Below are 72089 nucleotides of genomic sequence, written 5' to 3' on the forward strand. Positions count from 1 at the left end.
GAACTTGGTTTAGCAGAGTTAAACAAGAGAGGTCTTCTTGATGGATATGAACCTGGTAAATTGAAATTTGGGCACTGTATCTTCGGCAAGCACAAGAGGGTGAAGTTCAATACTTCGACCCATACAACTGAAGATATTCTTGATTATGTGCATTCTGATTTATGGGGACCATCTCGCAAGAAGTCACTAGGTGGTGCAAGTTACATGCTGACTATTATTGATGATTATTCGAGAAAAGCTTGGCCTTATTTCTTGAAGCATAAATATGAAGCATTCTCAGCATTTAAGGAGTGGAAGATTATGATTGAGAGGCAAACTGAAAGGAAGGTAAAGATACTTCGCAGTGATAATGGTATGGAATTCTGTTCTAAGCAATTTAAGAATTATTGCAAGTCCGATGGCATTGTCAGACATTACACCGTTCCTTATACTCCTCAACAAATCGGTGTTGCTGAGCGTATGAACATGACCATTATTTCTAGAGCCCGTTGCATGTTGTCCAATGCAGGTTTGCATAGGCGTTTTTGGGCCGAGGCCGCTTCCACGGCTTGTTATCTCAGTAATCGTTCACCAGCTATTGCTCTTAATAAGAAAACTCCAATTGAGGTATGGTCTGGTTCACCTGTTGATTATTCACAGCTGAGAGTTTTTGGTTGCACTGCTTATGCTCATGTTGATAATGGAAAGTTGGAGCCTAGGGCTGTTAAGTGCATCTTTCTTGGTTATAAGTCTGGTGATGTTATCTTTAATGAATCTGCTATGTTACATGATGTTTCATCTACTAATGTTCCTGTTGAGAGTGAACGGCAGCTTATTGTTCAGGAGCCTACTGTTCAGGTGGAGCATGTTATTGATTCAGGTGATACATCTGGTAATGAAATTGTTGATGCACATGATGAACCCGTCGTTAATGATGATCATGTCGCTCCCACTCCAAATCAGCCTATTGTTCCACCTAGTTGGAATCTTGCACGTGACAGAGTTAGACAGGGTATTAATAAACCTGACAGGTTAATTGAAGAGTGCAATATTGTTTCTTTTGCATTATCTGTTGCAGAAGAAATTGAAGGTAATGTTGAGCCTTCTTCATATTCTGAGGCTATTATTTCTGATGATAGTAATAAGTGGATGACCGCTATGCATGATGAGATGGAATCACTTGAAAAGAATGGCACTTGGGATTTAGTAAAATTGCCTAGAGAGAAGAAACCTATTCGTTGCAAGTGGGTTTTCAAGAGGAAAGAAGGTGTTTCTCCTAATGATGAGACAAGATATAAAGCAAGGTTAGTTGCTAAAGGTTATAGCCAGTTTCCAGGTATTGACTATAACGAAGTCTTTTCTCATGTTGTGAAGCATAGCTCTATTCGCACTTTACTCAGTATTGTTGCCATGCATAATCTTGAGCTTGAACAATTGGATGTTAAAACTGCATTCTTACATGAAGAATTAGAAGAGGATATTTATATGGAATGACCTGAAGGTTTTGTTATTCCTGGAAAAGAAAAGCTTGTCTGTAAGTTAAAGAAATCTCTTTATGGATTGAAGCAATCCCCTAGACAGTGGTACAAGAGATTTGACACCTTTATGCTCTCTCAAGGTTTCAAAAGGTCTAATTATGATAGTTGTGTTTATTTGAAAACTGTCAGTGGTTCAACTATTTACTTGCTGCTTTATGTTGATGATATGCTTATTGCTGCAAAGAGTATGTCAGAGATTAATGAACTAAAGAAGCAATTGAGTAATGAATTTGAGATGAAGGATTTGGGTGCAGCAAAGGAAATTCTTGGCATGGAAATATCCAGAGATAGACCATCTGGAAAAGTATATCTAAGTTAGAAGGGATATATTGATGAAGTTCTTCATCGTTTTAATATGCATAATGCCAAGCCGGTGAGTACACCGTGAGCTACACACTTCAAATTGTCATTAGCTTTATGTCCTAAGTCAGATGCAGATATTGAGTACATGTCTAGAGTTCCCTATTCAAGTGCAGTTGGTTCACTTATGTATGCCATGGTTTGTTCTCGTCCTGACTTATCATATGCATTGAGTGTTGTTAGTAGATACATGGCTAATCCTGGAAAAGAGCATTGGAAAGCAGTTCAGTGGATTTTCAGATACCTGCGTGGTACTTCTAATGCTTATTTACAGATTGGGAAAACTAGAGATGGACTTGTTGGTTTTGTTGATTCTGATTTTGGTGGTGATTTGGATAAGAGAAGATCACTCACAGGTTATGTTTTCACCATTGGTGGTTGCGTTGTGAGTTGGAGAGCAACTTTGCAGTCTATTGTGGCTTGTTCCACTACTGATGCCGAGTATATGGCTATTTTTGAGGCTTGCAAAGAAGCTATCTGGTTGAGAGGTTTATACACTGAGCTTTGTGGAGATTCATCTTGCCCTACCGTATTTAGTGACAGTCAAAGTGCCATATATCTTACCAAGAATCCAATGTACCATGAGAGAACAAAGCACATTGATGTCAGATATCACTATATTCGAGATGTTGTTGTTGAAGGTGATTTGAAGGTATGCAAGATAAGTACTCATGATAATCCTGCTGATATGATGACAAAGCCAGTTCCTACCAATAAGTTTGAGCTTTGCTCAGGCTTAGTTGGTATTTCTCACTAGTCCTATGGACTTTGACGCACAAGGTGTTTATGCTGATTTGGATGGAGTTATTTACTTTCTTCGACTACTGGAGGGAATTTGGATCAAGGTGGAGATTGTTAAATTGTGATCCAAAATTATACTGTGTTGGACTAGACGTAGTACAACCGGTGTGGGCCTTTGCATTGACGTCGACGCGTACGAGTACAACTCGTTTACTTGTCCTCCAAGGACTCTCATGTATTGCCCTCATATATACCCTATGTAGTCGCACCTAAGACGGTCTGTCATCTCGTGCTTGTAATACTCCTCCATCATAGTGATTGCGCCTTCGTGCGTCTGTGGTTTTCTCCCGCAAGGGTTTCCACGTAAAAATCCGTGTCTCTCTGTCTCGTTTATTTCTCGTTATTATCTAACAGAAGCTATAGTCGATTCCAAGGAAATGTGCATCGACACCGGATGTGGAATTTTTAAGCAACATATCATGGACCCAATGCTTTTACTTGTAGACCTTTTCTCCTTTTCCTAGTTAGAGTGACACTAAAACAGAGCTATTCCTAAAGTATATCAAAGGGACTGATTCATCATGTAAACAGAATAGTAATATGTATATGTGAGCATTACAATATACTTATTATTACTACGGGAAGTTAGAACTACAGTTTTTATAGAAATATAACTAGTTTTGGTAGTCTTACAACTGATGCAATTCAAGCAGCACAGTTTCTCCTAAGCTCCTCTGGATAATCTGAAACAGAAGTAAAAAAAGTTGTAGCATGGAGGTTATAGAACATACACTCGCAGCATATAATTCATTTGGAGGAAGAGCTTAATTATGCAATACAAAAAATGAAACATATTGGTTATGCAGTGCAAAACCTGCACTTTCCGTGCTACTATACAATTTTATGGTTGTTCCCAAAGAGGAAAGGATGAATAATATATTATGACTGATTCAAGCGCCCCCCCCCACCCAAAAATGGAATTTGCACTGGATTAACTATTGATGCCTCGAATTGGACTTAAAGTATCTAAAATCCAACACATCAATTTTCATAGAATTATATGCATGAAAAACATGTCAGATGGTTGGAAAGATTACGTAGTTTGGTGTCCTATTTTTTCGTACTTAACCAAATATCTGGCATACATACAAATAACATACAAAGAAACACTGTCAGATCAAATACACATTCTGACAAACTTATATTGTGAAATCTTGTATATTAGGTGAGTCTACACTTCTCACATACGCAATGCAAACGATTGATGATTTCCTTGTAAGTCTTTGCTACATCATGAAATATGTTTACAAAAGTTTTGTTTAATTTCAGAAAATGTAGCAACTGCTACATGAAGGTTATAATATGCTTGTTCAGCATATCACACAGGTGAGACATCAATATGTATAAACCTGAGTTAAACAATTGCTCTTGTTCACCTCCTCTTCTTCTATGATTGAGAAATCAGAGAAGCACCAAAAGCAACAAAATTTAGTCCAATATGTCTGTTAGGAAAAAGAGAACTACTATTTAGCAACAACATTAAGCAAGATAACACTATTCAGCTAGACTGCTTAAAAGCATCTAAAAAATCCAAGTATCAAAGAAATATTATAACGGAACCACATATTCATGTTGTTTCCCATGTGGCTACCTATGTGCAAGTAATTGTTTGAATCGTATTGTACAAATTTATTCATACATGCAGAGTCAGCAAGATCTAATGCATGGAAATGAGACAACAAAAAAGAATGCACGAGAAGATGATAAACACCCCAAAAAAAATTCTGCACCTTGGTCTTCTTGTGAACTTCAAGTTTGGGCATATGATTGGGGGATTGGGGGCCATGGAAGGATGGAAAAATGAATATGGTTGATGCTCCCTTTGGGTGGCTTCTCTATGACCCAAGTTCGAATTTGTGAATGCAAGCCCACCAGCAGAGGATACAACAACAAGGTCAATATGATATAGGAACGTCTGTCACAACAATGGCTGGAGGCCGGGAGCACATTGAGTGAAATAATCAGCCATGATTTAGTCTAAGAATTAGGAAAAAATGGTACCGCTGAAATTATTCATATAAATCGGACAAATTTGTTACATTTGTTGACATCTGTGCTAGCACAAATATTTCTGCCATATACATTGATTTGATGTCAAGTATGACAATAATGAAATGTTTGTAGTAGTGGATCAACTCTTAATCACTGAGCTATTCTTCTTAATTTGTACCTGTGGAGGGCCATAGGGGAAGAATCGGTAACCTTAGATGGGAAACATCAGTATACATATTTTCACACCTAATTACTGATGTGAGTCTACAACTTTTCATCCTAGTAATTCATAGGATCAACACTGATAAAGTCCACAATTTTCATTGTATTTGATTAACAAAGAACTGAGGTATTTCTCTCTTTTTAGATCAAACAGAGATCTTGCTATCTTCACAAAGGACAAAAAACACATGCCCGTGATTTTTTGTGAAGCATCAACTATGGGGGAGGCCCTCACCTGAAAGTCAAACTGTTCTTATTAATAGCACTGGGGTGAAAAATTACACAGCCGGGCGCAGGCAACCAAATGTGAGCTGACATGGCAAAGAGAATCAGAGCAATATCTCATAAACCAAATTGCACCAGTTAAACAGACCATCGTTGCTAATGCTTGTAATACAATGGAACTGAAGCGACACGTGAGGACAGAAATACCAGAAAATTCATAAAACAAATATGCTCATTAAAATTCATATTTTTATCTGATTGGCAGTATATATAAGAAGACGTAGCCACATTATGTAAGTGGCTAGTGAGAGCCATACATCTGCACTTCATACATAGTTATCTATAACCAATCTAAAATTTATGTTGAATCTAAATGTTTTTTCAAGAAACCAAGTTACTCAATCAATCTTGGAACATGTTGTGCCAGAATTGAATGGGGGTGGGCAAATCTTGATGGAAGCAATGGGAAAGTGAATATTAACCAATCTACACCCTAGGGTAGGGTTTGGGGAGGGGTGCCATACCTTAAGGGGATAAGTGGAAGAAAGCAGCGGTGGTGTACCAGGTCATCTTCTTCGGTCTCCGGAGATAGCCGTCGGCGGCGGCGGCCTGGTGCCCGCGGCGGCCGTGCCGGTCATGGTTGCCGTGGTCGCCTCTCTTTGTTTCTTTTTGAGATGCATCCCTCTGTTTTTCAATGTCTCTCTCTGTTTCATGTATGAGAGAAAGAGGAGATGGAAAAAAGTATAGTCTGTCAATTGTTTTTCTTAATGGGAGATTGTACATGAATGGGAGATCATACATGAACTCTGGTTTGTCTGTTTTTTCTTACATGAGCGAGATTACTTATTAAGGGCAATGGTGGGTAATTTCTTACTTTTAATTCATTGGTTGTGCTCGCCTAATCAGTTTAAATTCATGGCTAGATGTTTCTAATTATTATGGGATTTTCTAAACTAATTATCTTTTTAATGGGAGATCATACATGAACTCTGGTTTGTCTGTCTTTTTTCCTTACATGAGCGAGATAAAGGGCAATGGTGGGTAATTTCTTACTTTTAATCCATTGGTTGTGCTTTCCTAATCAATTCAAATTGATGGCTAGATGTTTCTAATTATTGTGGGATTTTCTAAACTAATTTTATTTTTTCTGGTTAGTTGGGAGATCGTACATGAACTATGGTTTGTCTGTTTTTTTCTTACATGAGCGAGATAACTTATTAAGGGCAATGGTGGGTAATTTCTTACTTTTAATCCATTGGTTATGCTCGCCTAATCAGTTTAAATTGATGGCTAGATGTTTCTAATTATTGTGGAATTTTCTGAACTAATTATCTTTTTTCTGGTTAGCCCGTTAATCGCTTTTTATATATAATAGAAGATACTTTGAGTAGTAGAGTTATGTTGTGATGCCGTGTTGTATCTACACATATTGAGCATATTGTGTGTATATTATTGAAATGCTTTGGTATGTGTAGGATTCGACACCTAGTTGTTTATTCTTGGTAGCCTTCCTTATGGGGAAATGCCTCCTAGTGCTTCCATTCGGAACACATGGATTGATCGGTATGTGTCCTTCTTTGCTCCTGTGTCTGTCCCTATGGGGAAATGTCACGCGTTGTTTACTGGAGTCCTTTGTAGCCTTGCTATGACTCGATTACACTCGCTGCTGACCGGCACGTGCTTTGCTGGGTCACATATGCATGTCCTTGTAAGTTTGTGCCACCTTGGTTTATGACTAGTCCTGTCGGCTCGGGTTCTTTGTCATATGGATGCTAGCAACACAATCATATACGTTAGCCAAAATGTGCAAACGGTCTCGGCCTGGTAAAGGCAGTAGCTGTGAGCTACCGTGCGTGAGGCCGCAAAGTGATATGATGTGTTGCATGCTAGATCGGTGTGACTTAGGATCGGGGTCCCAACATATTTATATTGTTTTTGGTCATTATTCCACTTTATGATGCAATTTTAATACATTTTCTCTCTTAATTTGCAAGATTTACATGGAGGGGGAGATTACCTGCAGCAGGAATTCTGGACCTAAGGATCTACAACAGAGAAACCTATTCTACAGAGCTCCAAATGACCTGACTTGAAACTTCACAGAGATTTTTATTTAATATATAAAATATACTGGAGAAAATAAATTCTAGAGGGTAGCCACCAGGTGGCCCATAAGGCAACAGGGCACGGCCACATGATACGTCTCAAATGTATCTATAATTTTTATGGTTCCATGCTACTATAGTAGCAATCTTAGATTTTTATTATGCAATTTTATATCTTTTTTTGGACTAACCTATTAACCTAGTGCCTAGTGTCAGTTGTTGTTTTTTGCTTGTTTTTGGCTTTTCAGAAAATCAGTACCAAACGGAGTCCAAACGCTATGAAACTTTTTGACGATTTTTCTAGACTAGAAGGGGCCCTAGAAGCTTAGAGAGAAGACTTGAAGTGCCATGAGAACGTGACAAGCCTACCAGGCGCGGGCACGCCCCCTAGGCTTGTGGGGCCCTCATGGAACCTCCTGACCTAATTCCAGCTCTATAAATTCCCAAATATTTCATGTACATAAGAGAGCCACCCAAAATACTTTTTCCGCCGCCGCAAGTTTCTGTTCTTCGAAGATCCCATCTGGAGACCTTTTCCGGTACTCTGCCGGATGGGGAATCTTTCATGGAGGGCCTATACATCAACCTTGTTGCCCCTCCGATGATGTGTGAGTAGTTTACCACCGACCTAAGGGTCCATAGCTATTAGCTAGATGGCTTCTTCTCTCTCTTTGATCTTCAATACAATGTTCTCCTTGATGTTGTTGAAGATCTATTCGATATAATCCTTTTTTGCGGTGTGTTTGTTGGGATCTGATGAATTATGGGTTTATGATCAGATTATCCATGAATATTATTTGATTCTTCTCTGAACTCTTTTATGCGTGATTGTTATAGATTTGTATTTCTCTCTGATCTATCGGTTTGGTTTGGCCAACTAGATTGATTTATCTTGCAATGGAAGAGTTGCAGGTTCAATCTTGTGTTGATCAATCCCAGTGATAGAAAGGGACATGACACGTACTTGTATCGTTGCCATTAAGGATAAAAAGATGGGGTCTATTCATATTAATTGGGTCTACTTTGTCTACATCATGTCATCTTGCTTAAGGCATTACTCCATTCTTTATGAACTTAATACTCTAGATGCATGCTGGATAGCGGTTGATGTGTGGAGTAATAGTAGTAGATGCTAACAGGAGACGCTCTACTTGTGTCGGATGTGATGCCTATAGACATGATAATTGCCTTGGATATTTTCATAACTATGCGTTTTTCTATAACTTTCTCAACAGTAATTTGTTTACCCACCGTATGATATGTTCTAGAGATAAGCCTCTAGTGAAAACTATGGACCCGGGGTCTATTTTAATCATATATTAAAATCCAAAAATACCTTTCTGAAATTTATTTTATTTTGCATTTTTTTATCTATCCATCACTACGAGATTTGATCCTTGCAATTAACCACCAAGGGATTGACAACCCCTTTTTTGTGTTGGGTGCAAGTATTTGTTATTTTGTGTGTATGTGTTGTTACCGAGTTGCGTGGTTCTCCTACTGGATTGATAACTTTGGCTCTTAACTAAGGGAAATACTTATATATATTGTACTGCATCATCCTCTCCTCTTCGAAGAAATCCAATGCAGCTCACAAGTAGCAGGATGAATTTCTGGCGTTGTTGCCAGGGAGACACCACTAACATCTATCAAGTACCAACGCATAAACTTTCATCTCCTTGCATTTAATTTATTTTCCTTTTGCCTCTTATTTCATCTCCCCCACATTTACCTTTTTGCTTGTTTGCTTGCTTTGTCGCGGTGTCTCAAGAAAATACCAAGTTGTGTGATTTTTCCAATACTAATAATAATGATTTTATTAGTACTCCAATTGCTCCTCCCGCCACTAGTGCGGAGTCATGTGATATTAATGCCGCTTTGCTAAATCTTGTTATGAAAGAACAGTTTTCTGGTAGTCCTAATGAAGATTATGCATCCCATCTTAACACTTTCATTGAATTGTGTGATATGCAAAAAAAAGATGTGGATAATGATATTGTCAAATTAAAAGTATTTTCGTTCTTACTACAAGATTGCACTAAAACTTCGTTTTCATCCTTGCCACGAAATAGTACTGATTCTTGGGATAAGGTAAGGATGCTTTTATTGCCAAATATTTTCCTCTGGTGAAAATTATTTCTCTTAGAAATCAAATTATGAATTTTAAGCAACTTGATCATGAACATGTTGCCCAATATTGGGAGAGTTTTAAATTAATGATAAGAAATTACCCTACTCATAGATTAAGTTTATGGATGATCATACAAAATTTTATGCGGGATTGAACTTTGTTTCTAGAAATGTTTTAGATTCCGCCGTGGGTGATACTTTTATGGAATTCACACTAGGAGAAGCTCAAAAATTACTTGATAATATTATGGAAAATTATTCACAATGGCATACTAAAAGAACTCCTAATACTAAAAAAGTGAATTTTGTTGAGGAAATTAGTACTTTGAGTGATAAAGTAGATGCATTTATGAAAATGAATTCTAGTAAAAGTGCTCATATTGATCCTAATTATGTGCCATTGTCTACTTTCACTGAGCAAAATAATGATCCCGTAGATGTGAATTTTGTCTCGCGAAACAACTTCGATAGTAATGCTTATAGAGGTAAGTTTAATCCTAGGTCGTTTCTTGGATAGTCCTCTAATAATTATGGCAATTCCTATGGAAATTTTTATAATAATAATAATAATAGTATTCCCTTAATCTTTAAAGTAATATTAGACAATTTATTAATGCTCAAAAGGTTTTCAATACTACGATAGAGGAAACAATGAGTAAACTTGATGATATGTCTAGGAGCATGGATAGAATTGTTGATGATGTGGAAAAACTCAAAACTAAAATTTGGCCACCCAAGCTTGATATTAATGAGTCCATTAAATCTCTTTATGTTTCCATTGAGGAAAGTAAAGAAAGAGCCGCTAGATTGAGGGCTAAGCAAGAACTCTTAGAAAAAGCAGTCCCACTTGGTTTTTATCGCAATTATGATGAAGATATTAAAATGATTGGTGTTTCACCCACTGAATCTTTATTTAGAAATATAAAAATTGATGAAAAGGGGACTACATATGATTCAACTTTAGCCAGAAGGCATCCCCACTGTTCGGAGGGTGAAAATCTTAATGAAAAAATTGCAAAAGTGGGTTTGGAGAGGTCAAAACTTTAAATAGTGATGTGCCCACTACTTTGGATTTCAAGGACTTTAATTATGATAGTTTTTATTTAATTTAGTGAATTTCCTTGTTGCAATCTATGCTAAATACACCCAATGCTTATGAACAAAATAAGGCTTTTACAAAGCATATCGTAGAAGCTATGATGAAAGCTTTAGAAGAAAAGCTAGAATTGGAGGTTTCAATACCTACAAAATGATATGATGAACGGAAACCTACTATTAAAGTTAAGATAAAAAATTATTAGTGCAATGTTTTATGTGATTTGGGTGCTAACATTTCCACAATACCAAAATCTCTATGTGATGTGCTAGGTTTTACTAATATGGATGAATGTTCTCTTAATTTCCACTTAGCAAATTCCACCATTAAGAAATATTTGGGTAGAATAAATGATGTTCTTATTATTGCAATTAGGAATTATGTGCCCGTTGATTTCATTGTGCTTGATATTGATTGCAATCCGTCTTGTCCCATGATACTTGGTAAACCTTTCCTACGAACCGTAGGTGCTATTATTGATATGAAAGAAGGCAATATAAGATTTCAGTTTCCATTAAAGAAGGGTATGGAACACTTCCCTAGAAAGAAAATTAAGCCACTATATGAATCCATTATGAGGGCCACCTATGGAATTAATTTAAAGATTACAACACTCGAAACTATGCATTATGCCTAGCTAGGTGCGTAACACAATAGCGCTTGTTGGGAGGCAACCCAATACCTTGTTGGGGAACGTGGTAATTTCAAAAAAAAATCCTACGATCACACAACATCTATCTAGGTGATGCATAGCAACGAGAGGGGAGAGTGTGTCCATGTACCCTCATAGACTGAAAGCGGAAGCGTTTAGTTAACGTTGTTGATGAAATCGAACGTCTTCACGATCCAACCGATTCAAGCACCGAACATGCGGCACATCCGCGTTCAGCACACGTTCATCTCGAAGACGTCCCTTATACTCTTGATCCAGTTGAGACCGAGGGAGAGTTTCGTAAGCATGACGGCATGGTGACGATGATGATGAAGTTACCGGCGCAGGGCTTCGCCTAAGAACTACGACAATATGATCAAGGTGTGTAACAGTAGGGGGGCACCACACACAGCTAAACAATTGTCAACTCGTGTGTCTTTGGGGTGCCCCCCTCCCCCGTATATAAAGGAGGGGAGGAGGAGGCCGGTAGCCAACAAGGGGCGCGCCAAGGGGGAGGACTCATACTCCTACTAGGAGTAGGTCTCCCACCTTTCCTAGTCCAAGAAGGAGAAGAGGGGGAAGGAGGAGGTGGAGAGAAGGAAGGAGAGGCAGGCCGCTGCCCCTTCCCCTTGTCCAATTCGTACTAGGGCAAGGGGGGACGTGTGCCACCTCCTGGCTGCCCTCTCTCTTCTCCACTAAGGCCCATGAGGCCCAATAGCTTCCCCCGGGGGGGGGGGGTAACCCCCGGTACTCCGGTTTTCTGCGAAACTTCTCCGGAACACTTCCGGTGTCCGAATATAGTCGTCCAATATATCAATCATTATTTCTCAACCATTTCGAGACTCCTCGTCATGTCTGTGATCACATCCGGGACTCCGAACAATCTTCGGTACAACATATCACATAAACTCATAATACCAATCGTCATCGAACGTTAAGCGTGCGGACCATATGGGTTCGAGAACTATGTAGACATGACCGAGATACATCTCCGGTCAATAACCAATAGCGGAACCTGGATGCTAATATTGGTTCCTACATATTCTATGAAGATCTTTATCGGTCAAACCGCATAACAACATACGTTGTTCCCTTTGTCATTGGTATGTTACTTGCCCGAGATTCGATAGTCGGTATCTCAATACCTAGTTCAATCTCGTTACTGGTAAGTCTCTTTGCTCGTTCTGTAATACTTCATCCTGCAACTAACTCATTAGTCACAATGCTTGCAAGGCTTATAGTGATGAGTATTACCGATAGGGCCCAGAGATACCTCTCCAAAACACGGAGTGACAAATCCTAATCTCGATCTATGCCAACCCAACAAACACCTTCGGAGACACCTGTAGAGCACCTTTATAATCACCCAATTACATTGTGACATTTGGTAGCACACAAAGTGTTCCTCCGGTATTCGGGAGTTGCATAATCTCATTGTCTGAGGAACTTGTATAAGTCATGAAGAAAGTAGTAGCAATGAAACTAACATGATCATAATGCTAAGCTAACGGATGGGTCATGTCCATCACATCATTCTCCTAATGATGTGATCCCATTCATCAAATGACCACACATGTCTATGGTTAGGAAACATAAACATCTTTGATTAACGAGCTTGTCAAGTAGAGGCATACTAGGGTCTATATGTTTTGTCTATGTATTCACACATGTATTAAGTTTCTGGTTAATACAATTCTAGCATGAATAATAAACATTTATCATGAATTAAGGAAATAAATAATAACTTTATTAATGCTTCTAGGGCACATTTCCTTCAGTATCCCACTTGCACTAGAGTCAATTATCTAGATTACATAGTAATGATTCTAACACCCATGGAGCTTTGGTGCTAATCATGTTTTGCTCATGAGAGAGGCTTAGTCAACGGGTCTTTAACATTCAGATCCATGTGTATCTTGCAAATCTCTATGTCCCCTTCCGACACTTGATGGCGGATGGAATTGAAGCATCCCTTGATGTGTTTGGTTCTCTTGTGAAATCTGGATTCCTTTGCCAAGGCAATTGCACCAGTATTGTCACAAAAGATTTTCATTGGACCCGATGCACTAGGTATGACGCCTAGATTGGATATGAACTCCTTCATCCAAAGTCCTTCATTTGCTGCTTCCGAAGTAGCAATGTACTCCGCTTCACACGTAGATCACGCCACAACGCTCTTCTTGGAACTGCACCAACTGACAGCTACTCCATTCAATAAAAATACGTATCCGGCTTGCGACTTAGAGTCATACGGATCAGCGTCAAAGCTTGCATCGACGTAACCGTTTACGACGAGCTCTTTTTCACCTCCATAAATGAGAAACATATCCTTAGTCCTTTTCAAGTATTTCAGGATGTTCTTGACCACTGTCCAGTGCTCCACTCCAGGATTACTTTGGTACCTCCCTGCTATGCTTATAGCAAGACATACATCAGGTCTGGTACACAGCATTGCATACATGATAGAACCTATAGATGAAGCATAGGGAATGACTTTCATTTTCTCTCTATCTTCTGCGGTGGTCGGGCTTTGAGTCTGACAACTTCACCACAGGCAATAACCCTTTCTTTGACTGATCCATTTTGAACTTCTTCAAAACTTTATCAAGATATGTGCTTTGTGAAAGTCCAATCAAGCGTCTTGATCTATCTCTATAGAACTTGATGCCCAATATGTAAGCAGCTTCTCCAAGGTCTTTCATAGAAAAACTCTTATTCAGGTATCCCTTTATGCTATCCAGAAATTCTATATCATTTCAAATCAACAATATGTCATCTACATATAAGATCAGAAATGGTACAAAGCTCCCACTCACTTTCTTGTAAATACATGCTTCTCCAAAAGTCTGTATAAAACCATATGCTTTGATCACACTATAAAAGCATTTATTCCAACTCTGAGAGGCTTGCACCAGTCCATAAATAGATCGCTGGAGCTTGCACACTTTGCTAGCACCCTTTGGATCGACAAAACCTTTCGGTTGCATCATATACAACTCTTCTTCTAGAAATCCATTCAGGAATGCAGTTTTGACATCCATTTCCCAAATTTCATTATCATAAAATGCAGCAATTGCTAACATGATTCAGATAGACTTAAGCATCACTACGGGTGAGAAAGTCTCATCGTAGTCAACTCCTTGAACTTGTCGAAAACCTTTCGCAACTAGTAGAGCTTTGTAAATAGTAACATTACCGTCTGTGTCGGTTTTCTTCTTAAAGATTCATTTATTTTCTATGGCTTGCCGATCATCGGGCAAGTCCACCAAAGTCTACACTTTGTTCTCATGCATGGATCCCACCTCAGATTTCATGGCCTCTAGCCATTTCGCAGAATCTGGGCTCATCATCACTTCCTCATAGTTTGTAGGTTCATCATGGTCTAGTAACATGACTTCCAGAACATGATTACCGTACCACTCTGATGCGGATCTTACTCTGGAAGACCTACGAGGTTTGGTAGTAACTTGATCCGAAGCTTCATGATTATCATCATTAGCTTCCTCACTAATTGGTGTAGGAATCACGGGAACTAATTTCCATGGTGAACTACTTTCCAATAAGGGAGAAGGTACAGTTACCTCATCAAGTTCTACTTTCCTCCCACTCACTTCTTTCGAGAGAAACTCCTTCTCTAGAAAGGATCCATTCTTCGCAACAAAGATTTTTCCTTCATATATTTGATAGAAGGTGTACCCAACAGTTTCCTTTGGGTATCCTATGAAGACGCACTTCTCCGATTTGGGTTCGAGCTTATCAGGTTGAAGCTTTTTCACATAAGCATCGCAGCCCCAAACTTTAAGAAATGACAACTTTGGTTTCTTGCCAAACCATAGTTCATAAGGCATCGTCTCAACGGATTTTGATGGTGCCCTATTTAAAGTGAATGCGGTCGTCTCTAAAGCATAACCCCAATACGTGGTAAACACCATATCCAATAAAGTACGGTTACGATGTTCGGACACACCATTTCACTGTGGTGTTCTAGGTGGCATTAATTGTGAAACTATCCCATGTTGTTTCAAATGAAGACGAAACTCGTAACTCAAATATTCCCCTCCATGATCAGATCGTAGAAACTTTATTTTCTTATTACGATGATTTTCCACTTCACTCTGAAATTCTTTGAACTTTTCAAATGTTTCAGATTTATGCTTCATTAAGTAGATATAACCATATCTGCTCAAATCATCTGTGAAGGTAAGAAAATAACAATACACACCACGAGCCTCAATACTCATTGGACCGCATACATCGGTATGTATTATTTCCAACAAGTTAGTAGCTCGTTCCATTGTTCCAGAGAACGGATTTTTAGTCATCTTGCCCATAAGGCACGGTTCGCAAGCACCTCATAATCAAGTGATTCCGAAAGTCCATCAGTGTGGAGTTTCTTCACGCGCTTTACACCGATATATCCCAAACGGAAGTGCCATAAATAAGTTGCACTATCATTATTAAACTTCAATCTTTTGGCTTCAACACTATGAATATGTGTATCACTATTATCGAGATTCAACAAAAATAGACCACTCGGCAGGGGTGCATGACCATAAAAGATATTACTCATATAAATAGAACAACCATTATTCTCTGATTTAAATGAATAACCGTCTCGCATCAAACAAGATCCAGATATAATGTTCATGCTCAACGCTGGCACCAAATAACAATTATTCAGGTCTAAAACTAATCCCGATGGTAGATGTAGAGGTAGCGTGCCGACCGCGATCACATCGACTTTGGAACCATTTCCCACGCGCATCGTCACCTCGTCCGTAGCCCCTGTTTCGAGTTGCAAATATGAGCAACAGAACCAATATCAAATACCCAGGTGCTACTGCAAGCATTAGTTAAGTACACATCAATAACATGTATATCAAATGTACCTTTAACTTTGCCATCCTTCTTATCCGCCAAATACTTGGGGCAGTTCCGCTTCCAGCGACCAGTCCCTTTCTAGTAGAAGCACTCACTTTCAGGCTTAGGTCCAGACTTGGGTTTCTTCTCTTGAGCAGCAACCTTTTTGCCGTTCTTCTTGAAGTTCCCTTTCCTCCCTTTGCCCTTTTTCCTGAAACTAGTGGTCTTATTGACCATCAACACTTGATGCTCCTTTTTGATTTCTACCTCTGCGGCCTTTAGCATCGCAAAGAGCTCAGGAATAGTCTTGTTCATCCCTTGCATATTATAGTTCATCACGTTATAGCTTGGTGGAAGTGATTGAAGAACTTTGTCAATGACATAATCAACTGGAAGATCAACTCCCAGCTGAGTCAAGTGATTATGATACCCAGACATTGTGAGTATGTGTTCACTGACAGAACTATTCTCCTCCATTTTGCAGTTCTAGAACTTGTTGGAGACTTCATATCTCTCAACTCGGGCATTTGCTTGAAATATTAACTTCAACTCTTGGAACATCTCATATGCTCCATGACGTTCAAAACGTCTTTGAAGTCCCGACTCTAAGCCGTAAAGCATGGCACACTGAACTATCGAGTAGTCATCAGCTTTGCTCTGCCAAACGTTCTTAACATCATCAGTAGCATCTGCGGCAGGCCTGGCACCTAGCGGTGCTTCCAGGATGTAATTCTTCTGTGCAGCAATGAGGATAATCCTCAAGTTACAGACCCAGTCCGTGTAGTTGCTGCCATCATCTTTCAACTTAGCTTTCTCTAGGAACACATTAAAATTCAAAGGAACGGTAGCACGGGCCATTGATCTACAACAACATAGACATGCAAAATACTATCAGGTACTAAGTTCATGATAAATTAAAGTTCAATTAATCATATTACTTAAGAACTCCCACTTAGATAGACATCCCTCTAATCATCTAAGTGATCATGTGATCCAAATCAACTAAACCATGTCCGATCATCACGTGAGATGGAGTAGTTTTCAATGGTGAACATCACTATGTTGATCATATCTACTATATGATTCACGCTCGACCTTTCGGCCTCAGTGTTCCGAGGCCATATTTGCATATGCTAGGCTCGTCAAGTTTAACCCGAGTATTCTACGTGTGCAAAACTGGCTTGCACCCATTGTATGTGAACGTAGAGCTTATCACACCCGATCATCACGTGGTGTCTCGGCACGACTACTCAGGGAGAACACTTGTACCTTGAAATTTAGTAAGGATCATCTTATAATGCTACCGACATTCTAAGCAAAATAAGATGCATAAAGGATAAACATCACATGAAATCAAAATATGTGACATGATATGGCCATCATCATCTTGTGCTCATGATCTCCATCGCCGAAGCATCATCATAATCTCCAATGTCACCGGCGCGACACCTTGATCTCCATCGTAGCATCGTTGTCGTCTCGCCACCTATTGTTACTACGACTATCGCTACCGCTTAGTGATAAAGTAAAACAATTACATGGCGATTGCATTGCATACAATAAAGCGACAACCATATGGTCCTGCCAGTTGCCGATAACTTTGTTATAAAACATGATACTCTCATACAACAATTTATATCACATCATGCTTGACCATATCACATCACAGCAAGCCCTGCACAAACAAGTTAGATGTCCTCTACTTTGTTGTTGCATGTTTTACATGGCTGCTACATGCTTCTAGCAAGAACCGTTCTTACCTACGCATCAAAACCACAACGATTTTTTGTCAAGTGTGTTGTTTTAACCTTCAACAAGGACCGGGCATAGCCACACTCGATTCAACTAAAGTTGAGAAACAAACACTCACCAGCCACCTATGTGCAAAGCACGCCGGTAGAACCAGTCTCGCGTAAGCGTACGCGTAATGCCGGTCTGAGCCGCTTCATCCCACAATACCGCCGAATCAAAGTATGACATGCTGGTAAGCATTATGACTATTATCGCCCACAACTCGTTGCGTTCTACTCGTGCATATAACATCTACGCATAGACCTGGCTCGGATGCCACTATTGGGGAACGTGGTAATTTCAAAAAAAAAATCCTATGATCATGCAAGATCTATCTAGGTGATGCATAGCTATGAGAGGGGAGAGTATGTCCACGTACCCTCGTAGACCGAAAGCAGACGCGTTTAGTTAATGCGGTTGATGTAGTCGAACGTCTTCGCGATCCAACCGATTCAAGCACCGAACGTACGACACCTCCGCGTTCAGCACACGTTCAGCTCGGAGACATTCCTCGTACTCTTGATCTAGTTGAGGCCGAGGGAGAGTTTGGTCAGCACGACGGCGTGGTGACAGTAGTGATGAAGTTACTGGCGTAGGGTTTCGCCTAAGCACTACGACGATATGACCGAGGTGTGTAACTGTGGAGGGGGGCACCGCACACGGCTAAACAATTATCAACTTGTGTGTCTTTGGGGTGCCCCCCTCCCCCGTATATAAAGGAGGGGAGGAGGAGGCCGGCGGCCAACAAGGGGCACGCCAAGGGGGAGGACTCCTATTCCTAGTAGGAGTAGGTCTCCCACCTTTCCTAGTCCAAGAAGGAGAAGAGGGGGGAAGGAGGAGGTGGAGAGAAGGAAGGAGAGGGGGGTCGCCGCCCCTTCCCCTTGTCCAATTCGGACTGGGGCAAGGGGGGCCGTGCGCCACCTCCTGGCTGCCCTCTCTCTTCTCCACTAAGTCCCATGAGGCGCAAAACCTTCCCGGGGGTGGGCGGGGGTTCCAGTAACCCCCTATACTCCGATTTTATCCGAAACTTCTCCGGAACACTTCTAGTGTCCGGATATAGTCGTCCAATATATCAATCTTTATGTCTCGACCATTTCGAGACTCCTCATCATGTCCGTGATCACATCCGGGACTACGAACAATCTTCGGTACCACATATCACATAAACTCATAATACCAATCGTCATCGAACATTAAGCGTGCGGATCCTACGGGTTCGAGAACTATGTAGACATGACCGAGAAACATCTCCGGTCAATAACCAATATTAGAACTTGGATGCTCATATTGGTTCCTACATATTCTACAAAGATCTTTATCGGTCAAACCGCATAACAACATACGTTGTTCCCTTTATCATCGGTATGTTACTTGACCAAGATTCGATCGTCGGTATCTCAATACCTAGTTCAATCTCGTTACCGGCAAGTCTCTTTACTCATTCCGTAATACTTCATCCCGCAACTAACTCATTAGTCACAATGCTTGCAAGGCTTATAGTGATGAGTATTACCGAGAGGGCCCAGAGATACCTCTCCGAAACACGGAGTGACAAATCCTAATCTTGATCTATGCCAACCCAACAAACACCTTCGGATACACCTGTAGAGCACCTTTATAATCACCCAATTACATTGTGATGTTTGGTAGCACACAAAGTGTTCCTCCGGTATTCGGGAGTTGCATAATCTCATTGTCTGAGGAACTTGTATAAGTCATGAAGAAAGTAGTAGCAATGAAACTAACATGATCATAATGCTAAGCTAACAGATGGGTCATGTCCATCACATCATTCTCCTAATGATGTGATCCCATTCATCAAAACACATGTCTATGGTTAGGAAACATAACCATCTTTGATTAACGAGCTAGTCAAGTAGAGGCATACTAGGGTCCATATGTTTTGTCCATGTATTCACACATGTATTAAGTTTCTGGTTAATACAATTCTAGCATGAATAATAAACATTTATCATGAATTAAGGAAATAAATAATAACTTTATTAACGCTGTTGATGTAATCGAACGTCTTCATGATCCAACCGATTCAAGCACCGAACGTGCGGCACATCCGCGTTCAGCACACGTTCATCTCGGAGACGTCCCTTGTACTCTTGATCCAGTTGAGACCGAGGGAGAGTTTCATAAGCACGACGTCATGGTGACGATGATGATGAAGTTACCGGCGCAGGGCTTCGCCTAAGCACTACGACGATATGATCAAGGTGTGTAACAGTAGGGGGGCACCGCACATGGCTAAACAATTGTCAACTCGTGTGTCTTTGGGGTGCCCCCCTCCCCGTATATAAAGGAGGGGAGGAGGAGGCCGGCGGCCAACAAGGGGCGCCAAGGGGGAGGACTCATACACCTACTAGGAGTAGGTCTCCCACCTTTCCTAGTCTAAGAAGGAGAAGAGGGGGAAGGAGGAGGTGGAGAGAAGGAAGGAGAGGCAGGCCGCTGCCCCTTCCCCTTGTCCAATTCGGACTAGGGCAAGGGGGGACGTGTGCCACCTCCTGGATGCCCTCTCTATTCTCCACTAAGGCCCATGAGGCCCAATAGCTTCCCCAGGGGGGGGGGGGGGTAACCCCCGGTACTCCGGTTTTATCCGAAACTTCTCCGGAACACTTCTGGTGTCCGAATATAGTCGTCCAATATATCAATCTTTATTTCTCAACCATTTCGAGACTCCTCGTCATGTCTGTGATCACATCCGGCACTCCGAACAATCTTCGGTACACCATATCACATAAACTCATAATACCAATCGTCATTGAATGTTAAGCGTGCGGACCCTATGGGTTCGAGAACTATGTAGACATGACCGAGATACATCTCCAGTCAATAACCAATAGCGGAACCTGGATGCTAATATTGGTTCCTACATATTCTATGAAGATCTTTATCGGTCAAACCTCATAACAACATACGTTGTTCCCTTTGTCATTGGTATGTTACTTGCCCGAGATTCGATCGTCGGTATCTCAATACCTAGTTCAATCTCGTTACTGGCAAGTCTCTTTGCTCGTTCTGTAATACTTCATCCTGCAACTAACTCATTAGTCACAATGCTTAGTGATGAGTATTACCGAGAGGGCCCAGAGATACCTCTCTGAAACACGGAGTGACAAATCCTAATCTCGATCTATGCCAACCCAACAAACACCTTCGGAGACACCTGTAGAGCACCTTTATAATCACCCAATTACATTGTGACGTTTGGTAGCTCATAAAGTGTTCCTCCGGTATTCGGGAGTTGCATAATCTCATAGTCTGAGGAACTTGTATAAGTCATGAAGAAAGCAGTAGCAATGAAACTAACACGGCCATAATGCTAAGCTAACGGATGGGTCATGTTCATCACATCATTCTCCTAATGATGTGATCCTGCTCATCAAATGACAACACATGTCTATGGTTAGGAAACATAACCATCTTTGATTAACGAGCTAGTCAAGTAGAGGCATACTAGGGACTATATGTTTTGTCTATGTATTCAAACATGTACTAAGTTTCCGGTTAATACAATTCTAGCATGAATAATAAATATTTATCATGAATTAAGGAAATAAATAATTACTTTATTATTGCCTCTAGGGTATATTTCCTTCATATCTATCTTTATTTTTCTTGTTTATTTCCTGTTTTTTGATGTGCACACAATTATTCTACTGTTATGGTTGTGTTTTTGTGTTTAATTAGTGTTTGTGCCAAGTAAAGCCTTTGGCATGATTTTGATGATAGGTGCTTTGATTTTATGAGAAAACAGAAACTTTTGCACCCAGTAGCAGAATTATTGAGATTCACCGGAGCGTGATAAATTTCTGAATATTTTACACACGATTAATATATAAATTTCCCATGTTGTCATAATTTTTCAGAATTTTTGGAGTTACAGAAGTATCGTCATTGTTCGAATCATTATAGCCTGTTCTGTTTTTGACAGATTTTGTTTTTATTGTGTTGCTTGCTAGTTTTGACAAATCTATGGATTGTATCGGGGGGTATAAGCCATGGTGAAGTTAGAATACAGTAGATATTATGCAATAATAAAATATGAATATGTTTACAATAGTACCTAAAGTTTATGATTTGCTTGTTATACTAACGGATCTCACGAGTTTTCTGTTGAGTTTTGTGTGCTGAAGTTTTCAAGTTTTGAGTGAGATCACGATGGGTGAAGGAATAAGGAGTGGCAAGAGCCTAAGCTTGGGGTGTTCGAGGTACTCCAAAAAAGGTAATATTCAAGGACAGCCAAGACTCTAAGCTTGGGGATGTGCCAGATGGTATCCCCTCTTTCTTCTACCAACCGTCAGTAAATTACTTGGAGCTATATTTTTATTCATCACATGATATGATGAGGACATGGCTACCAAAGTTACACCCATATCCCATGTTGTTTTACTTCTTGGAACAATTGCTATAGCTCGCATACGCCAATTAAATTATCAGGTACTTTCATTTCTTGGTGATGTTTCGAGTGTTCAGGAGAATATGATGCTGCCTAACTTAGATACATTTGTGTTCCTTACAATTGAAGGGCCTAGCACGGACAAGAAGGATGGACATTGGAGCACGGTCAATCACGGAGATGAAGGTGCGTGCGAAGAGAACAAGAACGGAGGTTCAAGTGGAGATTTTCGTAATTTGAAGCCACCATGATGACATACGAGAAGATGGACGAAATATACAAGATGTCCCTTCATAAATTTCGTCCATAACTTATTATTACTCTTGCACCATCTTACTTTGGGTCAGGCCCATGTAATCTATTTTTAGAGTTCATATTATAGGGGAAACGACTTAGGAGGTGTTTTAGTCCCACCTTGCCTGGGGTGGACGAAATCCTCTCCCTTTTCCATATAAATATAGCCCTTAAGGCACCGCTTAGACTTGGGTTTTATTTAGTTAAAAGTTAGCCATCATTGCAACTTCGTGTACTTCGTTTTGTGTCCAACGACCAGACCAAGACCGCTTATGAAACCCCACTTTTCTCAATACTTCATTCATATTCGCAATATTCGGATTGCTTTATCATATTCTAGCTTGTTCTTCGATTGCTTGGAGGACTATACCTTTGTGGTCAGGTTGATTGTGTTCCGGCGTGGTCAATAACCTTCCGGAGTTGGTTTAGCGATTGCTAAGGCGCAACGTCGTTGCACGTTTATAGTCGGATCGTCAAAGTCGTCTCCACCAAATCGATAGTTATCATCTCATTGAAAGATCGGGACACCTCGCCTCTATCAAGTGGTATCAGTTTTCAGGTTGCTCGGTGAGATTTTCCAGTTTTTCATAGTCTAGATTGCATTTGTTCTTCATACCTAGAGTCCAAGAAAAAGCCACAAAAAAGTTAGATTAGTTCATCATCTATCCCAGATAGTCTGAGCCTTTTCGCCATTGCCACTTAGGTTTTGCGTTGTTGAATTTTCGGTTGCATCGTGTGTCGAGTGGCTGGTTTTGATGTCTAGTCTTTTAGTGTTTCGAGTTCTAGTCATGTTTTGTTCACGCCGCATCCACATACACCATCACCCACCTCATTGTATATTCCGCTGCCACTGTCGCCATCACCATCATCCATTCATTGTTGTCGTTCGTCCAATATTGTTTCATCTTGAAGAGAGAAGAAATATTATGGTGGTTGTTTGCCGTACGAGAAAAAGGACAAAGATTTAAAGAAAAAAAACAGATTGATCACGTGAGGGGAGAGAAGAGATATTGCTATATTTCAGGAAGTTTGGATTCGGCCAAGGATAACACTGCAAATTTGAAAACAGAAGCGTGGTTCTTACATTTTTGTAAGGAGAGAGAGAATAGAGATATAAGGAAAATGCCGATCTTGTGGAGATAACATTAAAAAAGTGGCTCTAAGACAGAAAAAAAACAGATTTGTTTCCATCGACTTGGAGTACTAGTTGGCTGGTTCGGTTGGGTTTCCTAACGAAAAAAACGTGAAAAAGAGAGTTAGTTGGAAACTTTGGATATTCCTTTATTTGGGATCACGTTTTGGGAAAAGATCTGACCGAATCCTCCTAGTTTGGTAACTTTGGATCAGCAAAAAAAAACATCTTGGTCTATCGTGGCTGTTTGATCGTTAAAAAGACAGCGGAGGAAAGTGCACGTGGTTTGTTGCCTCCACGTTTGAAGACAAAAAAAAGGAAGTCTTATTAGTTGGCTGATTTGGATGGTTGCGTTCTAGAAGTTCCCTGGCGAAAATTAAAGAGAGAAAAAAATCAAAGAAGAATAGGAGCAGGCAAGCCGGATCCGCCAACATTGGAGCTAAAGAGGCAAGTTTTGATCAGCGAAAAAAGGGGGGTCGGTTGCCTTTTAAGTGACATCTCGTAGTATTATTTCTGAGAGGGTGTTTGTTTTTAGGGACTTATTGGTTTAGGGACTTAAAAAAATCCCTATAAGTCCCACCTAAACCAAAAACAAGGGACTTATTGGGACTTATTGTGGTAATTTAGGACTTATCAAATAAGATTCTCTAGGAGGAGTTTATTGGGACTTATCCTGGGCCGGACCTACCCGCGTCGCTCCAGGCTCGTTCCCCGCACGCCGCCTGCCTCTCGGTCCAATCGCCGCCGCCGCCCCGCCTCTCGCCCCGTCGTCGCGCCGCCTCGGTTCGTCGCCCCGCCTCGGTTCATTCTGCCTTGGTTCGTTGCAGCGGTGCCTCCAATCGCCGGACATGCCCTCTCCTGAGCCTCGTCGCAGCGGTGCAACACGGACTTATAAGTCCCTGTAAACAAATAGGTAGGGACTCGGGACTTATAAGTCCCTGTAAAACAAACAGGTAGAGACTTATGACTTATAAGTTGGGACTTAAAAAAGTCCTAGGACTTATGAAACAAACAGGGCCTGATGATATTTTCGGTAGAATTGAAGGAAAGAAATAACGTGAGCTTCCAAGAGAGGGGGGGAATAGGCAAGTCGGATAAAAAAACAAGATTTGGTTGGAGATTTCCATATTCTGGACGTGTCCTTGGAGAAAAATAAATATAGCAAAAAAAGACAGATTCGTTGGGTTTTGGAAAGTATCCTGCGTAAGGTATTTGTCTTTGGAAGGTGACAGATTAATTGCACAACAAATCTGCACGCAAATCAAAGGTACTCTTGTAAGGAAAGCTTCTTTTTGGAGAGAGAGAACAAGGAAAGATTAAAAAAAATAAGCTGATCCATATTTGAGCATGTCCTACTACTATTATCCAACGTGATCTGGGTAAGGCCCTTTTTGGTTCCAATAAATCACCTGACTTATAAGTCAGGTGACTTAAAACCAGTGACTTATAAGTCACTCCTGTTTGGTTGTCACCTGGCTTATAAGTCACCTGACACACCTTTTCATACCAATCAATATCATGCAGGTGGTGGGACCCACGTAAAAGAGGGTAACTTATAAGTTCTAAGTTGGGGTGGAGCAACTTATGACTTATAAGTTGGGGTGACTTATAAGTCGGGTCTGTTTGATAAAATAAGTCACTTTTTTCATTTTTTGACTTATAAGTTGGTGAACCAAATAAACCCTAAAGGAGAAAAAAAGGTGCAGATTGCTTGGATTCAAGCGTGAAGCTTTTGGACTTAATTAAAAAAAGATTGGAAGGAAGGATTTGGGCTGTTCCAAGAAGGCTTTCACGTGTGTTTGTTTGGGATAAAAAAGACATTGTGAAAAGTACGTTGATTTGTTTGGTGATTTGGGCAGTTTGGTTCTGTGCCTACTACAGGGAAGGTAGTTCAAGATTTATTTGCTTTGCGTCCGCTCTTATTCGTTCGCCACCACAATATTGTTGACGCCTTCTCTCGCTCCATCGCTTCACGTTATACAATATCTTCAAGAGTTTTTCTTTTGCAGTTGTCCTTTTGCGTTGCCGCGTGATTTCACTTGTGTCTTAGGCTCGCGTCTCTAGTACAGTTTAGCCTAGGGCCAACACTCGACCACTTTGAGCGTTTTTTCAACTTGCATTAATTAACGTGGTTATAGCATTTTTTCCACATATATAAAGCCAACCCAGCTCCACATATTTCTACACCATGCATACATACGTTCATCTTGCAATCGCTTTACCCAATCTTTGGAGTTATTTGACACCACTGGTTGACGATCACAACCTGCTGCATGGTAAGAACTTGCAAGACTTTGATTTTTGTTCTATTGTGAGCGTTTTACCACCATACCCTAGTAGTTATAGGAACGTTATTTTTGGATTTCGTTTCTTGTTTCTACTAATCATGACAGGATCCAGAGTCAATTCATGGGCTTTGTCGATCGCGGGAGACGTGCCACCACCTATGCAAATACCACAACCGTCACGAGAGGTGCACAAACATCCAAATGCACATGATCAGGTTCATGTTTCAATACCACCATTTAATGGCCGTTTTAGACCTGCTTTATATATTGAATGGGAGTTCGACATAAATAATATATTTGCTTCCCATAATTTTGATGAACGTAAAAATGTTACGGTTGCGGTTGGTTCTTTCATTGGTTATGCTTTAGTTTGGTGGAGTGAATATTGTCGGTTACACCCTGATTATGTACCTAATACTTGGGATGATTTAAAACTTGTCATGAGAGATAGATTTGTCGATGTATATTATACTCGTGGCATGATTAAAAAACTATAACATTTGAAACAAGGTAGTGACACCATAACAAAATATTATGATGATTTACAAACTACCTTGTTGCACTCCTTTTTAGAGGAAACTGAAGATGATTTATTGGATAGATTTTGGGGAGGGTTAAACCATGATATTCAGGAGATACTAATGCATGAAGAGTGTTATTCTATGGACCGTTTGTTTCATCTTGCTTGCACAGCTGAACAGGAAATAAAACGACGTGTTGGCCACAAGGAGAACAATCGCAAGGTGCACATTCCAAGAGTTTATACAATTGTCCCTTCAACTATTAGGCATACTACGACAACCACATCCGTTGTTGTGAGCAATACATCACCTCCACCATGTGACACATCACCATCGAGAGTGCCTACATCATCTAAGTTGATCATAAGAGATAATGACAAAGATACTGATCTTCCACCTCCACATGAGTATGATGAATGTCTTGCCAATTTAAATGCACCATGCGATGAGCTACCTACTATTTTGATCACACCAACTATTTTAGAGGACTATGTTGATGATTTGACTTTGCCATGTGATCAAACAATTTTGAGTGAGCCAATTGAATTAACTATTGATGCGAAAGAACCATGTGAAACAGAGAATAAATCAGATTGGGATCAAATACATTTGAAAATAATTTTGTCAATGTTTAATCATTTTAATATGACCTCCAATCTTGGTGACGATTATGTGTCAAATAAATTGTTGCACGTGCTTATTTAAGCATGTTATAGCATGTAATTTTGAATCAATTAAAGTTTATTCACAAATGTTGGGATGGTTTAATGATAAGCATTGTCAATCTTTTGATATGAATAAGAGCTTCCCTTATATGTGCAAACTAAGTTGCAATATTTTCATGCCGTTCACTTCTTGTGATAATATATTGGCTTTATATTTCATGGCTTTTGAAGGGTGCTCTTGTATAACTGTGTCACATGTGCCCCAACTGAGATCAGTAAAAATGGATGACATATACATATACAATGTATACACCTTGTCTCTTTTGTTAGCCACATTTCAGATTAGGCAATGCCGAGGACGACTTTGTTTTCAAGAAGGGGAGGATGATGAGGACATGGCTACCAAAGTTACACACATATCCCCTGTTGTTTTACCTCTTGGAACAATTTTTATAGCTCGCATACGCCAATTAAATTATCAGGTACTTTCGTTTCTTGGTGGTGTTTCGAGTGTTCATGAGAATATGATGATGCCTAACTTAGATACATTTGTGTTGCTTGCAGTTGAAGGGACTAGCATGGACAAGAAGGATGAACATTGGAGCATGGTCAAGCACGGAGATGAAGGTGCGTGCGAAGAGAACAAGAACGGAGGTTCAAGTGGAGATTTTTGGACTTTGAAGCCACCACGATGACATACAAGAAGATGGACGAAATATACAAGATGGCCTTTCATAAATTTCATCCATACCTTATTATTGGTGTTGCACCATCTTATTTTGGGCCAGGCCCATGTAATCTATTTTTAGAGTCCATATTGTAGGGGAAACGACTTAGGAGGTGTTTTAGTCCCACCTTGCCTAGGGTGGACGAAATCCCCTCTCTTTTCCCTATAAATATAGCACTTAAGGCACCGCTTAGACTTGGGTTTTATTTAGTTAAAAGTTAGCTGATAACCCACAAGTATAGGGGATCGCAACAACTTTCGAGGGTAGAGTATTCAACCCAAATTTATTGATTCGACACAAGGGGAGCCAAAGAATATTCTTGAGTATTAGCAGTTGAGTTGTCAATTCAACACACCTGGATAACTTAGTATCTGAAGCAAAGTGTTTAGTAGCAAAAGTGGTATGATAATAAAGGTAACGGTAGCAAAAGTAAAGATAAATGTTTTGGGGTTTTTGTAGTAGTTGTAACAGTAGCAATGGAAAAGTAAATAAGCGAAGAACAATATGTGAAAAGCTTGTAGGCAATGGATCAGTAATGGATAATTATGCCGGATGCGATTCCTCATGCAATAGTTATAACATAGGGTGATGTAGAACTAGCTCCAGTTCATCAATGTAATGTAGGCATGTATTCCGTAAATAGTCATACGTGCTTATGGAAAAGAACTTGCATGACATCTTTTGTCCTACCCTCCCGTGTTCAGCGGGGTCCTAGCAGAAACTAAGGGATATTAAGGCCTCCTTTTAATAAAGAACTGGAACAAAGCATTAACACATAGTGAATACATGAACTCCTCAAACTACGGTCATCACCGATAAGTATCCCGATTATTGTCACTTCGGGGTTATCGGATCATAACACATAATAGGTGACTATAGACTTGCAAGATAGGATCAAGAACTCACATATATTCATGAAAACATAATAGGTTCAGATCTGAAATCATGGCACTCGGGCCCTAGTGACAAGCATTAAGCATGGCAAAGTCATAGCAACATCAATCTCAGAACATAGTGGATACTAGGGATCAAACCCTAACAAAACTAACTTGATTACATGGTAAATCTCATCAAACCCATTACCGTCCAGCATGCCTATGATGGAATTACTCACGCACGGCGGTGAGCATCATGAAATTGGTGATGGAGAATGGTTGATGATGACGACGACGATGAATCCCCCTCTCCGGAGCCCCGAACGGACTCCAGATCAGCCCTCCTGAGAGAGATTAGGGCTTGGCGGCGGCTCCGTGTCGTAAAACGCGATGAAACTTTCTCCCTGATTTTTTTCTCCCCGAGACGGAATATATGGAGTTGGAGTTGAGGTCGGAGGAGGTCCAGGGGGCCCACGAGATAGGGGGCTGCACCCTAGGGGGGCCGTGCCCCCTGTCTCGTGGACAGGCTGTGGGCCCCCTGGCACTAATTCTTTCACCAAAAATTCTTATTAAATCTGAAAAGTGCCTTCGTTGATTTCCTGCTTCGACCATAAAATCATCGGATGGCCACTCACAAGCCCGTACATTTGCGTCCCTTGGCAAATTAACATCTTGTTCACATATAGCAATCCTTGGCCCCTTCTTTGCCGAGGAACCACCTTGGTACATTCCTCTAAGCATATTTCTTTTTCTGAAAATTTCTGAAATTTTAGTAACTTCAAAATAAAAGTGAATAAAACTAAACAAGATTGATAGCAACTACTCCTACAAGTGCCTAGAGCCTATATCATGCATTGGAATTGCTTGGGACCTCAAAATTTTAACATGTAAGCTCAAGAACATGGTCACCTATGCAGCAAAAATTTGCAATGAACAAAGCACTAGAACAAAAACTAATTGGACCAATGGAGGAGTCACATACCAAGCAACAATCTCCCATAGCAGTTTTGTGAATGGAGCTTTGAGCTAAGAGATCAAAAATCGCAGTAAAACGAGCTAGAACTCGGGCTTCAGCTGGATGGGGATTCTTTTGGGTAGAAGATGAAGTGTGTGGGTGCTGGCATGAGTGGAGGGGACCCACCAGGGGCCCACGAGATAAGGGGGCGCGCCCTACAGGGGGGGGGCCCTCCTCTCTCGTGGCCTGGTGCTTGCCCCTCCTGCAGTGTTTTCAGTGCCTAAAATCCTCAAATATTCCAGAAAAAATCATACAAAATTTGCAAGGCATTTGGAGCACTTTTATTTTCGGACTATTTTTTAATGCATGGATAATTCAGAAAACAGACGGATAATACTATTTTTGCTTTATTTATTCTAAATAAAAGAAAGTAAAAAAAGGATACAGAAGGTTGTGCCTTCTGGTTTCATCCATCTCGTGATCATCGCAATGAATCCACTAACAAGGTTGATCAAGTCTTGTTAACAAACTCATTCCGAATAACACGGAACCGGAGAAATTTCGAATAACACTAAGTTACCTCGACGGGGATATGAAAATCCCCAACAATAAGAATATCATACTTTTTCTTGACAGTAGGGAGAGGAAATTCAAAACCTCCAAAAATGATACTTGGAACTTTTTCAATAGAATTGATGCTATGAACTTGAGATTTTTTCCTCGGAAAGTGTACCGTGTGCTCATTACCATTAACATGAAAGTGACATTGCCTTTGTTGCAATCAATAACAGCCCCTGCAGTATTAAGAAAAGGTCTACCAAGGATAATAGACATACTATCGTCCTCGGGAATATCAAGAATAACAAAGTCCGTTAAGATAGTGACATTTGCAACCACAACAGGCACATCCTCAGAAATACCGACAGGTATAGCGGTTGATTTATCGGCCATTTGCAAAGATATTTCAGTAGGTGTCAACTTACTCAATTCAAGTCTACGATATAAAGAGAGAGGCATAACACTAACACCGGCTCCAAGATCACATAAAGCGATTCTAACATAATTTCTTTTAATAGAGCATGGTATAGTTGGTACACCCGCATCTCCAAGTTTCTTTGGTATTCCACCCTTAAAAGTGTAATTAGCGAGCATGGTGGAGATTTCAGCTTCCGTTATCTTTGTTTTATTTGTGATGATATCCTTCATATACTTGGCATAGGGATTTACTTTCAGCATATCAGTTATGCGCATACGTAAGAAAACAGGTCTAATCATTTCAGCAAAGCGCTCAAAATCCTCATCATCCTTTGACTTGGATGGTTTAGGAGGAAAGGGCATGGGTTTCTGAACCCACGGTTCTCTTTCTTTACCGTGCTTCCTAGCAACAAAATCTCTCTTATCATATCGTTGATTCTTTGATTGTGGGTTATCAAGATCAACAGCAGGTTCAATCTCTACATTATTTTCTTTGCTAGGTTGAGCATCAACATGAACATTATCATTAACATTATCACTAGGTTCATGTTCATCACCTGATTGTGTTTCAGCATCAGAAATAGAAATATCATTGGGATTCTCAGGTGTGTCTACAGTAGGTTCACTAGAAGCATGCAAAGTTCTATCGTTTTTCTTCTTCTCTTTTTAGAAGAACTAGGTGCCTCTAAATTATTTTTCTAAGAAACTTGCTCGATTCTCTTAGGGTGGCCTTCAGGATACAAAGGTTACTGAGTCATTCTACCAGTTCTAGTAGCCACTCTAACAGCAAAGTCATTTTTATTATTTAATTCATCAAGCAAATCATTTTGAGCTTTGAGTACTTGCTCAGCTTGAGTAGCAACCATAGAAGTATATTTGCTAACGCGGTGAAGTTCATCTTTAACTCTAGCCAGTTTATCACCTACGTGTCCTATCTCGAAAGCATTATTCTTTAACTCTCTACCAACATAAGCATTAAAACTTTCTTGTCTAGCCATAAATTCATCAAATTCATCTAAGCACATGCTATGAAATTTAGTAGAGGGTATTTCAACTTTGTCATATCTATAGAGAGAATTTACCTTTACTACCTGTGTCGGGTTATCAAGACAATGTGGTTCTTCAGGCGGTAAATTAAGACCATGTATTTCTTCAATAGGAGGTAAATTCTTAACATCTTCAGCTTTAATACCTTTTTCTTTCATTGTTTTCTTTGCCTCTTGCATATCTTCAGGACTGAGAAATAAAACAACTCTCTTCTTCGGAGTGGGTTTAGGAATAGGCTCAGGAGTTGGCTCAATTGGTTCAGGAATTACTTCAGGTACTGGCTCGGGAAGAGTCCAATTATTTTCATTAGTCAACATATTATTTAATAGTATTTCAGCGTCGTCGACTGTTCTTTCCCTAAAAACACAACCAGCACAACTATCCAAGTAGTCCTTGGAAGCATCAGTTAGTCCATTATAAAAGATATCAAGTATTTCATTTTTCTCAAGAGGATGATCAGGAAAAGCATTAAGTAACCGGAGAAGCCTCCCCCAAGCTTGTGGGAGACTCTCTTCTTTGATTTGCACAAAATTATATATTTCCCGCAAGGCAGCTTGTTTCTTATGAGCAGGGAAATATTTAGTAGAGAAGTAATAAATCATACCCTGGGGACTACGCACACAATTAGGAGCAAGAGAATTATACCAAGTCTTAGCATCACCCTTTAATGAGAACGGAAATATCTTAAGGATATATAAATAGCGAGACTTCTCATCATTAGTAAACAGGGTAGCTATATCATTCAACTTGGTAAGATGTGCCACAACAGTTTCAGATTCAAGGCCATAAAAAGGATCAGATTCAACTAACGTAATAATATCTGGATCAACAGAGAATTCATAATCCTTATCAGTAACACAGATAGGTGAAGTAGCAAAAGTAGGATCGGGTTTCATTCTAGCATTAAGAGACTGCTGCTTCCATTTAGCTAATAATTTCTTAAGATCGTTTCTATCGTTGCAAGCAAGAATTTCCATAGCAGCCTTTTCATTCATAACATAACCCTTAGGAACAACAGGTAAAACATAATCATTGGGGGGACCTTCATCATCACTATCATCAGTAATAGGATCTTCAGTAATTTCATTCCCCCTAAATCTAGCAAGTTGTTCATCAAGAAATTCACCTAATGGCAAAGTAGTATCACACACAGAAGTAGTTTCATCATGCATAGAAGAAGTGGCATCATCAATAACATGCGACATATCAGAATTCATAGCAGTAGCAGGTTTAGGTGTCGCAAGCCTACTAGTAACGGAAGGAGAATCTAATGCAGAGCTAGATGGCAGTTCCTTACCTCCCCTCGTAGTTGAGGGAAAAATAGTAGTTTGGTCGTCTTTCAAGTTCTTCATAGTGATCAACAGATATAAATCCCAAGTGACTCAGAGAATAGAGCTATGCTCCCCGGCAACGGTGCCAGAAATTGGTCTTGATAACCCACAAGTATAGGGGATCGCAACAACTTTTGAGGGTAGAGTATTCAACACAAATTTATTGATTCGACACAAGGGGAGCCAAAGAATATTCTTGAGTATTAGCAGTTGAGTTGTCAATTCAACCACACCTGAATAACTTAGTATCTACAGCAAAGTGTTTAGTAGCAAAAGTGGTATGATAATAAAGGTAACGGTAGCAGAAAGTAAAGATAAATGTTTTTGGGTTTTTGTAATAGTTGTAACAGTAGCAAAGGAAAAGTAAATAAGCGAAGAACAATATGTGAAAAGCTCGTAGGCAATGGATCAGTAATGGATAATTATGCCAGATGCGATTCCTCATGCAATAGTTATAACATAGGGTGATATAGAACAAGCTCCAGTTCATCAATGTAATGTAGGCATGTATTCCGTAAATAGTCATACGTGCTTATGGAAAAGAACTTGCAGGACATCTTTTGTCCTACCCTCCCGTGTTCAGCGGGGTCCTAGCGGAAACTAAGGGATATTAAGGCCTCCTTTTAATAGAGAACCGGAACAAAGCATTAACACATAGTGAATACATGAACTCCTCAAACTACGGTCATCATCGAGAAGTATCCCGATTATTGTCACCTCGGGGTTGTCGGATCATAACACATAATAGGTGACTATAGACTTGCAAGATAGGATCAAGAACACATATATATTCATGAAAACATAATAGGTTCAGATCTGAAATCATGGCACTCGGGCCCTAGTGACAAGCATTAAGCATAGCAAAGTCATAGCAACATCAATCTCAGAACATAGTGGATACTAGGGATCAAACCCTAACAAAACTAACTTGATTACATGGTAAATCTCATCCAACCCATCACCGTCCAGCAAGACTACGATGGAATTACTCATGCACGGCGGTGAGCATCATGAAATTGGTGATGGAGAATGGTTGATGATGACGACGGCGACGAATCCCCCTCTCTGGAGCCCCGAACAGACTCCAGATCAGCCCTCCCGAGAGAGATAAGGGCTTGGCGGCGGCTCTGTGTCGTAAAATGCGATGAAACTTTCTCCCTGATTTTTTCTCCCCGAGAAGGAATATATGGAGTTGGAGTTGAGGTCGGAGGAGGTCCAGGGGGCCCACGAGATAGGGGGCCACGCCCTGGGGGGGGGGGGGGCGCCCCCCTATCTCATGGACAGGCCGTGGGCCCCCTGGCACTAATTCTTTCGCCAAAAATTCTTATTAAATCTGAAAAGTGCCTCCGTGGATTTCCAGGACATTCCGAGAACTTTTCTTTTCTACACGTAAAACAACATCATGGCAGTTCTGCTGAAAACATCATCAATCCGGGTTAGTTTCATTCAAATCATGCAAGTTAGAGTCCAAAACAAGGGCAAAAGTGTTTGGAAAAGTAGATACGTTGGAGACGTATCATTAGCCACCGCTGCAACTTCGTGTACTTCGTTTGTGTCCAACGATCAAACCAAGACTGCTTATGAAACCCCACTTTTCTCAATACTTCATTCATATTCGCAATATTCGGATTGCTTTGTCATATTCTTGCTTGTTCTTCGACTGCTGGCAGGAATAGACCTTCGTGGTTAGGTTGATCATGCTCCGGCGTGGTCAATAACCTTTTGGAGTTGGTTTAGCGATTGCTAACGCGCAACGTCGTTGCACGTTTGTAGTCGGATCGGCAAAGTCGTCTCCACCAAATCGATAGTTATCATCTCATCGAAAGATCGGGACACCTCGCCTCTATCATGATATGAGTTTTGCTTGGAGCGTCATGTCTTATGAGTCTTTGCTTTTTAGTTTGCCACAATCATATTTTCTTGACACACCTTTTTGAGAGGAACACACATTATTCGTGATTTGTTAGAATACTTTATGTGCTTCACTTATATCTTTTGAGCTAGGCAGCTGCTCTAGTGCTTCACTTATATCTTTTAGAGCACCACAGTGGCTATATTAAAAAAACAGTTGCACTCTAGTGCTTCACTTATATTATTTTGATAGTTTGATAAATAGTAATGGCAATTAGCACGGGTTATGAATTTGGTCCAAATATGATAGGTATTCAAGAGGGACATAATAAAAACTTTTATGTAGATCACCGAATATGATAATGATTCCTTGCAATAGTTTTACGATATAAAGATGTTAATATGTAGGAGGTACTAGTGAATGATTGTGGTTTAGTAAGAATATTGGTGTTACGGTTTGTGATTCCTGAAGCATGCACGTATAGTCTCTCGTCATGCTATGAAGTTGGAACATGATTTATTATTGATTGTCTTCCTTATGAGTGGCGGTCACGGACGAGCGATGGTCTTTTCCTACCAATCTATCCCCCTAGGGGCATGCATAGTAGTACTTTGCTTCGAGGGCTAATAAACTTTCACAATAAGTATGTGAGTTCTTTATGGCTAATGTGAGTCCATGGATTATACACACTCTCACCTTTCCGCAATTTGCTAGCCTCTTCGGTACGTGCATTTCCCTTTCTCACCTCGAGATGTGGTGCAAACTTCGTTGGTGCATCCAAACCCCATAATATGATACGCTCTATCACACATAAGCTATCGGGGAAACTGATCCACGAACACCTATGGGACCGGCGGACCGAGCCCCTTTCGGTTCGGCGGGGGGCGGAGATCGCACGAAGAGCGGATCGAGGCGAAGCACACGAGCAGTTTACCCAGCTTCGGAGCTCTCCAGAGAGATAACACTCCTACTGCTGCATGTCTGAGTGTATTGAGTTCTTGCTCGGGAGCGCTGAGTGCTACAGTACACACTAGCTGCTAACGAGACCGAGCGTGAGTGTTTTTCTGCCTTCGAACCCCCCTTTCTACGTTGCGCATGGGCCTCCTTTTATATGCTCAAGGGGTCACCGATAGGTGGCAACGTAGACAAGGGTAAAAATGGAAAAGGAATTGCGGTTGGTACAACTACCTGCACAGTGTATCATACCTAACCCTGACGGCAGGGGACAAAGGCATTAAATGCCCGTCTGCGTCGCCCAAATAGTGCAAAAAGGGACCGTTAGGTACGCCATCGCTCGCCACGATGGCAATCTTGTCAGCGTCGCTTGCCACCGCGCACCGCTGGTTGCACAGCCTCTTGCCACGCGCACCTGGAAAGGCCCCAGGGCGACACGTTGGTGGATGTGCTGGAGCCCGGGTATAGAGTGGTAGCTTGCCGCGGCAAGCGCCTTGCCGCGGTCGTTGTCTTGTTGCGTCCGGAAGCTTGTCGCTCACCGGGCCTTGCCGGGACGCGTGGCGCGTCGCGGCAAGTTCCTTGAGATGCCTTGGTTGGCCTTCCTGGCAAGCTCCTCTTGCCGGGGCCTTGTCTCCTTGGCTTGAATACTTTGTTCTTGAATGGCTCCAAAGGAACCACGGAGGACCTTGGCGGTCACCCGGCAAGCCTTGCCGCGGGGTGCTGCGACTGCCCGTGCACAAGTTCGGGATACTAGGGTACCCCTACTCTAGTACACCGACAGGAGCCCCCGGGCCTGGGCCACACATGGCGCCGAGCGCTGTTGGGCCAGGCCCAAAACAGGGCACGGGCACGCGCGGCCTGGGTTACGCCGTATCTTACTCCGTATCCACCGCGCCTTCCCCGAATGGCATGCGTCGAATGCGGCGTCGTGGGAGAGATCGTGGGTGGTTTCTTTATTTGGAAAGATGGAACGCCCGCCCCCTCCCTCTTTATAAGCAGGGGAAACAGGGGCAGTTCGCCCATCTCGCCGGTTGCTACTCCAATCTCAGAAATCTCCGCCGCTCCCCCCTTCTTCCCAAAGCTGAAAGAGAGCAGCGCTCCGCCCTCATTGCCACCAGCATCACCAACGCCGTCGATCTCCCCCACGACCTCCGCCATGGCTCCGAAAGCCGACAAGGGGAAGGTCGTGAAGTCGGCCGAGGCGCAGCGGCTCGTGGCGCTGCGAAAGGAGCGGGCAATCTCCCCCCCAGCTCGCCGCGAAGGAGCTGAGGGAGTACTACTACCTCTTCTGGTCGACGGAGACGCGAGCGCATCCGCGTACGAAGGTACTCCCAGCTGCCGCCTCGGAACTGGCTCCGAATGGATACCCTTTCTTCGCGCTGTTCTTCTACTGCGGGCTCTACCCGCCTTTCTCTGAATTTTTCTGTGATATCATGAACACCTACGGGTTCCGCCTCCTTGACTTCACCCCCAATGCTGTTCTGACCATGGCAGTTTTCGCACATCTCTGCGAAAACTTTGTCGGAGTCTATCCAAACGTAGCTCTTTTCCGCCACTTCTTTATGCCCCGAGTTGAGAGAGGGGAGCCTTTATCCGGCGGAATCGCCTGGATCTCGAGAGCTGGCAACAAGGAAGCTTATCTGGAGGGAGAGCTCCGCAGCAAGTGGGAGGAATGGAGGGCAGAATGGTGCTGGATTGTCGAGGAGAACCCGCAGCCATTTACCGCCCAGCGCCAAGCCCCAATAGCGCGCGGCAATGATTGGAGCAACGTGGCCCTGGAAGACGATAGGCTGAAGATTTTCGTCACCCGGATCCTACGCCTCAGGCTTGCCGGGCTCACCGTAGGCGCCGTTGGTGCAGATTTTCTTCGCCGCCGCATCGCCCCTCTGCAGGAGAGGAGGAGACCCGCCTGGGAGTTCCAGAATGCGGCAGATATCATGAGGCTGCGCCCGGGCCTCAACTTCAACTTCACTGTCCTGGAACTGGACGCGATGATCCTGGAACTGTTCAAGCGCGATCCTCAGCATCCCGAAGCGTTCATGTCGCCGAGGGGTGTCGTTCCGCTGTGCAACAACTCCTCGCTCGACCGCATCCGTGCAATGATGCCGCATTCGCATGGAATTGTCCCAACTTGGCAAGAGCCTGCAGACGACGTCGTGCGGGATTTCTTTGACGGCTTGGTAGAAGTGCCGGTCCGCTCCGATGAACAGAAGAGCCTTACTCGCGACACCACTGATGTGGAGATGCAGCGCATCGCCACTAGGCTGGAAGAGGTGGCAGCAGCCACTATCGCGGGCGAGTTCGGATTCACCGTGGAGGAGGCAGAGGCAGCAGAGGCGGCAAGCCTTGTCGAGCGAGAGGAGCTTGCCGGCGAGGAAGAGCTTGTCGGGCCTGAAGCTGAGTCGAGCGAGCCCGCCGAGGGCGCAAGCGACTCGTTGAAGATCGGCTCCTCCTCCTCCCCACCTTCAGCCAGCTCACTACAAGCGGAGCCCCCAGCTCCACCAAGAAGGCGTCTCCGCAAGGCCGGGGACGTAGCGGGGCGGCAGACGAGTCAACAGCCGCCGTGCCATGCGACACGCTCTACCGCGGCAAGCACTGTTGCCGCGGGAGCGCCTCACGCCGCTGCGGCAACTGGAGCGGGGTCTTCCCGGTCCACCGCTACTGCTCCTGCTAAGCGGACAAGGGAACCTACTCCTCCGCCTCGTCGCACCGGAGGTGAGCCAGACTTTGATCTCTCCGCGCTCAGCTCCAACGAGGAAGAAGAAGAGTAAGATTCTTTGCTGTACTTGTAGTTCTTCAATTCTTGTTGTTTTGTCTTGTATCTGATTTGCTTTACTCTGAACCCATTCCTTTTCAGGACTCTGGCCCAGAGAGCGGCGAAGAGAGCCAAGGTCCCGGTGATTGTCATCAAGGACGAACCCACCGCGATAGCAGGGGGCGTGTCTGAGACCACCTTGCCGGACCCGGCAAGTTTTCCCCAAAGCAGCCCCCAGCGTAAGTATATAGTTTACTTCCTGCTGTCAGGCGCGCATGGGTGCTCTTTATTTGCTGATATCTGACTGTTGGTTTGTGTAGGAGCAGAGGAGCCTCACCAGGAGTGCCCGGAAGCCGCTCCCGAAATGCCATCTGCTTCGGCTACACCGCCAAGGGAGGATTCCCCGGCAAGGGAGCGTTCTCCGGCAAGGGAGAATTCTCCGGCAAGGGACAATTCTCCGGCAAGGGACAGCACCAGCGACCCTCCGGTGGTTGAGACCACGACTGCAGATCCTAGTACAGGTAATCCGCTTGCTTGAAAACTTCCCTTGGGTTCTTCTTCTTCTGACTTTCTTTTTGGATATTTTCTTGACTTTTCTCCTTTTTCCGTTCGTCAGATCCATCTGCCACGGAGCCGATGGAAACCGAGGTCGCCGGCGAGGAGAACGCGCGCAGCAATACCGACGACGCCGTTGCCACCGAAGGAGAAGCCGGCGCTGATGATCCCGCCGGCGAAGAGGCCACCAAAGCTGCCGCCGCAAAAGCTGGCGAGGGATCCGGCGATCGCACTGACGGCCCCGAGGCCGCAGGAGCGTCAGGCACTACGCCGACTGCCGATCCCTCTACCGCTGCTGCAGCGCCAGGCTCCGAAGAGCCCCAGCCCGGCGCCTATTTGAAGGCTGGTGATGGCATCTTCATCAAGCTCCCCTGGGCGTCAAGCTCCAGGGCGCCGGTCGAAGGAGAGATCTTGGATGGAGAGGTGCTCGCCTCCGCTGGGCTGACGCTGGTCGACGCGCCAAGCAGCAGCAGCGACGAGCCTGAGGAGGAACGGCTGCTGCGGAAGCTGTTGTCGCTTTACCGCGCCCGACAGGCCAAGCTGGAATCCCGAGAAGTGCTTGTCGCGAAGGCGGGAGTGGACATCGAGAAGCGCGCGGAGGAGCTCCTGGGTCTCAGGCAGGAAGCTCTCCGATCCCTGGCAGAGAAGCGAGAGCAAGTCGCCGAGGAGCGGAAAGCCTTCCTCCTCGAGAAGGCTGAAGTTGAAGAGCAACAGCGGCTTGTTGCCAAAAAGCTATCTGCGCAGGAAGGCGAGTTGGCGCAGCGCAAGGTCAACCTTGACAGCCATGAGGAGGAGCTTGCCGCGCGCGAGCAAGCAATTGGCGGGGCTCTCAAGGAAGCAGAGGATGCTGCCGCAGCTGCCGAGGCCGCCAAGAAGGAGCTGGAGACGAAGATGGCGCAGCTGGAGGCCGATCTCAAGGCGAGCGGCGAGGAGCTTGCTGTGCTCAAGCGTGAGCGCGAGAAGGACGCCGCCGCTCACGGCGAGCTGCAGGGTCGTCTCGCTGAGAGGAGCAAAGAGTTTAGCGCCGCCAAGGACTCCAACGCAGATCTTGAGTTGAAGCTGGTTACTTTGACTCAGACGCTGGATGGCGCCAGGGAGCGGGAGGTGGCCTTGACGGAGAATATCAAGGCCGACGAGGTGCTGCTGGCGAGTGCTGCCGCCGCCCAGAACACTTTTAGGGAGAATGTGGAGCACTGGACCGAGGGTCTCGTGGATGTTGCCGCAGCCATCGACGGGGAGCTGGCGCAGCTGGGGATGGAGGACCTCGGGTATTCTTCCGATGAGCACCTCCAACCCAGCGCCAAGCTCAGATTGTTCTTCAAAGGCGTGGTGACGGCCCTCCAGCGACTCCGGGAGAAGATCCCAAAGCAGCTGGCCGACGAGTCACGCAAGATCTGCGCGGGAGCTCTTCAAAAGGTGCTGGTGAAGGTGGCCTTCCGCAACCCAGGCCTCAACCTCACCAACGTCCTTAGGTCCCTGCCGCCAGATGCTGATCTGGAAGCGCTCAAGGCCCTTGTCGCACCCATTGTGGACAAGGTGATCGATATCAAGAGGGTTGAGGGCGATCGCGTAGATTAGGCCACCCGTTTTCTCTTTTTCTTGTCGCTGCTGGTCATGTTATGAGAACAATCTGTTAGAGCTGCGACAAGCTATCTTGTAATATAACTCTATTTTGGATAGAGATTGCTGTATTATTTCCTCTACTTGATTCCTTCCTTTGTATGTTTTTGCCCTACGCTTTTAGGGAACTTGCTAGCGCAGGCACCTGGGCCGCGAGCGCTGAGTGCGGGGCGTCAGCATCCTGCTGGCGGTGCCGCTACCGACAAGAAACCTTGTCGCAACTAGTCGCAGCTCACTTAAGTTGTTGAGCGGACTCGAAACAATGTAAGGGCGCAACTAGCTACGAGTTGGTTCCTCCGCGCACAGGTTTTCCATACAAAGTACGGTCGTTCGAGGAAGATAACTTAAAAATTTTAAAACTGATTGCTCAAACTTTAGCAACTTAGCTTTTCTGTCGTTTGCTTCCCGGCAAGGCGAAACTTCCTTGAACGACGCCTGGTCCACACCATTATCTTCTCCTTCCCCCCAGCAAACTTGTGGGCGAGGGAACTTTCCTTCCTTTGAGAAAGAGAAAGAAGAGAAAATAAAGATATGGAGCCTTACGGCTCGTTATTGCTTACCGGGGGTTGGCGCTGCACAAAGTGTCAGATAACGCATGCAAAGAAAAAAAGCATGAAATTGACAAGATGTGCGGAGCACATGAGCCTTACTTATGCACGGGTTCTGCGCCCGGCTTCGTACAAAGGATTACATGCAACATCGGCAAGACTTGTACAAAAGGTGGTTGCCAGAAAAGGTTCCGGCAACCGCGCCCTACGGGTAAAACTTACGAAGATGCTCAATGTTCCAGGAGTTGCTCACCGGAATGCCATCTTCGGTCTCAAGGCGGACAGCGCCAGGCCTAGTGACTCGTTTCACCCGGTAAGGGCCTTCCCACTTCGGCGTCAACTTGTTGGAATTCTTGGCGGACTGAACGCGGCGAAGAACAAGGTCGCCTTCCTCGAAACTTCTGGCATTAACTTTGCGGCTATGGTAGTGGCGCAAAGCTTGCTGGTATCGAGCAGCTCGTACAGCAGCCTGAAGACGGTCCTCCTCAAGGAGCAGCGCGTCATCTTGTCGCAACTGCTCTTGCTCAAGCTCATCATAAGCGAGCACTCGAGGTGACCGTATACGAGTTCCGTGGGGAGAACTGCCTCTGCTCCATAGACTAGAGCGAAAGGTGTCTGGCCAGTGGCTCGATTTGGCGTCATCCTGATCGACCAAAGAACCACCGGCAGCTCCTCAATCCAGTTCCTTCCGCACTTGCGCAGCCTGTCGAAAGTCCTGGTCTTGAGCCCGCGAAGCACTTCAGCATTTGCCCTCTCCGCTTGACCGTTGCTTCTCGGATGAGCAACAGAAGCGAAGCAGACCTTGGCGCCAAGATCTTGGACATACTGCATGAAGGTGCGGCTTGTGAATTGCGTGCCATTGTCGGTGATGATCCTGTTAGGGATCCTGAAGCGGCAAACAATCGACCTGAAGAACTTGACTACTAACTGTGCTGTCACCTTCCTCACTGCTTCCACTTCCGGCCACTTTGTGAACTTGTCGATTGCAACATACAAGTACTCAAAGCCCCCGATAGCTCAGGGAAAGGGGCCGAGGATGTCGAGCCCCCATACTGAAAATGGCCAGGATAAAAGGATCGTCTTGAGAGCTTGAGCTGGCTGGTGTATCTGCTTGGAATGGAACTGGCACGCTTCACACTTGGTTACTTGTGCAGTTGCATCTTGGAGGGCTGTCGGCCAAAAGAAACCTTGCCGGAACGCTTTGCCGGCAAGTGCTCTTGCGCCAATGTGGTGACCACATATGCCTCCATGTATCTCTTCCAACAGCTTTTGTCCGTCTTCCCGGTGAATACACTTCAATTTCACACCGTTGAGTCTTCTTCTGTACAATGTGTTGTCGACAAACTGGTACATACTTGACTGCCGGGCTACTCTTTCTGCTTCTTCTTGCTCTTCGGGAAGTTCTCCTGTCTGAAGGAAACGGACAATCTGCTGTGCCCATGCTGGAGCTTGCGGCTCGACAACAAGGACTAAAGGCACATCTGCTGCTGCGGGAACATCCGCTTCTACGGCGAGAACCTGCGGCTCAGCCGGAGCTTGACGTTCCCCGACAAGCTTGCCGGAGCAAAACTTGTCTGGAGTGTCTGCTTCAACGAAACAAACCCTAGGGCTTGCCGGAGCAGACTGCTCCTCAGCACCCTTGGTGTTGATTTTGAGGACCTTCTTGGCGGCGGCTTCGGGGAGCTCTGCCGGAAAATAGTCACCAGAAATCAACTTCCTTTTTTTGCTCTGTCCAGTTGATGGCGTTACAGACAGTTGAGTCAGTTTGAGCACAAAGATCCCTGGTTCCACAGGTAACTTAAGTGCGGCGCACTTTGACAGGCCATCGGCAATGTCGTTCTGAGCTCTTGGAACGTGTTCCATCTGTAGGCCGTCAAAGTGCTCTTCTAGCTTTCTCACTTCATCAACGTAAGCTTCCATCAACGAACTTTGATAATTTTTGTTCACTTGGCGGACGACAAGCTGTGAGTCACCCCTGACAATGAGCTTCTTGATCCCAAGGTCTGCTGTGATCCTGAGATCGGCAAGCAAACCTTCATACTCTGCGGTATTGTTTGTTGCTTGCTCCTTGGGAAAGTGCATCTGGACTACGTACTTGAGGTTCTCTCCGGTGGGTGCAACAAGTAGCACGCCCGCACCGGCGCCTTGCAGCGAGAAGGCACCATCAAAGTACATCAGCCACTCTTTGCTTGCTTCCTTGACGGGGATGCTCGTTTTTGGAATTTCTTCATCTTGTGTTGGCGTCCATTCTGCTATGAACTCCGCCAATGCTCTGCTTTGGATAGTTGAAGTGCTCTCAAATTTGAGGCCAAAGCTTGACAGTTCCAGTGCCCACTCGACAATCCTGCCTGTTGCTTCTGGATTTTGCAGTATCCTCTTCAGCGGAAAACGAGTGACGACTATGATCTCATGTGCTTGGAAGTAATGGCGCAGCTTTCTCGAGGCCAGGAGAAGGCCGAAAAGCAATTTCTACACACTAGAGTACCTTGACCTAGCTCCCTGCAGAAGGGAACTGACAAAGTAAACTGGGCGTTGCACCATTCTTTTCTGCATCTTCTCACGCTCTTGCGTAGATCCATCTTTGTCGGGACCAGAGCTTGCCGGTGAAGTCCCCTGCTTGTCGTTGGATGCATCTGCCATGGTTGCTGGCTCATCATCCGCCTCCCTCTCCGCTACTAACACAACACTAACCACTTGATTGGTTGCCGCTATATACAGTAGCAACTTCTCTTGTGGCTTAGGTGCGACAAGTATTGGAGTGGAGGACAGGTATCTCTTCAAGTCCTGCAGCGCAGCCTCCGCCTCCGGAGTCCATTTCATTGGACCTGCCTTTTTCAATATTTTGAAAAATGGTAGGGCGCGCTCAGCAGATCTAGAGATAAACCTGCTGAGAGCAGCCACGCAACCGGCAAGTCTTCGTACATCCTTGACGCGCTTTGGTGCTTCAATCTGCTCAATGGCCTTGATCTTGTTGGGATTGGCTTCAATTCCCCGCTGAGACACGAAGAACCCGAGAAGCTTGCCGAAGGGGACTCCAAACACACACTTCTCGGGGTTAAGCTTGAGGTTGATCTTGCGCAGATTTGCAAAGGTTTCGTCTAAATCTTGAATCAGAGTCGCTTTGTCCTTGCTCTTGACCACTATGTCATCCATGTAGGCTTCCACATTTCTGTGTATTTGCGGCTCAAAAGCGTTATGGACTACCCTTGCAAATGTTGAACCAGCATTCTTTAAACCGAAAGGCATCCGTACGAAACAGTATGTGCCACATGGGGTGATGAATGCGTTCTTCTCCTCATCCTCTTCTGCCATGAAGATCTGATGGTATCCTGAGTATGCATCAAGAAATGAAAGCAAGTCACATCCGCCCGTGGAGTCAACAATCTGGTCGATGCGCGGCAAGGGAAATGGGTCTTTGGGACAAGCTTTATTGACATCGGTAGAGTCGATACAAAGCCTCCATTTCCCGTTAGCCTTGCGCACGACTACAGGATTGGCCAACCACGTAGGATGGAGCACTCCTCTGACAAGGCCTGCTGCTTCCAATTTCTTGATTTCTTCTGCGATGAATGCTTGGCGCTCCACTGCCTGTTTGCTGACTTTCTGCTTGACGGGCCGCGCATGAGGACAGACGGCAAGATGGTGCTCGATTACTTTCCTGGGAACACCGGGGATGTCAGACGGTTGCCACGCAAATACGTCGATGTTCGCCCGCAGGAAAGCAACGAGCGCGCTTTCCTATTTAGGGTCGAGAGTGGCACTGATGGTGAAAGTACCACCAGTGCCATCCTCTTTGGCGGACACCTTCTTGGTCTCTGGTGGAGCCGCCATCGTCTTCTTACACTTGCCGGTGGAGCTCGATGGTGCGTCCTCGACGGTAGTGCAGCACTCCGAAGAGGTGCGCTTGCCGGAGTGGGCATCAGAGCTCTTGCCGGACTTGGTCTTCTTCTTCGCCCCGGGAGCTTCAACGACAAGTGACTTGCGATCTGTTGCGGCTGCTGCTTCCCGGTATATCTTGTCAGCGCAGATAAGAGCATCCTTCTTGTCGCCTGGGACAGAGATGACACTTATCGGGCCTGGCATCTTCAGCATGTTGTATGCATAGTGAGAGGCTGCCATAAATTTGGCGAGTGCTGGACGGCCGAGTATCCCATTGTAAGGCAATGGAAAGTCAGCAACGTCAAAAGTGACCCTCTCAGTCCTGAAGTTCAACTCGCTGCCAAATGTCACCGGCAACGTGATCTTCCCCTTCGGCTTGCTCCTTCCCAGATTGATTCCTTGGAATGTGTCGGTCTCTTCGAGCTCGCCATCAGGGATCTGGAGTTTCTGGAGTACCGCGGAGGAGATCAGGTTCAAGCCGGCCCCACCGTCAACTAGCATCTTAGTGACCTTGAGGTTGCGGATAGTTGGTGAAACCAACATCGGCAAGCACCCGACCGCAGTTATGCGATCAGGGTGGTCCTCAATATCAAAGATGATAGGCGTGCTGGACCATTTCAGAGGCTTGCGTGACTCGACGGGTGGTTCTGCCGCATTGACTTCTCGCACCCACTGCTTGAGCTGGCGGTGTGAAGTATGCAGAGAAGCACCGCCGTCAACGCACAGGACCTCTGTGGCTTTCTGGAACTCCTGCTCATCGGTCTCGTCATCATCCATATCTTCATCGTCGTCGTCATCTTCATCCTTGTCGCGGCCGCGGGGAGGTCTGTCTCCTTGCCGCTGCTTGGCCTTGCCGCGGCATCCTCCTCGGCTGGGGCGTTTCCTGCCGGCTCCTCCAGCACCTTCCTGGGCCTTCTCCTTGTCACGTCACACGTATTCAGCCTTTTGCTGCTCGACAAGCTGCTCGACCTTCTTGCAGCTCTGGAGGTCATGGCCCTTGGTGCGGTGGATCTTGCAGTACTGCTTGTTGGTGCCGTCCTGCTTGTCGGCGACCGCCACAGCCTGGTAGTTGGTGCCCGCGACAATCTCCTTGCCAGAGCTACCAACTTTGGCTTTCTTGGCGCCACCTCCGTTGCCGGACTGCTCAACGACTAGCACATCTCTACCTTTCTTCTTCTCGTTGTTCCGCCGCCGGTTTTTCTTTGCCGGGGCAGCCTCCTCACTATCAGATCCTCCTGCTCCTGTACTCTCTCCGGGGAGTTTCCTCCCTTCCTCAGCACGTGCACACTTGTCGGCCAGGGCATATGGCTCACTGACGTCTCTGATCTTGAACATCGCCATCTCCTCCCGCATCCTTCGGTTTCGTACGTTCTGATGGAACGCGCTGATTACCGCAGCAGGGTGGACATCTGGGATGTTGTGCTGTACGCGGCTGAATCTCTGAATGTACTTGCGCAGGGGCTCTCCTTCCTTCTGGGCGAGCAGATGAAGGTCGCTCTCTTGGCCGTGAGGCTTGTGGCCGCCTGTAAAGGCGCCGACAAACTGATGGCATAGGTCTGCCCAGGAGGATATGGAGTTGTCCGGCAAGTGCATGAGCCAGGATCTGACATTGGGCTTGAGCACCAGTGGGAAGTAGTTGGCCAGGATCTTGTCGTCCCGCCCCCCGGCAGCTTGCACCGCGATGGTGTAGATGCTGAGGAACTCCGACGGATGCGACTTGCCGTCGTACTTCTCTGGTACATCTGGCTTGAAATTCTTCGTGCTGGGCCACTGGACTTGCCGTAGCTCACGAGTGAACGCAGGGCAACCTACCCCGTACGGCAAGTCGCCTGGTTCCCCTGGCGCATGCATGTCGACAGAGGGCCCAGCACACTGGTCGGATTGACGCCGCGCTTCTCTTCGGCGCTCGATGCGAGTACGAGCGTCTTCTTGCTGTCGTTCGTGAAGAACTTGGCGTTGACCGCGACGAGCTCGTGGATCCGATGATGCGGTGGAGTCGCTGTCGAGGTGGATCGGCGAGTCGGCGATCTTGGCCTTCGGGGTGGAGAGTGCATGGTGGTTGCACCCCCACCGGTTTCGTTGCCATCGGCTCGTGCCTGGCAGTCCTGTCGCGGTAGCGATGTACTCGGCCGCCGCGGAGTGTCGCCGTTGGCGAAGCCGATGAGACTCTGAATGGTGGCCCTCCATCCATCGATCCTGTCTGCCGTTGGAGGGTAATCCAAGAGCAGTTGAGCTCGCGCCAAAGCTTCTGCTGGAGTGGTCGGCGGCAGTGGCGAACGGCGCGAGGAGCGGGACATGCTCGGACTTCTAACTATGTTAGAAGGAGCAGTATCCCGTCCAGGTGACCGTGTCTTGCTTGTGCCAGCACGTTGGCATGCATGCTGGTCTTGAGTGCCCCGAGATCCACCAGCTCGATCTTGGTCCAACAAACGTATGGCACTGCGAATACCATGACGCTGTCGGTCCTGCGCCTCCTGAGATGGGCGCGGTGCATGTACGGACGTCGAGGTCTGCGCAGCCTTGTCCTTGGACCTGGCAGCACCGTGAGCTCCCTCGTCGATGTCCGTTCTTTCGCCGGCGTCTACCCCACCACCCGTTTGCTCCGGTGGTGGTGGGATTGACGTGGACGGAACAGCTGCCGCCGAAGCCTTCTTCTTCGGTGGCATGTTGATGAAGAATATGAAGATCTAGCTCGTGTGAACGCCAGATCAGGTTCACACAACCTCGACGCCCCCTACCTGGCGCGCCAAAGATGTCGGGGAAACTGATCTACGAACACCTATGGGACCGACGGACCAAGCCCCTTTCGGTTCGGCGGGGGGCGGAGATCGCACGAAGAGCGGATCGAGGCGAAGCACACGAGCAGTTTACCCAGCTTCGGAGCTCTCCGGAGAGATAACACTCCTACTGCTGCATGTCTGAGTGTATTGAGTTCTTTCTCGGGAGCGCTGAGTGCTACAGTACACACTAGCTGCTAACGAGACCGAGCGTGAGTGTTTTTCTGCCTTCGAACCCCCCTTTCTACGTTGCGCATGGGCCTCCTTTTATATGCTCAAGGGGTCACCGATAGGTGGCAACGTAGACAAGGGTAAAAATGGAAAAGGAATTGCGGTTGGTACAACTACCTGCACAGTGTATCATACCTAACCCTGACGGCAGGGGACAAAGGCATTAAATGCCCGTCCGCGTCACCCAAATAGTGCAAAAAGGGACCGTCAGGTACGCCATCGCTCGCCACGATGGCAATCTTGTCAGTGTCGCTTGCCACCGCGCACCGCTGGTTGCACAGCCTCTTGCCACGCGCACCTGGAAAGGCCCCAGGGCGACACGTTGGTGGATGTGCTGGAGCGCGGGTACAGAGTGATCGCTTGCCGCGGCAAGCGCCTTGCCGCGGTCGTTGTCTTGTTGCGTCTGGAAGCTTGTCGCTCACCGGGCCTTGCCGGGACGCGTGGCGCGTCGCGGCAAGTTCCTTGAGATGCCTTGGTTGGCCTTCCCGGCAAGCTCCTCTTGCCGGGGCCTTGTCTCCTTGGCTTGAATACTTTGTTCTTGAATGGCTCCAAAGGAACCACGGAGGACCTTGGCGGTCACCCGGCAAGCCTTGCCGCGGGGTGCTGCGACTGCCCGTGCACAAGTTCGAGATACTAGGGTACCCCTACTCTAGTACACCGACATAAGCCTCTTTATATCTTCCTCAAAATAGCCACCATACCTACCTATTATGGCATTTCCATAGCCATTCTGAGATATATTGCCATGCAACTTCCACCGTTCCGTTTTTATGACACACATCATCATTGTCATATTGCTTTTCATGATCATATATCTGACATAGTATTTGTGGCTCAGCCATCGTTCATCATTTTTTTATACATGTTATTCTAGATCATTGCACATCCTGGTACACCACCAGAGGAATTCATATAGAGTCGTATTTTGTTCTAGTGTCGAGTTGTAATTTTGAGTTGTAAGTAAACGAAAGTGTGATGATCATTATTATTCATTATTAGAGCATTGTCCCAAGTGAGTAAATAAAAAATAGGCCAAAAAGATCCCAACAAAAAAGAAAAAGAAAATAAGAAAATAAAAATGAGAGAAAAAGAGAGAAGGGGCAATGTTACTACCCTTTCCACACTTGTGCTTCAAATTAGGATCATGTTTTTCATATAGAGACTCTCCTATGCTTTCATTTTCATATAACTAGTGGGAATTTTCATTATAGAACTTGGCTTGTATATTCCAATGATAGGCTTCCTCAAATGCCCGAGGTCTTCATGAGCAAGCAAGTTGGATGCACACTCACTTAGTTTTATTTTTGAGCTTTCATACACTTATACCTCTTAGTGCATCTGTTGCATGGCAATCCCTACTCCTTGCATTGACATCAATAGATGGGCATCTCCATAGCCCATTGATTACCCTTGACAATGTGAGACTTTCTCCTTTTTTGTCTTCTCCAAATTATCTCTACCACCATACTCTATTCCACCCGTAGTGCTATATACATGGCTTGCGCTCATGTATTGTGTGGGGGTTGAAAAAGCTGAAGCGCGTTAAAAAGTATGAACCAATTGCTCGGCTTGTCATTGGGGTTGTGCATGATAAATACTTTGTGTTAAGAAGATGGAGCGTGAAAAGGGTATATGATTTTGTAGGGATAACATTCTTTAGCATTGATATTTTGAAAGGCATGATTGTTTGTTGGTATGCCTGAGTATTGATGTGTTTATGTCAAAATATAGACTATTGCTTTGAATCATTCGAATCTTAATATTCATGCCACAAAAGAGATTACATGATGAATATGATAGGTAGCATTCCACATCAAAAATTCTGTTTTTAACATTTACCTACTCGAGGACGAGCAAGAATTAAGCTTGGGGATGCTTGATATGTCTCCAACATATCTATAATTTTTTATTGTTCCATGCTATTATAGTATCAATCTTCGATGTTTATTATGCAATTATATACAATTTATATCATTTTATGGGACTAACCTATTAACCTAGTGTCGAGTGCCAGTTGTTATTTTTTGCTTGTTTTTGGCTTTGCGGAAAATCAGTACCAAACGGAGTCCAAATGCTACGAAACTTTTTATCGATTTTTCCTAGACCAGAAGGGACCCTAGAAGCTCTGGAGAAGACCTGAAGTGATGCAAGGCAGCGACAAGCCTGCCAGGCGCACCCTAGGGCCCCCCCCAGGCTTGTGGGCCCCTCGTGGCACCTCCTGACCTAATTCTAGCTCTATAAATTGCCAAATAGTCCCCGTACATCAGAGAGCTACCCCAAATACTTTTTCCGCCGCCGCAAGTTTCTGTTCTTCGGAGATCCCATCTGGAGACCTTTTTCAGTACTCCACCGGAGGGGGAATCGATCATGGAGGGAGTAGTTTACCACACACCTATGGGTCCGTAGATAGTAGCTAGATGGCTTGTTCTCTCTCTTTGATCTTCAATACAATGTTCTCCTCGATGTTGTTGAAGATCTATTCGATATAATCCTTTTTTGCGGTGTGTTTGTTGGGATCTGATGAATTGTGGGTTTATGATCAGATTATCCATGAATATTATTTGAGTCCTCTATGAACTCTTTTATGCATGATTGTTATAGCTTTGTATTTCTCTCCGATCTATCAGTGGGTTTTGGCCAACTAGATTGATTTATCTTGCAATGTGGGTGCATTGTGATGGGTTCGATCTTGCATTGCTCAATCCCGGTGATAGAAAGGGACATGACACGTACTTGTATCATTGCCATTAAGGATAAAAATATGGGGTTTATTCATATTAATTGGGTTTACTTTGTCTACATCATGTCATCTTGCTTAAGGCGTTACTTCGTTCTTCATGAACTTAATGCTCTAGATGCATGCTGGATAGCGGTCGATGTGTGGAGTAATAGTAGTAGATGCAGGCAGGAGTCGGTCTACTTGCCTCAGGCGTGATGCCTATATACATGATGAATGTGACAAGACGACAATTCCCATGTGTCCTCTAGAGCACTCTGCTTTATATAAGAGAACTTTCCGGCTTGTCCTTTGCTATAAAAAGGATTGGGCCATCTTGCTGCACCCTTGTTACAATTGCTACTTGTTACTTGTTATAAATTATCTTGCTATAAAACTATATATCACCGCTCCTTTCAGTACTTGCAGCGAATACCTTGCTCAAACCCGCTTATCATTTCCTTCTGCTCCTCGTTGAGTTCGACACTCTTACTTATTGATAGGACTACGATTGATCCCCTATACTTGTGGGTCATCAGAGACTACCAAGAATACGGTTCTATGAGAGTAGATGTTCACTAACCTACCCTCACCCCGCCTTACAAAGACAATGGGGGTTTAGGGTTTACATGGGGATCTAACCGACCTTAGGTTGTCGCCATTCTTGGCTTGCCCTCCAAGATGATTGTAGAATTTTGCTCAGTCCTCCGGGCCTTCTAAGGGAGTCCTGGACTATGGGGTCCTCGGGGAACCGGCCTATGTGACATGGGCCGGACTGATGGGTCGTGAAGATAAAAGGTAGAAGGACCTCACCCATGTCCGGATAGGACTCTCCTTTGCGTGGATGGCAAGCTTGGTGTTTGGATCATGTACCTCCCCTTCTCTATAACCGACTCTTTACAACCTTAGATCCCTCTGGTGTCTATATAAACCAGAGGGCTTAGTCCATAGGCAGGATCACAATCATACAGGCTAGACATCTAGGGTTTAGCCATTACGATCTCGAGGTAGGTCAACTCTTGTAAACCCCTATACTCATCATAGTCAATCAAGCAGGAAGTAGGGTATTATCTCCATAAATAGGGCCCGAACCTGGGAAAAACATCGTGTCCCCTGCCTCCTTGTTACCTTCGATCCTTAGATGCACAGTTCGGGACCCCCTACCCGAGATCTGCCGGTTTTGACACCAACATTGGTGATTTCATTGAGAGTTCCACTATGTCGACACTAGAAGGCTCGATGGCTCCATCAACCATCCACAACAATTCTGCCCTGAGGGAGACTTTTCTCCTCAGCCAAATCTTCATATTCGGCGGCTTCGCACTGTGTGCCAATTCAATTGGCCATCTGGAGCAGATCGATAGCTACGCCCCTGGCCATCAGATCAATTTCGGAAACCTAAACTATGTCATTGATATCCGGGGAGACTTGATCTTCCAAAGGTTCGTGGCCTCAACCACAGCTCCGGCCTTAGATCCAGAACTCTTTGCCGAGTCTGAAGACGGGAGTCTAGAGCCAGCCAGACTCTTCACAGCCATAGAGCTCAACACCAGAGATACAGAGGGTATCATCTCACCGGCCGGTCCGGAATCACTCCAGGCTCCCTATATCCTCATCGAGACGAACTCTCCTCCGTGCATCAGTTCCGAACTCTCGAGGTCCGTGTTATACGAGCTTGGCCAAGGAACTCCTGTCCTGCACCACTCCACAGATTCTCGCTTCCCTGTCCAGACCCCACTCTTAAATGAGGCTCTGGACTTAATGCGATCTCTCGCCATTACAGAAGGATCACTGCCTAACTATGCCCATCCCGCACTAGGGGCTGAGAGTGGGGAATTCTACACCCCACCCACCACCCACTTCATAGCCACTGTCAAGGACTTAACTGACATGCTCGGTTACGCTTCTGAGGACATCGACGACATGGACGATGATGCCGGAGAAGAACAAAGCCAGAACCTGCCGCTTATCGGATGCTGGATGACTACTTCCACATATGACGTGTATATGGTGGACACACCCAAAGCGGATGACGGTGAAGGTGGGAAGGACCCATTCAATAATAATTCTCCTGAGGCACCACCAAAGCATCGCCGTCAGCGGCGCCGCGCTAAACCACACCGAGGAAAACATAGCAATACCGGTACCGGAGACAACAATACTCCGGATAACGCCGAAGACCAAGAAACCCCATCAAACCAACATCCGAACACGATGATTGGGAGGAGGGGAAAGTCAACCCCGACGAACCCATTGGGAACGAGGGCTCGGAGGACAGTAGTTACATACCGATCTCCGAAGAAGACGAGAGCCTTGGCGATGAAGAATTCATCATGCCAAAGGAACCCTTCGAACAAGAGCGCTTTAAGCGCCAGCTAATAGCCACTGCAAGAAGCCTGAAAAAGAAGTAGCAGGAGCTTCAAGATGATCAGGATCTTCTCAATGACAGATGGACCGATGTCCTAGCAGCCAAGTAATATGGCCTCGAATGCCCAACCAAGAGCTACCCGAAGCGCAAGCTGCTACCGCAATTCGACGACGAGGCCCCAGAGCCTATACCGCCCAGGCGTAACGCTACTAACGGACCTAACCAACCACCACATGGTCAGGACAGAGCGGCAACTCACGTCGAAAACCCGCCTGCACCACCCCGCCGTAAAGGTAGAGAGACAGCAGTTGTGGGATACACTTATGACCTACAACAGGACCTGGACAATAGAGCCGGTCAGACCAGATCAATATACGGATCAAGTGGGCGGGCCCCAGTGCGAGAAGATGGCCATCAAGCCTGGCGCGACAAACACAACTTCACCCGGGCCAAAAACCGCATGCGGACACCATCTGAACTGCGTCGTGATGTGGCCCGATATAGAGGCGCCGCGCACCCCCTATGCTTCACCGATGAGGTAATGGAGCACCAGTCCCTAAAAGGGTTTAAACCCGTGAACATTGAGTCATACGATGGCACAGCAGATCCCGTAGTATGGATTGAAGATTTCCTTCTCCACATTCACATGGCCCGCGGTGACTATCTACATGCAATCAAATACCTCCCCCTCAAACTTAAGGGACCATCTCAACACTGGTTAAACAGCCTCCCAGAAAACTCTATCGGAAGTTGGGAAGACCTAGAGGATGTCTTTAGAGACAACTTCCACGGCACTTATATACATTCTTCGGACGCCGATGACCTTAGTCACATAGTCCAGCAGCCCAGAGAGTCAGCCGGAAAATTCTGGATTTGGTTCCTAGTCAAAAAGAACCAAATCGTCGATTGTCCGGACACCGAGGCTCTAGCAGCCTTCAAACACAGCATTCACGACGAATGGCTTGCCCGACACCTCGGCCAAGAAAAGCCGAAGTCCATGGCAGCCCTCACATCACTCATGACCCGCTTTTGCGCGGGCGAAGGTAGCTGGCTTGCCCGTAGCAACAACAGTACCAGCGATCCCTGCACTTCCAAAGCAAAGAACAGAAACGGCAGGCCCCGACACAATAAAAACAAGCGTCAGAGCAACACTAAAAATACCAAAGACATGGTGGTCAATGCTGGATTCAGTGGCTCCAAGTCCGGGCAACAGAAGAGGCCATTCAAAAGAATCAAAGATGGTTCATCTAGCCTGGACCGAATACTCGACCGACCTTGCCAGATTCACGGCATCCCTGACAAGCCTGCTAACCATGCCAACAGAAGTTGTTGGGTCTTCAAACAGGCTGGTAAATTAAACTCCGAGCACATGGGGAAAGGGTTGCCCAGCGAGGATGACGATATACGCTACTCACATCCCCAAAAGGGAGCGCAGGCGCGTGTTAAGGGACGTCTATGCGATAGAGCCAGTCGCCCCAGAATTCATCCCATGGTCCGCATGCCCGATCACCTTTGATCGCAGGGACCATCTGACCAGTATCTGTCAAGGAGGTTCAGCCACATTGGTCCTTGATCCAATTATTGATGGATTCCACCTCACGAGAGTCCTCATGGACGATGGCAGCAGTCTTAATCTACTCTATCGGGACATAGTCTGAAAAATGGGTATTGACTTGTCAAGAATCAAACCCACCAAAACTACCTTTAAAGGAGTAATACCTGGTGTAGAGGCCCGCCGCACGGGCTGAATCACATTGGAGGTCATATTCGGTTCGCCGGACAACTTCCGAAGTGAAGACTTGATCTTCCATATCGTCCCTTTTCGCAGTGGCTATCATGCAGTGTTCGGATGAATTGTGTTTGCCCGCTTCAACGCGGTCCCGCGTTATGCTTATCTAAAAATCAAAATGCCAGGACCACGCGGTGTTATAACAGTTCAAGGAAACATGGGTCGCTCCCTCCGTACCAAGGAACACACTGTGGCCCTCGCAGCGGAAGTGCAGGTCGGCCTTACCAAGCCGAACTCCACATCGGCAGTCAAGCCATCGAACCCCGTCAAAAGAGTCCGAACTACCCCGCATAATGATAGTCCAGATCGTCAGGAGATCGATAGCAATCCGGCCTCTATCTTCGCCCCAACCAAGCAGCGGCATATGTACCGTGTGCTCATAACTACGCACTAAAAATACCATGGGCGACGATGTAGGCATATCTAGGATAAAGTCCACAATGCGGCTCAACCGTATCCGGAACCCAATCTATTTTCCCCTTAACTTCATTTTTTTCTTTTCAGGTTCTTGACCACCCACATCCCCTTTTTTTACGGTGTTAAGGGCCCTTTTTCCGCCCCTTATGAAAACTTATTCATTTAATCCTTTCAAAGGATCACACACCAAGGCGAAAAGCGGTGCAGATGTACGGCGGAGTACCTAAAGGATCTTTCAAGATCACCTCCCCCCTTGTTCTTAAATAACTGTACACAGCTTTCCCTTTTGCTCGGCTTGTAAAATAGCCTCGATGCTTATAGCATTATCTCTACAAATACATTCTGACGTATCAATCAGACTATAATGGAAATAGTTTTTCATCCAAATTATTTGGCACTGGCTTATTCCTCATTCTATATTTTTTCTTCTTTATCATCTGATTGTCATGCACACCACGGCTTGACCTAAATCGCCGGGGGCTCCATTCAGCTATGTACATTTATTTTTACCATAAGTCCGAACACTTTCACAAGTGCAATTCGGCGTCCCGAATCTAGCATTATATGCATCAGCTCCGAATCATGTCTTGGGTCAATAGTTGGTTTGCCTGGCTCCTGTGGTTACTACCTTATGTTCCGATTGTTCGGCTAAGGAAGTAAAGGGAGAACTACTGCGATTGTGTTTCTGGTTGGCCGGATAAACACCTTAGTAGAGAAAGCCAAAAACTGACTGTCATGATGCGGCAAGAGCTGGTCAGCTATTCGGTGACTCAGTACAAATCTCTTGCGATTTTTTCGTGTCACACGAAGGACCGGGTTTTCCCTGGTCAGGTGTCTACATCACCCGAGTTCGGATAGCCAAACAATACCAGGGGCTGCACCTACAATCTTATTGTCAAACTCCTATGGCTAAGTGAGAGTGATAAAGCCGCATAGTCTGATTGCCTGGTTCGCCACACTAGCACCTCCTTCAAGGACCAAGTCGTTGGGTTAAGTGTTTTTTTGTGTTGTTCCAAACACCCTCATAGTATCTACTTGAGGGGCTGAAGCCGACGACTGGCCAACTCTCAGATTTAATAAACGGCCGCAACGGAGGATAAATAATTTCAGAGAAAACAAGACTAAAATTATATGAACGCTTTGTTTTCATTACAAAGTTTGGGCATCGTAGATACATTCATTCAAAAATGATATCCTTCAAACACAGGCCCTCTATAATGCAGGATCCTTCAAGGATGTCGTTGAAATACTTCTCCGGCGTACGATGCTCCTTGCCTGCGGGCGGTCCCTCGGTTGCAAGACTGGTGGCATTCATCTTCGCCCACTTTACCTTGACACGGGCGAATGCCATCCGGGCACCTTCAATGCAGACTGGCCGCTTTATAGCATGTAACTGTGGGCAGGCATCAACCAGCCGCTTCACAAGCCCAAAGTAGCTATTAGGTATTGGTTCGGCTGGCCAGAGACGGACTATGACATCCTTCATGGCCAATTCGGCCATTCTATGTAGCTCGGTCAGCTGTTTCAGCTGATCGCTGAGGGGCAAGGGCTGCTCTGGCTCAAGGTACTGTAACCAGAACAGTTTCTCTGTTGAGCTCCCCTCTTCGGCTCGAAAGAAATTTGCAGCATCTGCAACACTTCGGGGTAGATCCACGAATGCTCATGGATAAATCCAAATGCATGTCAGAAAGGTATACTTGCTCCTTACGTATTTGCTTTGCATATTTAAAGTCTTACCAGCCGCGATCTTCTTGGCTTTGCGGATCTCCTGATAGGCACCTTGGGCTTCAACCCGGGCCTCCTTTGCACCTTGGAGCACCGTAGCAAGTTCAGATCCTTGATCTGACACCTTGCGCTCCAAAGACTCACATTTTCTTATAGCATCTGTGAGCTCTTGTTGGACTTCATCCAACCTTGCCTCATGCTTTTGTCGGGCGATTCGTTCCTCGTCCGCCTCCTTCTTGGCCTCGGCCAGCGCACTCTTGAGGGCTTCGACCTCAGACGTGTCAACCATGAGCATAAACATAAAGCTCAGTCAGATAACAAACTGGAACTCATATTAGTTCAGGTATGCTTTGGTATAACATACCTTGTTTTGCCTCCAGCCTCCGCTTTAGTTCGGAGACTTCAGCCGCATGTGAGGCTGCTGCCAGCTTCACAGCCTACTCATCCAAATAGACATATATGTTAGCTCCTATGAAGTATTATTCAATCCTCTGTTCGGCCCTTCTTCGTGAAACGCCAAACAGAGTCTCAGGGGATACTGATGTCTACTACGCAACCTTCTTCTTGTAGATGTTGTTGGGCCTCCAAGTGCAGAGGTTTGTAGGACAATAACAAATTTCCGTCAAGTGGATGACCTAAGGTTTATCAATCCATGGGAGGCGTAGGATGAAGATGGTCTCTCTCAAACAACCCTCCAACCAAATAACAAAGAGTCTCTTGTCTCCCCAACACACCCAATACAATGGTAAATTGTATAGGTGCATTAGTTCGGCGAAGAGATGGTGATACAAGTGCAATATGGATGGTAGATATAGGTTTTTGTAATCTGAAAATATAAAAACAGCAACGTAACTAATGATAAAAGTGAGCGTAAATGGTATTGTAATGCTAGGAAACAAGGCCGAGGGTTCACTAGTGCAAGTTCTCTCAACAATAATAAAATAATTGGATCATATAACTATCCCTCAACATGCAATAAAGAGTCACTCCAAAGTCACTAACACTGCGTTTGGATGTCTGTATTGAGCTCTCTGTATTGGATTTGGTATTGGGCTACCCCATTTCAGGTGTTTGGATGTACTCCGAAACAACATATTGAAACGGTATCGAATACAGAGCAGTTTCCGCTCGCACGCATCCTCTCGTCCCGCAATTCGGAGGCCTCCCGCTCTGTTTTCGGCTGAATTGCCCTCGTCCCGCAAAAGATACTGGTCAACACAACCGATCCCTCCCGCGACCGCGAAACAGAAGGGAAGAAGGGAAGGAGAGGAGAACGGCGGCGCCCGGCAAGATACTCGGCGGCGCAGGTATGCTCGCCCGCCCTTCCCTTCCTTCTCCGCCGACCCTTCCCTTCCTCCTCCGCCGTTCCATCCCTCCCTCCCCGGCCCTCCTCCTCACTTGTAGCTGCAGCTCGGTGACCCCGCCGCCGCTCCCAGATCTAGTGACCCAGTTTGCATGGTGAGGCAGCCGTGACCCAGTTTGCGCAGTGTTCGTGATTCCTGGAAGGTGCCGATGTTTGTTCGTGATGTGTAGGAAGCATGTGTGTATCTTTTTGTTTTATAAAGAGATTGATTCGATGCTTTGTACAGAGGCATAGTTCTAGGCTACATCGGTTGTGCACTGCCGCCGGGCTGTAAACAGAGGCATATATTTATTTATCTAACTACAGGTTTTGCTGAAAAATTCCCCGCAGAAAAAAGTTTTGGAATCACAAATTTTGTTTTGATGCATATAGAACAATTTATTATCTTCATACACTTCTTTTTACTATGCAATTCCATAGTTTGTCATCCAAACATGATTTGGTATTGAAACTTCACCGGATTCCATAGGCCAATTCAGTGAACATCCAAACAAGTGAATTCGTAATCATGTCCATTACAATTTCCTTGTTGAATTGGTATTCCAACCAATTCAATACAAAGCCCTTCAATACAGACATCCAAACAAAGCCTAATAGTGGAGAACAAATGAAGAGATTATTGTAGGGTACGAAACCACCTCAAAGTTATCCTTTCTGATTGATCTATTCAAGAGTCCGTAGTAAAATAACATGAAGCTATTCTTTCCGTTTGATCTATCCTAGAGTTCGTACTAGAATAACACCTTATGACACAAATCAACCAAAACCCTAATGTCGCCTAGATACTCCAATGTCACCTCAAGTATCCGTGGGCATGATTATACGATATGCATCACACAATCTCAGATTCATCTATTCAACCAACACAAAGAACTTCAAAGACTGCCTCAAAGTTTCTACTGGAGAGTCAAGACAAAAACGTGTGCCAACCCCTATGCATAAGTTCACAAGGTCACTGAAGCGGCAAGTTGATCACCAAAACATACATCTAGTCGATCACGTGATATCCCATTGTCACCACACATAAGCACATGCAAGACATACATCAAGTGTTCTCAAATCCTTAAAGACTCAATCTGACAAGATAACTTTAAGGGGAAAACTCAATTCATCACAAGAGAGTAGAGGGGGAGAAACATCATAAGATCCAACTATAATAGCAAAGCTCGCGATACATCAAGATCGTAACACCTCAAGAACACAAGAGAGAGAGAGATCAAACACATAGCTACTGGTACATACCCTCAGCCCTGAGGGTGAACTACTCCCTCCTCATCATGGAGAGTGTCGGGATGATAAAGATGGCCACCGGTGAGGGATCCCCCCTCCGGCAGGGTGCCAGAACAGGGTCCCGATTGGATTTTGGTGGCTACAGAGGCTTGCGGCAGCGGAACTCCCGATCTATTGTGTTCCTCGATGTTTTTAGGGTATATGGATATATATAGGCGAAATAAGTCGGTCAGGGTGGGGGGCGCGCCTCCCTGCCTCGTGGCCACCTCGAAGCTTCCCTGACGTCTACTCCAAGTCTCCTAGATTTCTTCCGTTCCAAAAATAACTCTCCCGAAGGTTTCATTCCGTTTGGACTCCGTTTGATATTCCTTTTCTTTGGAACACTGAAATAGGCAAGAAAACAGCAATTTGGGTTGGGCCTCCGGTTAATAGGTTAGTCCCAAAAATAATATAAAAGTGTATAATAAAGCCCATAAACATCCAAAACAGATAATATAATAGCATGAATACTTCATAAATTATAGATACGTTGGAGACGTGTCAGATACTATCTATATACAGGTATTCCTTTTTTAAATAACCAAAAATATATTACTTCATGTACCTCGAAGCCTGGTAGCAGGCTGGTGTAGGCTTGGTTCAATCCGCTTTTAGCGGACCGAACCTTCTCAACCACCGTACCCATAAGGGTACGGTGCTCCTCCAGAATGGAAGCACTTTGAAGCGCTTCCATCAGAGTGTCTGGCGCCTCTGGATTGTTAGAGGACGCCGGTGGAGACGGAACCCCACCTTCCCTTGAAGAAGGTTGCTGGTTCGATTCTAGAGCCGTATGGGTCTCCGGAATAATGTTCAGTTGGGGGCCGAATTGAGCGTGGCCCCCATCACCGGTCTCCATGGGGGTTGATTTCCCCCTCTCTTCGGTAGTAGAGGTATTACCCTCCGCCGCCACCTTCACGACCTCCTGTACCTCCCCACGACCTGGAGAGGTTCTTTGGGACAACACTTCGATGTTATCCATGGCAGTAGGTGGAGAGATCTGTGGAGGCGACTCGCTCTCCATCGCATTCGTCCCTAGCAAATTCCCAGATGACGATGATCATTGGAGGAGATCGCGAGCCGGGCTATAATGCGCAATTCAGTATGTTAAAATTGTAAGGCATAAAATTGGATATGTGTATGGTGTGTTCGAATACTCATGATTCTGCCAAGGGCTTTGGCCTGGGGCGCCGCTTTGGAATCATCCGAAAGGGAGGGTTTTCCCTTCTTGGTCGCCTCCACCTCTAGATCCGCAGAAGCCGCTCTTTTCTTCTTCCTCCCCTTAGGGGGAGAGTTGCTCTCTTCCTCCTCTACATCTTCGTCATGAGAGGAGGAGGACTCGGTGTCTTCGGACACAATGTTCGAAGCACCCTTACAACGAAGGTCACTTCTGGCCTCTCGGCCCTTCTTCTTGGCCTTCTTCTCTGGCGCCTGATACAGCGCTGGAACCAGCATCTTTGTCAGCAAGGGGGTGGCCCGATCCTCGGGCAGCAGAGCTGGACAGTTGATCTTCTCCACCTTCTTTGTCCAGCCCTATGGGAGTAAGAGAGTTCAATATACTCCTTGAAATTACAAATAAATGTTATCATAAAAACTTACAGGAGTGGCCGGACGTGCGCAGTCATAGCCGCGGTCTTCGGTTATCTCTGGCCACAACTTTTGAGTCTTGAAGGGCAGCGTCCATATGTCTTCTGTGTCGTGCCTAAGAACCACTGCAGAGTCCAAGGGCCGGCCAGGTCGAATTCCCACATATATTGAGTCCGGAGTTGACAAGGGAGAATCCAGAAAAAAAGCATCACCTGGATCACACTGGCGAGGCTAGTGTTGTTGTTCATCATGCTCTTGATGTGGCTCTCCAGCGTCGTCACCTCGTCAAGTGATTCCCAATCCAGACCCTTATTAATCTAGGATGTAAGCTGCATCGGGGGCCCAGATTTGAACTCAGGAGCGGCGGCCCATGCGGCGCCGCAGGGTTTCGTGATATGGAACCACCCCTGATGCCACCCTTTGGCCAATTGACGTTGGGGAGTTTACTCACCATGGCGCTGACGCATTCCGCGTGTTGGCCCTCGACCACCTTTGGCCTCACATTGAAGACCTTGAGCCATAGGCCGAAGTGGGGAGGGACGCGGAGGAATACCTCGCAGACGATGATAAACGTCGAAAGGTTGAGGAAGGAATTTGGGGCTAGATCATGGAAATCTAGCCCATAGTAGAACATCAGACCGTGGACGAAAGGATGAAGGGGAAACCCTAGTCCGCGAAGGAAATGAGGGATGAACACTGCCCTTTCGTTGGGCTCCGGAGTGGGGATTATCTGCTTTTTGGCAAGGAGCCGATGGACTATGTCCGTGGCCAGATACCCAGCTTCCCGGAGCTCCTTGATGTTCTCCTCTGTAACAGAGGATGCCATCCACTTGCCCTGCACTCCAGACCCGGACATGGCTAGGAGTGTCTGGTGGCGATGGAAAGGATTGAGACTTGGGCGCTGGAGCTCGAATGGCAGATAGGCGGAGGAGGAAGAAGGCGTGGGGTAAAAAGGCAGATCCTTATCTTCTTACAAAGGCACTGGATGTCAAGCGCCCCCTCACAAGCCCTAAATCTCGCCTATTCCCAAGGAGACATGTGAACGGCACGGTCGGATAACCCAAACCCCTGTTTATGAAAATCCCATGATATGGGGACACGATCTCTGCTTTAACAAGACGTGTTAATGGTCGTGCCTCAGAATACGTAACGAGGTTGTGAAATGGTTCAGAATACTAACAAGACGAGGACATAACGCCTCGCCGGAAAAATCGCCTATGGACGTGGCTTATTCCGTTTTGAATATTTTTTGGCCTTACAACTTAAGGCTGTAATTGTTTAATAAAGCTGGATACAGTTGTTTCGCGTGTAGGACTGCGTTGGAGTATTTGGAGAAGGAACCTGCCTTGCAATGCCTAAGACAATCTACGCGTCGAATACATCATCATTGAAGCCCGGTTCAGGGGCTACTGAGGGAGTCCTGGACTACGGGGTCCTCGGGGAACTGGCCTATGTGACATGGGCCGAACTGATGGGCCGTGAAGATACAAGATAGAAGGACCTCACCTGTGTTCGGATAGGACTCTCCTTTGCGTGGATGGCAAGCTTGGCGTTCAGATCATGTACCTCCCCTTCTCTATAACCGACTCTGTAAAACCCTAGATCCCTTCAGTGTCTACATAAACCGGAGGGCTTAGTCCATAGGCGGGATAACAATCATACATGCTAAACATCTAGGGTTTAGCCATCATGATCTCGAGGTAGATCAACTCTTGTAAACCCCTATACTCATCATAGTAAATCAAGCAGGAAGTAGGGTATTACCTCCATAAAGAGGGCCCAAACCTGGGTAAAACATCGTGTCCTCTGCCTCCTTGTTACCTTTGATCCTTATACACACAGTTCGGGACCCCCTACCCGAGATCTGCCGGTTTTGACACTGACACCCCCTATTGTCAAGCTCCTTTAGGCTATGCAGGCCCCATGGTAGGCCCCCTGTCGGCCTTCCTTTTGGTCAGACACCTTCGATGCATGGCACCTTAACTCACGTTGATACCCCATGCCCGAGTCGCGACCAAGGTCCATCGTGCGTAAGTCCGGTGCCACAGCATTCATATGTGGCAACCTCTGACCGTTCTGGAGCGCTCGAAGGTGGACAAGCAAGATCAACTCTGTTATCTGCTTGGGGCTACAGTGAGAACTGAGAAGGGCTTAGCCACCCTGACTCAAAATCATGAAAGTCTTGATAGGATCATTGAGACTAAATTCCATGACCTAGATGTGAAGGTCACTAAGATACAGACCATTGTGGAGAAGCTCCAAGAAGAAGCTGAGGCCAGGAAGGATAGAACAACTACAAATACTTTCCAAAGAGTGCCAAGGGCACAAAGGTCATCAGTAGTGCCAGTTGTCAGAGACTCCAGGACTACTATTTCAGCACCTGCAGCAACTGCCATGGTTGTACCCCCAGTGTCAACCCCTCCAGCTCCACTGACTTCCTCAAAAGCTTTTGCAGATGCCCTCCTCTCCACGCCATCTATGCACACCAGAGAAACAATCCAGAAGACCCCTTCAGAAGCTCCTGGAGATCGTGCCTAGAGTGCCATATAGCACTATACGTTTTCAAACTTTTTGGTAACTTGTTGCCAAAGGGGGAGAAAGTGTATAGATCATTAGGCTTCGAGAGAGAGAGAGAGAGAGAGAGAGAGAGAGAGAGAGTGTGTGTGTGTTGCCTTTGATTTGCTTCTCTTGCTACTTTGATCGTTTGGTTGTTTGATTCCTATGCTACTATTTGTGTTATTCTCGTGAAATACTTATGTGATCATGTGTTTGATCATAATATGCCTTAATGTGTGCTTGCATGATTATATCTATGATATTTGGGTATGATCAATCACTTGTATACTTTGTGATGAGTGCGTGCTATTTAGAGCTAATCTTTTTTGAGCGCTCCACCAAGATGTATGTGACATGGAGGAGTGACCCTTGATCCTAATCTATTGTGCACTTGCATTCAAAAGCAAATTTTAAATAATGCACAAATTTAGGGGGACCTCTTGCTTATCACATACTTCTCAAAGCGACGATGTATTTCATTCATATTACCATTTGTCGAAGCTTTGATCTATATGTTGTCATCAATTACCAAAAAGGGGGAGATTGAAAGTGCAACTAATCCCTGGGTGGTTTTGGTAATTCATAACAACACATAGCTCATTGAACTAATATCCATTCGAGTTAAATATTTTAGAAAGTTCGGTGATTGGCATGGCATGGACTAGAAATGTGGACCCCTCAAATGCGATGGACAAAGATTGGCAAAAGCTCAAGACTCTTCATTTATATTTTTTGTGATCCAAGATCTCATTGAGTCCATAGGGAAGCCAATACTATTAAAAAGGGATGAGGTGATGCTTAATGATCTACTTGCTCAAACTGGTTAGTGATATTGCTCCAAAATCCCTCAGCCACTTTCTCATTTCCACATTTTTCCAAAACCTCAAAGTCAAACTCGGCCCCACCGAACCACTCTATCTGGCGCCACTGAGTTCTATTGACATAGCCATTGCCAGAAACCCTAGACAATTCAGTCGCACTGATAAGGATCTCGGTCTCACCGAGTGGCCCTACAATCTCTCTGTTGCTTGTTGTAATTATGTCAGTATCATCGAAATGTGCAACCGGTCCCACCGAGTTTGCTTGACCAACTCACTATTTGCTCTTTGCTGAAATCGGTTTCACTGAGTTCAAGCAATCGGTCTCACTGAGATGAGGTTTTGCCCTAGCCCTAGCACATCGGTCCCATCGAGTTGTTCCAGTCGGTCCCACCAGATTCCTAACATTCACATTTTGAACTAAATCGGTCTCACTGAGTTCTTCTATTCGGTCTAACGGTTGGATTTTGTGTGGAGGCTATATATACCCCTCCACCCCCCCTTCTCCATTTGAGAGAGAGCCATCAGAACATGTCTACACTTCCACTACTCATTTTCTGAGAGAGAACCACCTACTCATGTGTTGAGACTAAGACATTCCAATCCAACCACAAGAATCTTGATCTCTAGCCTTCCCCAAGTTGCTTTCCACTCAAATCATCTTTCCACCATAGCCAAATCTGTGTGAGAGAGTTGAGTGTTGGGGAGACTATCATTTGAAGCACAAGAGCAAGGAGTTCATCATCAACACACCATCTATTACCTTTTGGAGAGTGGTGTCTCCTAGATTGGTTAGGTGTCGCTTGGGAGCCTCTGACAAGATTGTGGAGTTGAACCAAGAAGTTTGTAAGGGCAAGGAGATCGCCTACTTTGTGAAGATCTACCCGAATGAGGCAAGTCCTTCGTGGGCGATGGCCATGGTGGGATAGAAAAGGTTACTTATTCATGGACCCTTCATGGGTGGAGCTCTGCATGGACTCGCGCCACCATTACCCTTCGTGGGTTGAAGTCTCCATCAATGTGGACGTACGATAGCACCACCTATCGGAACCACGCCAAAATCTCCGTGTGCAAATTGCGTTTGCCTTCTCCAAACCTTTATCTTTACCTTCGTATGCAATATTTTACTTTCCGCTGCTACACTCTTAGAACTGCATGTGTAGGTTGATTTCTTGACTTGTGCTAGTTGCTAAAATCTACCAACACTTAAAATTGGGAAAAGGTTCGATTTTTATTTGGTTAAGTAGTCTTATCACCCCCCCTCTAGATCTACTTTCGATCCTACAAGTGGTATCAAAGCTTTGGTCTCCATTTGCCATGATTTCCATAGCTTTGGTGATCATAGCCTTGGTTTCACAACCTAGGAGAGTATGGCGTCTAGCGAGGGAATTACCACCGTAGAGGTCCTTACTTTGATGGTACTAATTTTGCTAGTTGGAAGCATAAGATGAAAATGCATATTCTTGGTCATAACCCTACCGTTTGGGCTATTGTGTGTATTGACTTGCAAGGTGAATACTTCGAGGATGGAAGAGAACCGGATGTCCACGGAAGAATTGAAGATGTTGCAATACAATGCTCAAGCTTGCGATATTCTCTTCAATGGATTATGCCCCGATGAATGCAAAGGAAATTTGGGATAGTTTGGTTGATATGCACGAAGGTACCGACTCTATCAAGGAATCCAAATTGGATGTGCTTCAGAGTCAACTTGACAAGTTCAAAATGAAGGATAGTGAAGGACTCGCTGAGATGTACTCTAGGCTTGCTCTCATCACAAATGAGATTGTCAGCTTAGGAAGCAAAGAGATGACAGCCAAATTCATCATCAAGAAGATCCTAAGAGCCTTGGATGGAAAATATGATATTGTGTGCACCTTGATCCAAATGATGCCCAACTATAAAGATCTCAAGCCAATGGAAGTCATTGGTAGAATTGTTGCTCATGATATAGCACTCAAGGATAAGGAAGAGCTCCACAACAAGTCAAGTGGTGCTTACAAAGCTTCATGTGATGCTCCTACAACATCAAGTGAGAAACAAGTCTTCAATGAAGAACTGAGCTTAATGGTGAAGAACTTCAAGAAATTCTACAAGAATAGAAGCAAAGAGAGAAGTTCCAAGTCAAGGTCCTACAATGACAAAAGATCTTCTAGTCGTGATCGCAATTGCTACAATTGTGGAAGACCCGGACACTACTCCAATGAGTGTACGCCCCCCTACAAGATAAGAGAAGATTCACCTAAAAGGAGAAGTAAAAGAGATGAATCACCACCAAGAGAGAGAAGGAGTAGAGATGATCGTTATGAACGAAGACCCTCTCGTAAAAGAAAGGATTTGGACAGGAAGGGCAAGTCATCAAAGAGATACACAAGACGAAGACATCAAGCTCACGTTAGGGAATGGGTATCCGGTTCCGACTCCGACAACTACTCTGAGAGAAGTTATCACTCCAACTCCAAATATACTCAAGATGAAGGTTTTGTCGGTCTTGCACTTGTGTCATCCAACTCCTACGACATATTTGACTCACCAAATGAAGGAATTGGAAGATGCTTCATGGAAAAAGGCCCTAAGGTATCACACCCCAAGTATGTTGATTTCAATAGTGATGAAGATGATTTGCTAGGTGATGATGATTTACTTGTTGACAACACTAGTGATGAAAACTATGATGAAATTGCTATTAATCATGCTAATCAAGATTAAATGAATGATACTGATAAGAAGGAGATTGAGTGTCTAACTAAAGAACTAAACACTCTCAAGTTAGCTCATGAAACTACTTTAGAGGATCATCGAGAGCTTCTAAGGACTCATGAGAAGCTACGCTTCGAGAAGCTCAATTTAGAGCAAGAGCATGGGTTCTTAAAAGCAATCAATGATGATCTTCGAAAGAAGAGTTCTTCTTACATTGCCAAGAGTTTACTCTTGTCTACTTATATGCCACAAGTAAAATCTAGCAACAAGAGCAAGAAAGATTCTTCTTCTAGTAGTAACAATAATCATGTTAAATCCAATATTGTTGCTTCTAGTAGTTCTCTTGAGTCCACTAATGATTCTCTTAGCCAAGTTACACTTGAGCAAGTAAATAGCTTATTGAAGGGAATTATAGAGAAAGGTGTTTACAAGAGCCTTCCTGGAAGTAAGCAATTTGAGGAAATTGTACGCAAGCAAGGAAGGCACCGGAAGAATCAAGGTGTTGGTTTTGAATGAAAGTTCAATGCCAATGGAATTAAGTGGGAAGAAGATCAATACCCCAAGACGAAGTTTGTTCCTAAACAAGAGAAGTATGACCCACTTATTTCAAGGGAACATGATGCAGAGCATCCGTCGACCATCCCCATGGACGTCACACCGCCACCGCAAGCATGGAGAGGACCTATGACGAGAGCTCGCGCACGCGCCGTCGAAATCGAGGTGAACTCTTTCCTCTTCGTGTTTCATTCAGATTCACACGAGAGTCGGTTCTACCTCAAATGGAAACTCTATGCACTCGTAGTTACCAAGGACTTGACCACGAAGAAGCTAGGAGGGGGACTCGTGCACACATCGAGGAAGGAGAAGGAGGGAAGCATCAAGACGTGCGAGGAGACGGAGTTCCTGGACACCCCAGGTGCCCGGACAGAAGGAACCCGGCTGCCCGGACACGAAGCCACGGAGGGGCCCAGTCCCCTGGACACCCCAGGTGCCCGGCCGCGTCGACCCTGAGTGCCCGAGCCTCGCCTGGGCGTCCCCCTGCCTACCACGGGTGCCCGGCCCCGAGGCCCCGGGTGTCCAGCCACTTGCCCAGCCGCTGCTTGGGCCACGCCCCGGGTGCCAAGCCTCATGGCCTCGGGTACCCGACCTTCCGCTTGGTCCGGCCCAGCCTCGCCCAGGTGCCCGGGCTCTCACCCTCGGGTGCCCGGCCCACCTCCACACGCCAAGGCCGGTGCCCCTGACCGTTCCGGGTGCCCGGCCAACTACAATCGGGCCCACCTCCGGGTGCTCGGGCCACTTGACCCCGGGTGCCCGGACTACTTCGAATTGTCTGCATTTCCAGGGTCATTTTGGACCTTTGTATCCCTCTTTCCCCCAATTTCGCCCCTGGCCTATATAAACTCTTTTCCTAGCTCATTAGAAGGATAGCAAAGTATATGTGAGATACTGAGAGAGCTTTGCTCATCTTCCTCCTTTTGGAGATCTAGACCTCCTCTTGGAGATCAAGCCCTCCTCTTGGAGAAGCTCCTATTGGAGATCAAGCCCTCCTCTTGGAGAAGGATCCCCATCATAGGATCATCAAGACCTGTTTCCTCATAGGATTGAGATGAACTAGTTACCTCTTATATCTTCTTGTGTTGAATTTGGACCTTTGTATCTCTCTTTGTGTGATTGGATCTAGCACATGTGTGATTGGATCTAGTCAATTTGAGTGTTCCTCTTGTTTTCCCCCTTTGCGTTCTTCTTGTTCTTGGGGATTTCCCCTCCAATTCATGAAAGATCACCATCTGGGGTTCCACCCTACAACATCTTGGTATGATGAGCCATGGTTTCTCACGAAATTGGAGCCCCCCTTATTGTTCTCTAGCCTAATTTTGTTGTGTTCTTCCCAAATTTTGAAAATTCCCCACCAAAAATAGCCCCAAATTTTATTGTGATTTGTTGGTTTGATGAGGTTTTTTTGGATATGATTTGTGGATTTGCTTTGTTTCAAGTGGATCTAGCCTCCCCGCCCCCCATCCATCTCCACCTTTCCCTCCATGAAATCCACCAATTTCTTCCATTTTCCCACGATTTTCCGCCCAAATCCATGACCGCCGGGCACCCGGACCTCAAACCCCGGGCACCTGGACCCCCCGCCCATCCCCGCTGACCGCCCCGGGTGCCCGCACCCCTTACCCCCGGGCACCCGGTCCTCTGGGCCACTTTCTCCGCCCAACCCACTGACCACCCCGGGTGCCCGCACCTCCGACCCCCGGGCACCCGCACCACCCAGAATAAGCCCACCAACAAAAACTGTTTCGGCCATAACTTTCACTTCCGAAGTCCGATTTTGACGTTCTTTAGCTCATTGAGTAGCTACTGAGATCCCCCATACATCTAGATAGGTTTCAATACCATTTGACTCCATCAAAAAATTTGCATTTTGGCATCTTTGCCTAGGCCATCCACCATATCATCCGGCAAACCATCATAGCTTTCTGCAACCTAACCCATTTTAGTCCCATATAGCATTTGTGGTTGCTCGAGGGGTGACTTCAGTCTCCTAAGGTGTTTCGGCTACTTAGGGACGATTGCTTCATCATCAACCACAATCTCCACTTCCGTATTGCAAACTTCGGAACCACCAACGCATTCCGCTACCACCGTTTGATATTTTTCTTTGAGATTTTGAGTTTGCGGTTTTTTTGTTTCCTAGGGTGTTTCGGCTAACTAGGAACAATTCAACATCGACAACACCGCCGCTCACCTTCGACAAGGACTTGTCTTCGACCACTTCACCATTTCAACACCCTAACCGTAAGCAAGAAAGGAACCTCTATATCATCTTGGTATCGTGGTATCCCATCATTGTACATTCATTCTTGCCTTTACATTGTTAACCCCCTTAGCCCAATTTGCGTCACTTGCCTATCGACACTAGCCTTTGAGTATTGTCGGCCACGTTACTTGTGCACATTAGTGATCCATACCTTCCATTGCATACATACCATATCATATTGGTATCATCATATCATCCCTTGTGTCACAAGATTGCTCCCACATATACACAATTGCTTTCTTGGTTTGTGCATTTCGCATAAGTGGCCACACAAAAAATAAGAAGAGAGAATAAGCTTTTAAGCAAAAAGAGAGCAAAGAAGATTGTAAGCAAGAGCCATAGCATCGCCACATCACATACCATTCTACCATATTGATCATCTTGGATCATCGTGTGCGAAACACCAGAACATCATACATCTATAGCATACTTGGGATAGAAAGCTCATACATTTTGCATCGCATAGGTTGTGCACAAGTGTCGTATCCGCCTATTGAGCAATCGTGCTAGCATCTCTATTGAGTTGTGCAACACGAGCATTTTCTGTGGATTCCACATTTTGTGCTCATTCCTTGGTTGCACGACCCCATTTATCTATTCGTGTGTGTGTTTCCGTGTGCCACCCATTTCTACTTGTTTCACTTACGAATTTGTGAATCTTTTCCAACATTATTGACTCTTGCTAACATTTTGCATCAAATATTTGTGCATTATCCTCATCGAGCTCCACATAAGCCTTACTTGTGTAGGTATGAGAATTGACAAGATCTGGTACCAATTGTGCTATTTCCTTGATACATTATTGAGTGATCATTGATCCATCTTCAACATTGGATAAGGTACATTGGTCTAGTTCTTTCCTTTCTTCCACTCACATTTTCTCGAGTCTTGTGATGGATAGGCAAGGCATTTCATCCCCGGTCTTCCATGACAACGATGAGTTCGATGCCATGAAGAACAATTTGGACGCCAAGATGGGTGCTCAAATGGAGGATCTCAAGGTCCTCATCAAGTCCTACAAGAGATCTTCCTCATCTTCGAGAAGACACTCTAGTGCACATCCTTCCAAGCTACCATCTCCGGCAAGGTCACATCAGCATCGACACCATCACCAACAAGAACCTTATGGACAAGATCTCAACACCAACAATCGCTCACCGACTTCACCATCTACCTTGGCATCTTCGCCAAGTGACTTCAAGGCATCTTCGCCTTTGGACTTTCAGCATCTTCGCCTACAAGTACCTCAATTCTACGCTCAAGAGAAGCTCCCCAAGCTCAAGTTCGCGACTTCCACGAGCTACTACAACCTCGACACCGACCACGGCTTCCTTTCTATGGGACTCAAGACCCCGAGGAGTATCTCGAGTGGGAGCGCAAGATGGAAGACTACCTCAAGCTACGTCAAGTCCCTCCCGAAGACCAAGTGAAGTGCGCCTCAAGTAACTTCCACGACTACGCGTCGACATGGTGGCTTTATACACCTTCGAAGACCTTCGACATGAGTTGGCACAAGACGAAGAAAGCTATGCGGTGTGAGTTTTTGCCTTCCACCTACACGGAACATCTTCAACGAAAATTGGAGAACACCATCCAAGGATCCAAGTCCCTCGACAAGTACTTCCTCGAGATGAAGAAAGCCTTGCGACAAGCCGGCGTGGACGACCCCATTTGGATCAAGTTCTACTTCATGATGGGATTGAACAACGACATCTCCAAGATTATCTTCCTCGAGAACTACAAGTCCCTCGACGACAACTACATTGGTGCTCTCAAGGCGGAACAAGAACTTATGAAGGCCAAGACTTCTCCACCCCAAGCA

This window comes from Triticum aestivum, chromosome 4B, assembly GCF_018294505.1.
Source record: "Triticum aestivum cultivar Chinese Spring chromosome 4B, IWGSC CS RefSeq v2.1, whole genome shotgun sequence".
NCBI lineage: Eukaryota > Viridiplantae > Streptophyta > Magnoliopsida > Poales > Poaceae > Triticum > Triticum aestivum.